At 42.3% G+C, this 72089-nt stretch overlaps 1 protein-coding gene and 1 pseudogene across 1 annotated transcript; both read right to left on the bottom strand.

The window, feature by feature from the left end:
* Positions 1 to 2693: 2693 nt before the first annotated feature.
* On the bottom strand, positions 2694 to 56374 carry LOC135232802 (patr class I histocompatibility antigen, B-2 alpha chain-like; annotated as a pseudogene).
* LOC100669527 (ribonuclease P protein subunit p21-like) lies at positions 31521 to 33532 on the bottom strand. Its single transcript, XM_003422193.4, has 5 exons — positions 33457 to 33532; positions 33282 to 33382; positions 33109 to 33191; positions 32175 to 32300; positions 31521 to 32057 (listed from the first exon to the last, which is right to left on the bottom strand). Exons 1-5 carry the CDS (start codon positions 33511 to 33513, stop codon positions 31933 to 31935), a joined length of 492 nt encoding a protein of 163 aa, XP_003422241.2. The 5' UTR covers positions 33514 to 33532; the 3' UTR covers positions 31521 to 31932.
* Positions 56375 to 72089: the final 15715 nt, after the last annotated feature.

Here is a 72089-nt window from a genome sequence, read left to right on the forward strand (position 1 = left end):
TGTTAATTCTTCTTCGGTCTTCCTTACTCACTGTCCAGATTTCGAATGCGTATGAGGCAATTAAAAATACCATGGCTTTGGTCAGGCACACCTTAGTCATCAAAGTGATACATTTGCTTGTTAATTATGGATCCAAGTAAAATGAAATCCTTAACAACTTCAATCCTTTCTCCATTTATCACGATGTTGCTTATTGGTCCAGTTGTGAGGATTTTTGTTTTCTTTATGTTGAGGTGTAATCCATACTGAAGACTTTAGTTTTTGATCTTTGTCAGTAAGCATTTAAAGTCCTCTTAGCCTTCAGCAAGCAAGGTTATGTCATCTGCATATTGCAGGTTATTAATGAGTCTTCCATCAATCTTGATGTCAAATTCTTCTTCATATAGTCCAGCTTCTCAATTACTCATACAGACTAAGTATGGTGAAAGGATACAGGCCTGACGCACACCTGTTCTAATTTTAAACTAAGTTTTGCTAAGCTTAAATAGTTGCAAAAAGATAAGCATTGACATCTTAATATCAAAGTGTAGGTTTTAAATTTTCTGCAATGAATTATTTTTTAATAATTATTCCAGTCACAGTTACAAAATAAAAATTTTAAAGATACTTCAAATAGCATCACAATATAAACTACCTTGGAATTCATTTAATAAATGATATATAAGACCTCTATAAGGATTCTACTGGAAACCTTGGTGGCACAGTGGTTAAGTGCTATGGCTGCTAGCCAGAGGGTTGGCAGTTCAAATCTGCCAGGCGCTCCTTGGAAACTCTATGGGGCAGTTCTGCTCTGTCCTGTAGGGTTGCTTTGAGTCGGAATCGACTTGACAGCACTAGGTTTAGTTTTTGGTTCTTTGTAAGGATTCAACAAAATATTATGGATAATAAATAAAGGCTGAAATAAATGGAGTGATATGCCATTTTCATGGACTTGAAGGCTTGATAGATTCTTTCAAAAAAATCCTAATCAAAATCCCATTGGATAATTTCTTCTGTTGAAGTTGAAAAACTGATTCTGAAATTTACATTAAAATGTTAAGGACCTAGAACAAAAAACACTCTTAAAGAAGAACAAGGGGAAATGCTCTACCAGATACCAATGCCTAACCTAGAGCCACAGTAATTAAGAGGGTGAAGTATTAGCAAAAGGACAGAAAATATATGTAATAGAATATAAAGTACAGAAAGTCACATGTATGCATGACATATGGAAAAGATGGCACTTCAAAGCTGTGAGAAATATGAGAAAATATATGACTTGACACCTAATTTGCAAATACACAAAGTAAAATCAATTGCAGATATAATTATGAGAGTTAAAATCAAGCTTCTAGAAGTAACATGGGACAATGTCTTCACAATAAGGATGCTTTCTTAATATAAAAACATACTAACCATAAAAAATATGGATAAAGTTAGACTACATTAACATGAATAGATTCTTTTTATGAAACCACAGAGTGGGAAAAGGTATTTACTACACTTATGATAAAAAGGGGTTTATGTGGAGAATATATAAAGAATTCTTACAAATGAATATAAGAAAAGCCACTCAGTTGAAAAATGGGTAATGGACTCAAACAGGCTCTTTACCAAAAGGGGTATCTAAAAGAACAATAAACCAGAAAAAAAATGTTCAACCTCATTAGCTATTAGAGAAATAAACTTTAAAATCATTATGAGATCCATTACACAGCCACCAGAGTATCTAAAAAAAAAAAAAGCCTAATAATAGGAAATGTTATCAAGTATACAAGACAATGCTTGTGGAACAATGGGTACTCTCCTACACTGGAGGTGTGAAAATAAATTGATACAAGCATTTGAATAATCAAATTCATTACCAGATTCTCATTTTCAACAGAGAAGTGAGAAATTGCAGCTCAGAGCAACAGGAAGTTACATCAGAGAGTCCAGTCTCACTACTGCTGGAACGGGGAGGGACACAGGTCAGTGTGGGGAGGGGTGTCCTAGTGGGCAGGGGTAGATGTCTTAGTTATCTATGCTGCTATAACAGAAATACCACAGGTGGATGGTTTTAACAAAGAGAAATTTATTCTCTCACAGTTTAGGAGGCTACAAGCCCAAATTCAGGGTGCCAGCTCTAGTGGAAGACTTTCTCTCTCTCTTGGTTTTTGGGGAAGGCCTAGGAGCTTCTCAGGGCAAGGAAGCACACTCTTGGCTCTTCTTGCTTGGTGGTAATGAGCCCCCCGCTCAGTCTCTCTGCTCACTTCTCTCTTTTATATCTCAAAAGAGATTGACTCAAGATCAAGCTAATCTTGTAGATTGAGTCTTGCCTCATTAACATAACTGCCTCTAATCCTGCCTCATTAACATTAACATCATAGAGGTAGAATTTACAACACATAGGAAAATCACATCAGATGACAAAATGGTGGATAATCACACAATACTGGGAATCATGGCCTAGCTAAATTGACACAAATCTGGGGCAGATACAATTTAGTCCATAACAGGTGGATTAGTTCCACCACATCCTCACATTATGCTGATAGGAATGCAGACACATCAGACATCAGTTGCAGAAAGAGACGTTAGGGGTTCTTGAATCACAAAGTAGGTTGTGAACAAATCTCGTACCATAGCAGTCTCAGGCTACAGAAGAAAAGAATCATGAACAAGTTAAAGTCAGTCACTATAAGTGTTGACACTCTGAACAGCCCACCACAATTTCAAAATGCCCAAATCCAAAGAGTCCCCATAACCCAGTCTTGTCCCCTCTGCTCCAACCCCTCCAGAGTCTCACCTTTAGAAGCCCTGAGAGACACATTGGAGAGCTTGGCACTGTCCATGCCTGGAGAAGAACAAAAACAACACCTTGTCAGAACCCAGGGAAGATAAGACTAGGAGAATGGGAATTATAGGGTGAGGGGGCTCCCACATAGCCTCCCATCTACACTATCCCAAGAGTCTCAGGATCAGCCTCTCTTCCTTCATACTTACTTGCAGCTTGAGTGTAGCTCCCTCCTTTCCCACCTGTGGGAACAAAGCACTCTGCAAGAGATTGGGGAGTAGACAGGACCATGAGGTCCTAGAAGAGCTCTCTAGTCCTGAATCCCAGAGAAGGTTCCAGAACTGTGACTGGACTAACAACACTCCTGGAAATCTGTCCTCAGCAGAACCTTCCTCTGTGACCTTTGATTATTGTGAATAAAGTCTCCGTCATCAAAGCCTTAAGGCAGAAGATCTGCCATTCATTTCCACATGTGCTTTACAAAAGAGTAATTGTTAGCATACAGGGCCCCAGACTGGGTTAGCACCTGTGTGGATGGTGCCACCCAAAATGAGGTGGCAAATCTACCTGGGACTTGAAACCACCCAGTGGGACAAGAAAACTCACACAACTACCCCTATCCTTCCTGATCTCTTCTTTCTCCAGACCACAGCTCCAGTCACCGCAGCTCTGATGACCACAACTCCAAGGAGAACCAGGCCAGCAATGATTCCCATGATGGAGGTGATGGACTTGGAACAGTTCTGGAAAGAGAAGGGAGGTGAGGAGCTCTGAATCCTTGGAGGTTTCCAGAAGGCCTCCTGCCCTTCTTGCCCCATCTCAAGGTGAGGGGCTGATACACGTGTATCTCTGTTCATCTCCAGAGGGCACCACCATGATTGCCCACTTCTGGAAGGTTCTGTCCCCTGCAGGACTGGTCTCCACAAACTCTGTGTCCTGGTCCTGTTTCACTGCCAGGTCAGGGTGACCTCTACCAGGTAGAAGCCCAGAGCCTACCACCTCACTGTGACCTTATGGTCAGAGAGGTGGTGGTTGGTCACGTGTATCTTTGGAGACACTGAGGGGAAAGTTCAGAAAATTCAAGAACTCTGCATTACCTCCCATGGGTCATATCTTAGTTGTCTAGTGCTGCTATAACAGAGAAAACACAAGTAGATGGCTTTAACAAATGGAAATTAATTTATTTTCTCACAGTTTAGGAGGCCAGAAGTCTGAATTCAGACCGTTGGATCTAGGGGAAGGCGTTCTTTCTCTGTCAGTTCCAGGGGAATGTCCTTGTCTCTTCAGTTTGTTTCCTGGTTCCTTGGAGATCTCTATATGGCTTGGCATCAATCTTCCCCCATCTCTACTGTTCTACTTGCTTGTTTAATCTCTTTATATCTTAAAAGAAATAAAGTCAAGATACATCTTACATTAATTCTGCCTCATTAACATAACAAAGACAACAATTAACATAACAAAGAGGTTAGAATTTTGGGGGGACATAATTCAATTCATAACATTTAGCCACCCAAAATTCAAGCCCTTGTCACATGCAAAACACACTCACCTATCACATCATCCCCAAAATCTTAAATCAACTCCAGGCTCAAAATCTCAAATATAGGTGAGACTTAAGGCGTATTCTATCCTAGGGCATAATTCCTCTTCATCTGTGAACCTGTGAAATCTAGAATACAAGTCATCTGCTTCTATAGTACAATGAAAGAAGAGGCACAAGGTAGACACTTCCATTACAAATGGGAGGAACTGGAGGGAATGAAGGGATAACAGGTACAAGCAAATCCAAAACCCAGCAGAAAAAATTACATTAGATCTCAACGCTTGAAAAAAATCACCTCTTCTGTAAGACCATCTGGGCAATAGCCCTGCTGTCCAGACTCTGGGTGTTGGCCATACCCTCTGAATTCCGGGTGGACATTCCTTGGCCCTATGCTTGTGTCCCATCTTCCAGGCCCACTGGGAAGGCAACTGTGCTCCCTCAGCTTTATGTGGCCTCATTCTCCTCATCCATCTGCATGCCAACCCCACCCCTCAACTCCAGCAGACCCCTTTTTCTGCCCGTTGGGCATGGAAGCCCCACACCCTCAGCTTGGGCAATGGCCCATCCACCTGGCACATCTTAATGACAGCCCCACACTCTGGAAGCAAGTTGGTGAAGATCCAACTCTTTGAAACCCAGGAGGGTGTGGTCCCACACTTTGTGATCCAGGAGACGATTGCCCCACTCTTTGAAACTGAGAAGACACTGCTTCCTGTGTTCCTTCCAATAGTTCTGCTGATCTGCAAGCTGCTCCAGGGATGGTAATTTTCTTTTCTTGGAGAACAACAGATGTAGCTCCTTTGGTCTGTTTCCTACCTGTAGAATTCCAAGAAGCACACAGCGTTCTTTCCTTTCATTCTTTCTCTGACCCCTTAAGTCTAAGTTGATGGGTTCTCTGCTGTTGTAGTTCATTAGATCCTTCAGTCACAGGCATAATCTGCTATCTTTTTCCATAGAGATTACAGCCTTGGAAACCCTATGGAGGAGCTCTACCCTGTCCTATAGGGTCACTGTGAGTTGGAATCAGCACACAAGAACAACAACAGTAAACAATGAACACTGAGCTAACCAAAAGTATAACATAGCTATGTTGGGAGGACGGGGGTATGTGAAGGAGAGATAATCCATTATAGATGATACATAAAACTGGAAAACAACGAATGAGCAGTATAAATACGTTATGTAGAGGCATAGAAATAACACCAAAGAGAATCAACTGAAAGAATTTAAAGCGGTTCCTTCTGGGGCCCTGATGGCACAGCAGTTAAGAACTCAGGCTGTTAACCAAAAGGTCACCAACTCGAGTCCACCAGCCCTTCCTTGGAAACCCTATGGAGTAGTTCTACTCTGTCCTATAGGGTTGTTATGAATCAGAATCAACTCAATAGAAACAGATTTGGTTTTGGTTATTTTCTGGAGTTCAGGAAATGGGGTACATGGAAGATTGAGGATGGCTTCTTCAAAATAAGGCTCATAAAGTTTTTGAACTTTTAAACTGTGGGCCTATATTCATTTGATAAAAATAAAAGCTCAACATTTTTAGAATATCATGGGTGAACGAATAGACTCAGAATTGTTCTATAAGGAGTGCCACGGAAATGAGGCAGTAACTGGAGTGAGACATGGATCAGGTGATGAGGTTTTATAGGATTTTACTTTGACAAAATTTTACATTTTGTCTGTTTAAATGGGAGATTTTACAACATGTGTGCATGCAAGAATGAATGAGCCAGTAGAGTGGGAAACTGATGATGAAGAGGAAGGATATGAGCCCAGCACAGGAACACAGGTCTGTGTGACTCCAAGAATCAGGCCATTTAATGCCGGAGTGTTTTGTCTTTAGAAGGAAAGGGAACAGTCAATGTACATCCACCATATTTGAAAACCTGCACTAGGTTCTTCACACTCATGATCTCATATCACCATTACACAGCCCAGCCCAAATCCACAGTGGATGGACAGACATACAACATTAGTGCCTTCCCATTTTGAAGCATGCAGGTGACATAAATGTGGGCTGCAAATCTTTGCAAGAGTCAGTTTTCATCAGGTTCATTCATACCCAGAGAATGTATGTTGGGGCAGGAATAGCTTAAAGTAGGGAAGATCTCCGATTAGATTTCCCATTTAGAGCCGGGGACTCTTGCCGGTCAGGAATGCACTCACATTCCAGAGGATGGTTTAGACATCCCTGTGCTGTTCCCTGCCTTTACTATCAGGAGTGCTTGATGTACCTACCATGGGCACCAAGGACAGAGGTCTCCCCGCCTTTTTCCTCATCTACTCCTAAACCCAAATTTTCATCCCATCTGCTTGGATCTTCATGTTCCTTAGAGTCATTCCCTTCAGGACAAAGTATCCTCTCAGGGTCTGATATGGATCATTAGTCACAGAACAACACTGATTGATTTTGTACAGAAAACCCCATCACCACTGGGTGAGAGGAGCAATAGGAGTTAAAGGGGTAACGAACACCATCTTGTTACAACCTAACAACCTTGTAAATTGGAGGATTATTACCCTCAGTTTATAGATCAAAAAACCAAGTCTTGTTGTTAGGTGCCAGCAAGTTGACTCCAACTCAGAGCGACCTTACATACAACAGAACAAAATGTTGCCCGGTCCTGAGCCATTCTCATGTTCCTTGCTATGTTTGAGCCCATTGTTGCAGACCCCATGTCAATTCATCTCATCGAGAGTCTCCCTCTTTTTCACTGACCCTCTACTTTACCAAGCATTTACCAAGTCTTTGGTCAACGATTGGTTCCTCCTGACAATGTGTCCAAAGTAAGTGAAATGAAGTTTCACCACCCTCACTTCTAAGGAGCATTCTGGCTATACTTCCCCCAAGACTGATTTGTTTGTTCTGGAAGCTCACGGTATATTCAATATTTTTTGCCAATGTCACAATTCAAATGTGTCAGTTCTTTGGTCTTCCTTTTTCATTGTCCAGCTTTGCTACGCATAGGAGGCGATTCAAAATACCATGGCATGAGTCAGGTGCACCTTACACATTGAAGTGGCATCTTTGCTTTTTAAGATATTAAAACATAATTTATTTTCTTTTTGTTGTTGAGAATTTTAAAGAGGTTTTTTTGCCACAAATTTTCTCAGTGCAATATGGTGTTTGATTTCTTGACTGCTGCTTCCACGGGCATTGATTGTTGATTCAAATAGAATGAACTCCTTGATAAATTCAATTTCTTCACTGTTTATCATGACATTGTTTATGGGCCCAGTCATGAATATTTTCATTTCCTTCACATTCAGTTATAATCCATGTTGAAGGCTGTAGTCTTTTGCCTTCATCAGTAAGTGATTCGAATTGTCTTAATTTTCAGCCAGCAAAATTGTTGCATCTGCATATCACAGGTGGTTAATGAGTCTTCCTCCAATTCTGGTGCTGCTTTCTTCTACGTATAGTCTAGCTTCTCAGATTATTTGTTGTGGATACAGATTGAATAAGGTGAAAGGATACAACTCTGCTGTACAACTTCTCCAATTTTAAACCACGTGGTATCCCTTGTTCTGTTTGAACACTGCCTCTTGATCCATGTACACCTTTAAAAAAAAATTTGGTTGCAATATACACGATCATACATCCATTCACAATTTCTCCATGTACAGTTCAATGACATTGGTTAAATACTGCACAATTTGTCACCATTCTTACTATCTCTGCCTATACTGTTACATCACCATTAATTTAGACTCTCTGTGTGCCTTAAAGTTCTCATCTGCACTTTAGATTAACTGTTGTCAGTTTTAATTCATATAGATAATTCTTTATAAGATCATAATGCTCAAAACAAACATTCTTTATTAATTGAGCTAAATGTTGCCCAATGTTAGTTAAACTGTCATGGCTAAGGGGCACCTAAGAGGACATAACAGAGACTAAATGAAATATAATATCCTGGGTGGGCACAGAGAAAGTTGGAACAGAGAAAGAACATTAGGGAAAAACTAATAAAATCCAAATAAGGTATGGAGTTCAGTTAATAATAAGGTATCAATATTGCTTCATTAGCTGGGGTAAGTGTGCTGTGCAATGCTGACAGCAGGGAATACTGAGTTTTGGGTTATATGGGAATTGACCTGAACAGGGGACAGCTTTAAATTAAGCACAGATAAGTGGAATCATTTCCAGCTGATCCAGGTGGTAGTCAAGCATATCAGTCATTTGGCCCTAAGACTTACTGAGATATTTGTGTGTGTGTGTGTGTGAAACAGTTATAGGAGACTTACTCCCCTGTCTCCAGGGTTTTGGAAAAAAGTTATACTCCATAGTCATCCTGTCAGAAATATCTCCCGGCTTTGTAGTGGGTCCTAGTAGATTTTGGAAGTCAAGGTCATGGTACAGCAATGACCAAGTAAGTGATTTGAGATGCCCATCATGATCAGGATTTTATAGGATCCACATTGCTCCCTGGTATTCAATCCTCAAGGGGAAGTAGCATATGTAGCATCAGACTTGAGCAGGTACTGAAAGCACAGGTAAGTTGCATAGACAACACTCCTAGTGTTCTTATTGTTGCTGCAGAGTCCACTCTTCCTTGTCTCATTCTTGTGGTCTATGAGTTCTCCATGGTCAGTCAACTGTAGAGGAAGAAATCTGATCCTAGGTTACATATGGTTTTGAACTTACTTTTAATAGTTGGAAGTGGACTGCTGCAACGTTACAGTTTCATCCGAGGACATTCATAAGGAACAGGGAAAGAATTCTTTGTAGTAAGCAGATTTCAAACAGACCATCTAGAAAAGTCTACTTTTCCAAAAGGAGAAGTATCTTGTGGTTAGATCTTCATCAATGCATAAACCAACCAACCAAACAAAACCAACCCATTGCTGTTGAGTCAATTCCAACTCATGGCAACCCTACAGGACAGAGTAAAACTGGCCCATAGGGTTTTCAAGGAGCAGCTAATGGATCAGAACTGCTGACCTTTTGGTTAGCTGCCAAACTCTTAACCACTCATCAGTGCATAGGCAGTCGCTAACAGTTTGCTCAGATATTCAATGGCTTAGAGGGAATGAGATGGCAAGATTTGTTATAAGAAAATTTGGGGAAGAAATGTGAATCACTAATATGGCACAGTAGGTATTCACACCAACCCTCATATTAACAAAAATAGATTAATAAAATAATTTAAAAACATTGAAGAGCTTGTACTTTAATGGTAATTGACTAGCCAAAATTCAGGAAGCTCTGAATTTACTTTCATCCTGATGTTATTTACTGAGTGTAGAAAACTAAAGCTTTCATTTTCATAGCCTTGTGGATATTTGGAAGAAAACGCAACTCCCAGGGAACACTGAGAGTGGGAAACCTAACAGGATGATCTCTTCCATTAAACTTCAAACCCAAATGGCCAGGTTTTCAGTGTTAGGGAATGTCCACTTCTCAAGGGACTACAGGGATAGTCACCTTGGTGCTGGTAGCATGGGAGAAAAAAAAAATTCTTCCTGAGTTTTCATTACATGTGACCTCTCGGATGAATCTGCAACCCATGTTCACACTAAATGTATGGTCTGAAAATCCTCAGGCCATGAATTTTATTTAAAATTGACCAGACTGTAAGACACCTGGCAAAAGCAAACAGAAATCCTCTCTGGAGGAATGTATTAGCATCTAGGCTTTGAAAATTCCAACAAATCGTTTTAGAAGTAATATGAGCACCTGATAGTAAAAACAAAATGAAAACATTCATTCACAAGAAAACAATACACCATGAAAGAATAAGCAGAAGTAACAGACAGTAGCATCATATAACTCAGATATTAGAATAATAATAAAAGGCTATAATGTAGCTAGCTATGTTTACTATTGTAAAAATGGTGTGGGGGCGGTCTGACCTCTTCTAACTTCACAAGGGGGTGGGAGAATCAAGGCTGATTCCTATGAGGTGAAAGTCATGCCTTCTCTCTTCTCCATCTTTACCAATTCTGATATCAACCATCACCCCCACAGCATTCTCTACTTCTCTGCTGGGTTCAGTAATTGATTACAATGACCACACAGAACTCACAATTCTCATATTTATGGGGTTTATTAGGGAAATAACAGGTTACAACCCAGCTCAGGAATGCTCAGCATACAGTTCTTCCTTCAGGACAGCCTCTTCCCCACCATGCTAGCGGCACACCTCTCTCTGGTCCCTCAGCCTCTGCCCTGCTCAGGAAAGTGTCACAAAGCTCTCTTAGCTCCTGCCAACAAGTTATAAGAGGCACCCGACTTTGCCAGTAAGCCTAGACCCAAAGGCACTCGGCTTTGTCACTCCATGGGCCAGGAAGCCCACTTTGTGGTCTCCTGCCCTTCTCTTCTGCTGGTCTCTCCTGCTGCCGTTTCTCTGCCACCATTTCTCACCATCTTCAGTGCCACAGCTCTCTCTCTTGGTCTTCTGGCTCTAGGAGCTTCTCAGTGCAGGGATCCTGGGTCCAAAGGACACACTCAGCTCATGGGTGTTCTTTACTGATGGCTGGGGGACCCTCCCTTTCCCACCTCTGGGGTGGCTCATCAAGCCCAGCGGGATGGCAAAACTGATCAATTCCCTTGGTGGGCTACAATTACCTTACTTGCACAGTCTCACCCAATCGCTTGGGTGAGAGCCACAAGACCATGGCAAGAAAGGCCACACGAAAGCGATACATTGCACAACAGGCCACCCCTTGGCTTTTCTTGCCATGGTTTTTTCATACCTGGAGGATAATTTCCCCTTCCCAATCATTTTACTAATCCAAAACACTCATTAACAATTCATCCTACATTAGGGCAAAGAGTCCTAAGGATGAGATTACTCAGGTACTAGCCACTCAGGTCTGTTCCAGGAGTCCATCTGATCTGGTCAGGTTCTCCAAAAGTCATCTCAGCTTCACCTTTCCTGGTATCTGATAAAATTTAAGTTGAGAGAAGACTATTCCTTTGCTCTGAGCCTCACGAGGTATCAGCATAGCAAATTTTTAAGGGATTTTAGGTTTGGACACTGTAATCCAGTCCAGCAATGCCTCCCCCTTAGTCCACACTTACACACATAGCTTCTACAATTATAGTTTTTACAATCACATTTAACGCTGTTAACAGTCAATACTCATGAATGAATCATATAATCCTATCTTCCCTCACCCTCTCTTCCCCAGACCCAACAGGAAAAGAGGAATCTATTCAGTGGGGATCCTCACTTGCCCCCCTCACTTTGAGTGAAAGTGCACCCACAAAAGTATGTAAGCCAGGAACTTCATGCCTTTATCTTCCTCCATTTTAGATAGCCAATTTCTAAAATGCCCATCCCTATCAAACCAGCACTCTGAGGAGACAAGCACATTCCTTGGTCTTTAAGAATCTTCTGTTCAGTTTGGAACTTTGAGCGTCTGCATCCATAAGCAAAGCCAGTCCAGAGCAAGCCATCAAATTGCAGCAATCTACACCAACTGACGGTATCAAACATCTTTCCCTTCATTCATTTGGGTTCTGGTCAGCTCATTCCTAGCCATCTAAACTAGGTCACAATGGGTAGCAGCCTTAGGTTCAAGAGTTCACACACACCTCCCAGCACTTCACACTCTCTCATCCCTAGTACTCTTGTGCTAGGTCAAGTTCTAATGGAACATGTCCAAATTCAGCCTGTCTCTTCATTGCTGCATTTCCCCACTTCCACTCATGAGTGGAACCAGACGGTCTTCACAAGCTAGCATACCAAGGTGTGTACTCGCCAGCTCCCTTTAACTTCTAGTCCTGGAACCAAAAAACCAAACCCACTGTCTTTGAGTCGATTCCGACTTATAGCAACCCTATCGGACAGAACAGAACTGCACCATAGAGTTTCCAAGAAGTGCCTGGTGGATTCAAACTGTTGACCTCTTGGTTAGTAGCTGTAGCACTTAACCACTGCGCCACCAGGGTTTGGGGGTTCCTATTGATGGGAACCTGATTTTTCCTGCCTGGATGCATCAAAAAGCAAAATGATCATTATTTTTTTCTTCAGCTCCTGCCTCCAAATGCAAGTCTCCTATTCTCTCAGCAGTTTTAGGTGGCTCTGCTCGTCTTTGCAAATGCAAATTCTGGGTGGGGCTCAGGTTTTTGACCTAAGCCCCCACTCTAAACACAGGGCTACTGCATTCAAACAGCCTGTGTTTCCCTGGAACAAATCTTAGTTCCCCTTTTAGCATAACCAATATAGTATTGGCTGAAGGTAGAGTTACACGCTCCCTATAATCTCTAATACCCAATGTTCATTTCTATCATACATATAAGTCTGTTTTACAATGCTAGGTAGTAAGAAACATTCAATATCCATAGTACATTCAATTAAATACATAATCCTTAACATATAATTCTTTTTTAAAACATTCTAGTTTCATCTTCTTTTCTCGATATCCTAACCATCTTCCGATTCATATGCGTATAGCCCCGGGCCTCTGGTGAGTGGAACCAGTAGACCCTGGCCTTCCATCCATCCTCCTGCTTATCTGGCCGTCCCAGGCCACTCCAGACGCAGCATAACATTTCTTCCAGCCATTACAAGTAACAACAACCAAAGTAACCATTTAAGAATCAATGAGTGATGGAAAACTGGACTATTAAGGGGATACTTGTGTGGGGCATGGACCTATGGAAAGCACTCTGGGAATTTAGAGGGCACACGGGAGTAGGACACGTTGTTAGCCATCAGAAAAACCCCCTTCCTGGATCGGAAGGTGATTGGAATCAGCAAGTGGACCTGTTGGTACTATTGTAGAGAAAAACTTGAATGCTGTTTTAAGCTAAAACGGAGAGGCTTATTAAGGGTTTAAAACAACTGCAATTGGGGAACTATGTAGCCCACTGAAAATGGAGCCAGGTAGTCCAGGAGCAGTGTCATTATACAAGTATTTTTATGGTTTAAAAGATGAACTGAATCACAGGGAGGACAATTACAAGAAAATCAATGAATATTGTAATAATCACACTCTGGTTACTAATTATTAATAGTATAGTTAGTGATTACAGATAGTTCCACAGGATGATAGATCTTGGTCACAAGATTCTTACTTTTTTTTTTGTCTATCTTGCAAAAATACCCTGTTGGCAACAGCACCTAGATAGCACTCTTCCTGAGTACATGTATTTTGAGGGGTGCACATGGTCACTTGGTCATATGGTTTCACATCCTGGTTTTGACCACCTAGGAAAAATAGTTTTCTCAAAAAACATAGCCGTTAGTCCAGAAATCAGATTAAATTTAGATAACATGGTCAGCATATCATGCCTTTGTCTCACTGACTGCACTGAAATTTGTCTTTTCTTGAGAGAGTACAATCACTTGAGGTGGCCAATTGGGTCCATGAAATGAGCAGGCATGGGGGTACTGTACCAATGCAGAGATGGACTGAATCTAGGCACAGCCCCCTTGCACTCTCTGAGCTCTGAGGCACAAAATGCCAATAAGGATTGCTCTATCCACCAGCAAGAAAGACAGAGGTTGCAGATAGCTATGGAGCAGATCCCCAGTGGGCAGGGGGCAGGAGGAAGGCCATACACATAACTGGCAAGTTGATTATATTGAACCAATGATAGCAGTGGCACCAGGTGGCTATAAATGGGTCCTTGCAGAAATACTTACTTTGGACTGGGCTTTGCATACCCTGTGACATATGCAAATGCCAAAAACACCATTAAGGGATTGGGACAAAAGATACTGTACCAGTTTGGGCCAGTGAGTTATATTTCATCAGACAAAGGAACATACTTTACAGCTTACAGGGTGCAGCAATGGGCCAAGAAACATCATGTTAAATGGACGTCCATGTTGCACACTACCCTCTGAGTAATGGCTTGATAGAGAGTTGGAATGGGCAATTGAAATATTTGTTATCTAAAATGAGAGAAGATAAAGGCATGAAGGGCTGACTCACATGCCTTCACAAATGTGACTCAGAGCCAGGGAATAATCTTCTCTCAGTTAAATTTTATCAGAGGACAGAAAGGGTGAAGATGAGATGAACTATTGGAGAACAAGGCTGTCTTAGTCATCTAGTGCTGCTATAACAGAAATACCACAAGCGGATGGCTTCAACAAAGAGAAATTTATTCCCTCACAGTCTAGTAGGTTACAAGTCCAAATTCAGGGCGTCATCTCCAAGGGAAGGCTTTCTCTGTCGGCTCTGGAGGAAGGTCTGTGTCATCAATCTCCCCTTGGCCTAGGAGCTTCTTGGGCATAGGGACCCTGGGTCCAAAGGAAGCGCTCTGCTTCTGGTGCTTCTTTCTTGGTGGTATGAAGTCCCCCTATCTCTCTGATTGCTTCTCTCCTTTATATCTCAGAAAAGATTGGCTTAAGACACTAATCTCATAGATCTCATTAACATAATTGCCACTAATCCATCCCATTACATCATAGTGATAGGGTTTACAACACATAGGGAAATCACATCAGATGATAGAATGGTAGACATATAATACTGGGAATCAATCCATGACACTGACCAAAACAGACAGATACCTGCAGCAGACCTGAATGGCTGGTACTTGAGTAACCTCACCCTTAGGACTCTTTTACCCTATGGAAGGACTTATTGTTAATGACTGTTTTGGACTGGCAAAATGGTTAGAATGGGGAAGTTAATTCTTCAAGTATGAAAGGGTCAATGTCTAGAAGAGCCAAGAGGTGTCCGGTGGTGCAATGAATTACTTAATATGGCCCTTCTAGCCATTGTCCTTGTGACTCACACACAATGATTGAGTGGGACTATGCAAATAAGATACATGGAACCTGTAATGATTGGGATTATGTGTAAACTTGGCTAGGTCATGATTCTCAGTATTGTATGGTTGTCTTCCATTTTATGTTTTAGAAATCCTAACCTCTACATGTTAATGAGGCAGGGTTGGTGTGGGGTGTCCTGAGTCACAGGCTTGCAGGAAGGTGAATCAAGACCCACCCTTACTCAAGTTACCCCTTTCCCTGGGGTGTTGCCTGCATCCCAGGTATATATGTGGATCCCTAGTAGGGCTTTCTCTCTGTCTCTCCATCTGGATCCTGCGTCTGATTTGTGATTGTCTAACCTCTGGTTCTTGGGACTTGAGCCAGAGGCCAGCTGTCTTACCTGCCGATTCTGGGATTCACAGGCCTCCTCAGCCAGGTGGGCTGGCGGCCTATCACCTGACCTGATTCACCAGCTTCTGCAGCCTTGGGAGCCAGCAGCCTGTAGTCTGACCTGCTGATTTGGGTTCACCACCCCCGCAGCCACAAGGGTCGGGAGAAGCCTACACCTGACTCACAGATTTGGGACTTGCTAGCCTCCACAACCGTATGAGCCATTTCCTTGATATAGTTCGTGAGTTCTGTGAGATGTTGCAGTGAATTACAGAACCCAAAAATGGGAGGGAGAGTACTGAGGAGAGGGGGCGTAGTTGATGTTAGAGATGATAGAGTGGTAAAGCAGTTTGGAAAGGCTGGACATTTGGGACATCATTAACCTCTGCCTCATAGGAACCAGCTGTGTCCTGATTCTTATAAAAGAAATTATTCATTTAACTATCATTAAAAACAAGGTTTAAAATGTGTTCAGGTAATAATAAAACTGTAAAGAATGTCCAAGAAAATATGAAAGTAACAAGATACAACTTTTATAAATGAAAATAAAATGAATAAAATTAAAATCTCAATGGATTTTTCCAGAAAAAAAAGACAATTTGATACGAATAGGCCATTACTAATGCAAGTTCTAAATAATGTACTTTAGGTGAAGGAAAGACGCCAGAATGTATGAGATGAAAGAAAGAATAAATTTTAAAAGTGCAGATATATGGGAAAATTTAAATGAATACTGTTCTGGAAAAATAAAGACGTCTGGTGAGGTAAAAAAGATAATATATAGTTTGGGAGGGGCAAAACAGAGTTAACCGAAATCTAAACTCTCCCTTTTCCCCACCATAATGCTAAAGATACAGATTTCTTTACATTCTGATAAAAATTTTCCAAAATAAACTTCTCACTCAGTATGTGGTCTTTTCTTGTTATTACTGTTCTGTACATTTTAGTGTAGGGCATATAAAGGGGTCACTTTGAGAGTCTTTCTGTATGTTACCTTTCAAAATAATTGCTTAACTGCTCAGTAATTCAGATCCTCAAATCTCAAATTTAACCGTAGAGTTTTCATTACTGGGCAGTTTTCTGCAATAAGAAGGTCATTCATAGAGTAGGTGGAACCTGACGTTTTTTGTCTTTCAGAACCATGGAGAAATCCAAGTAACATGGATATTAGGGATTGAATCTCAGATGAATTCAATGGGATCCCAGGGAGGAAAGTTTTAGATAATCCCAAATGGACATGGAATTATGATTTTAAACATAGTCATTTATCACAATCTCAAGCACTGCACAGCTGCTGCGTGATCTCAGGCAAGTTTTTAGCCTCTCTTAACCTAATTTTCCTTGCCCAAGTTATTACATTTTCTAGACTTCATTTGTTCATTGTAAATAATAATATTGGCCTTCTTATATGACTGTGGTAAATACTGAACAAAATAACCCATGTAGGTACTTAACCCCATGCCTGAAATGTAGCAAGTGCCTTTTAAATGCAGGCATTATTACTATGGTTGTTGTCCTTGTTACTTTCCATATAATAACAAGGAATTTTCATTTACACAGGTTTCCACACAGAATCTCTAAAAACCTGATGGATCAGCACTTATTTTCTAAGATTTGTTGACAATATGAAAATACTCTAGTCACAGTCCAGAAGAAATTTTATAGAATTTCCCGGTATCTTATTCACAGGTTTCCTTTGATTCCAGAATGTTATTGCCTTGGTCTGAGACAATTCTCTTGAATTCTGGGACACTTTTGCCTGGTGTCTTGGAAAAAGAATGATTTCAATACAAACTTTATCTGGTTGAGGTTGAGATTTCAGCAAACTCAGGCCTGAGAAGCAAGGGTAAAGCGGACACTTCAGCAGCAGGAAGAGACTACAACAAGTGCAAGGCAGTTAAAGAAACCTTTGCTTTTGGCTAATGGGTATAGCCAAAACTAAATACAAACTAAAGTTTTTATTAGTCAAACGCCTTATGTAGAACACAATTCCCAAAGTATTTCTCTAAAATTCCCAGCAAGACTAGACCACGGGCCACCATGATCCTCCCAGTCTGCAGGAATAACCCTGTGAGCAGAGAAGAAACCAACCAGCTCATGAAAAGTTTCACCTGGAAGTTTTACAAAATCAACTATAATGTTGGGAAAAGGATTGGACATAGCTTAATTGCGTACAGGTCCCTGGGAATGTTATATCCATGCACTATGTTTTAAAGAGATGTGGTAAGCACAAGTTTGATTTGCTAAATTCTTTTGCAGAGTAGTTTATAATTGGTAGTCTGAAATTACTTGTAAGGAAGACTAGTTATAAAGTCATTCCTAGATGGCTAGGCCAAAATTTAGCATTTGAAAGAAATGCTGGCTAACTTTTCGCACCTGCCGGAAAATCTGGGTGGCTACACCTGGGTAGGCTCAATTTTACAGCTGGAGGGACTCTTCGAACTCATCATAGTCAAATATTTTAATTTTTAGATGAAATGAGGGGGCAAGTAACTCAAGCATACAGCACTAGTATTTTGCAGTGTACAACCCTACCCTTTTTTAGCCTCAAATTATTTCTATTTATAGAAATAATAACTCCACTGTTGTTATTGTTGTTACTTGCCATTGAGTTGGTTCCAACTCATAGCTACCCTATTGTCTTAGTTATCTAGCGCTGTTCTAACAGAAATACCACAAGCGGATGGGTATAACAGAGATGTATCCTCTCACAGTCTAGTAGGCTAGAAGTCCAAATTCAGGGTATCAGCTCCAGGAGAAGGCTTTCTCTGTTGGCTCTGGAGAAAGGAAGGCCCTTGTCATCAATATTCCCCTGGACTAGGAGTTTCTCCTTAAAGGAATCCCAGGTCCAAAGGACATGCGCTGCTCCCAGCGCTGTTTTTTTGGTAGTATAAGTTCCCCCTGTCTCTGTCTCTCTGCTTGCTTCTCTCTTTTATATTTCAAAAGAATTGGCTCAAGACACAATCCGATCATGTAGATTGAGTCCTGGCTCTTTAACATAACTGCCACCTATCCCTCCTCATGAACATCATAGAGGCAGGATTTACAACACATAGGAAAATCACATCAGATGACAAAATGGTGGACAATCACACAATACTGGGAATCATGGCCTAGCCAAATTGATACACATATTTTTTGGGGACACAATTCAATCCAGGACACCTATGTACAACAGAACGATACACTGACAGGTCCTGCGCCATCCTCACAATCGTTGTTATTCCTGAGCCCGTTGTGGCAGCTACTGTGTCAATCCACCTCGTTGAAAGTCTTCATCTTTCTCATTGACCCTCTACTTTACCAAGCATGGTGTCCTTCTCCAGGATTGGTCCCTCCTGATAACATGTCCAAATAGGTGAGACTAAGTCTTTGCTTCAAAGTCTTTGCTTTGAAGTCTTTGCTCTGGCTGTACTTCTTCCAAGACAAATTTGTTCATTCTTCTGGCAGTCCACAGTATATTCAATATTCTTTGCCAATACCATAATTCAAAGGCATCAATTCTTCTTCAGTCTTTCTTATTCATTGTCCAGCTTTCACATGCATAGGAGGTGACTGAAAACACCCTGGCTTGGGTCAGTCACATCTCAGTCATTAAAGTGGTATCTTTGGTTTTTAACACTTTAAAGAGATCTTTTACAGCAGATTTGCCCAATGCAATGGGTCGTTTAATTTTTTTGACTGCTGCTTCCATGGGCTTGCTTGAGGATCCAAATAAAATGAAAACCTCGACAACTTCAATATTTTCTCCATTTATCATGATGTTGCTTATTGGTCCAGTTTACATTCTGTCACATAGGGTTGCTATGAGTTGAAATTGACTCAATGGCACACAACAACAACAAATTTGATATAAAAGAAGCCCAGGTGGCACAACAGTTAAGTGCTTGGCTGTTTGCCTAAACATCCACAGTTCAAACCCACCCTGCAGTTTGAACCCACCTGTCAGCTAGAACCCTCTCAGTTACTGCATGGGAGAAAGACCTGGTGATCTGTTTCTGTAAATATTACAGCATAGAAAACCCTATGGGACAATTCTACTCTGTCACATGGGGCCGCTATGAGTTGGAATCAGCTCACTGGCACCTAACAACAACAAATATTCGATATACGTAATTTCCATGATGGTTTCACATACATTAACTCATTTGACCTTACCACAACCCTGTAAGGCTGTCAGAAAAGAATTTATTATCTTCCTTTTTTCAATAAAAAATCAAGGCCCAAAAATGTTAAATAAATTTCCCAAGGTTAGAGTTGTGAGCTCCTGAAATAAAGATCCTCTGATCTTCCAAGAGCCCTTTTTCCCTCCAGGTAAAAAATATGGAAAAAAATCAGATTGACTGTATCTTCAGATCTTAGAAATTAACTGACTGCACTGCAAGAAAGACTGGGACAGTGTTGTAGATTACCTTTATGTCAGAATTTAAAAACTTTATTTTATCACGTATACCCCAAACTGGGTCTGGGTACCCCAAGCTAGACTTTTTTTTTAAATTTAGATAAGGACATGGAAGGCAGTGCTTTAAGAGATAAAATGCATGGCACCTAATGTAGTTGCTCCAATTAGTAGGCTGTCAACAAGTGTCAAACAAATGTATATATAAAGGTCAAAGTTTGAAAGAGATGGAAGGAAGTGGAAAGGAGGAGAATAAATACTCAAGCTTCTTTATCACTTGGAGGAAGTGATAAAAGGTCTGTAATGGGTGGGAGGACCAGTGGGGTTGGGAATTTAGAGAAAGGGATGGGAAGCTGACAAAATGTGGAGTCTGGCTTGTCATAGTAGGAGAGGGAGAGGAGAAAGATAACTCAAAGGTTAACCAACCGAGGACAAGAAGGAATGAGGGAACCAGAAATTAGCAATACTTCAGTGGTATGGTGGACAGTAAACCCAGATCCATTGACTAGGTGCTTCATGTTCCTCTATGAGTTTTGAAAAGATCTCAGTTCTCTACTTTCAGAGATTTGATTGATTATGTCTGGGAGGGACCCAGTATTTATACAAGACTCTTCATGGGATTTGTCATGAATCTGGACTCTAGAGGCTGGAGTGCAATATCATTCAGGTCAAAGTAGGCACTTGAAGAAGGAGGATTGTACTGTTTAGAATGGCATAGAGAGTTTGAGGAGAATGAAGATGGAGGAAAGGCCATTATGTTTGAAACCAGAGGTCACCACTGACTACTCAGAATTGATAAGAGGGTCAGAATGAGCACAGATGCAGAAACAGTGAGAATTATGGTATGAGCAGAGGATGGTGAGGAGACAAGCCTGGACTGGCCTGGCAGAAGCACTATGTATATGAAACATTTGTTGTTGTTGTACGATGTGAGGAGCCCAGGTTGAAAGGCTTGGAATTTACCCTACCTGAGCAGCAGCATTTAAGACTTTGACTAGGGCTGAGACATGAAGAAAGCTCTGATGGTGTGCACAGTGGCTGGAAAAACTAACGACAAGCATGTTTCAACTGAACCTGCCTAAGCTAGAGATTTGTGTGTGGTGCACAAAGAAGTCCCTTACTTATCCTCTCCAGGTAACATAGCTAGCTAGTGGTAGAACGAGGACTATAAGACAAGAACACTTCTTGGGCTGAAGTATGGGGTGATTTCAGGGATAGAGAAGCTTAGAGGCAGAAAAACTCAGAGATAAGGAAAATATTAAGTGTGGCTGGACCTGTAGAATCTGAGTTCCAAGTGTAGCTAAGACTTTAAAAATCATTCACAGCAGCAATGGGATTGTCAGTTTAGCTAATCAGTAAGATCATCAGTTCAACTAGCAAGGTCTACTGCCATGTGGAAATGGAAGTCTCTGGGAAGTTCGCATAAGGATACATGTGTAAAGATATGCAATGGGTGTTAACTGTAGAGGAAAATAATGGAAATAACTTAAATATTTATTACTAGGGGAGTAGTTGCAATTGTACTATAAAGCAATATTAAAAATTTTTCTATGAAACTGGCAGGATATATATGATTTTTTAATAAATAAAACATAGCAAATAGCAGGGCACAATGAATAGAATAGTCTCATTAAAAAAAAGCTACGATGAGACGAAAACACCCAATATAAGCATTTATGATTGCCTGAGAATGGAGAAAGGAAATACCAAGAACAGGTTAATAATATTGATCACCTCAATAATGTGGTATGTATTTAGATATAGAAGAGTGTGATAGTTAAGGCTGTGTGTCAACTTGGCTGGGCCATGATTCTCAGTGGTTTGGTAGTTATGATGTAGTTTGGCAGTCCTGTGATGTGATCACTTCCATGATGAGATTTGATACAATGTGACCACCTCCATGATGGGATCTGCTGTGAGTAGCCAATCAGCTGAAAGGGAGTTTTCTTAGGCCTGTGGCTTGCATCAAATATAAGTGAATATTCAGCAAGGCTTGTGGGCTTTTGCTTGCTCTGAATCCTGCAGCTGGCTCTTATTTATCTGACCTCTGGTTCTTGGAACTTGAACTAGCAGTTTACCTGCTGTCTTGCCTGCTGTTCTTGGGATCGGTCCATCTTCACAGTTTGTCAGTGAGAGCCCTGCTCTCTAACCTACAGATCTTGAATTCACCAGCCCCCGTGGCTATGTGAATCAGGAGAAGCCTCTATCCTGACTCATGGACTTGGAACATTTCAGCCTCTACAACCATGCAAGCCATGTCCTTGATATAAATCTATATATATTTACATGCTTTACTGGTTTTGCTTCTCTAGAGAACCCAGCCTAAGAGTGGTTCTAGAGAAACAAAATTGTAAGGATGAGTTTTCTAAATTGGTTCTCAAGCCTAGTTAGTCTTAAAGATGTTGATGATCCTGCCTCTTGTAGTAAAGTGGGCATTGCTAATCCATGCCATGAAGTAACAATACAAATATGCAAAATAACACTGAGTCAGCTATTGCTAAAAGATGAGAATCTGGGTGGCTGCATGTGTAATACTTTTCTACAATTTTGTCGGAATTAGAAGTATAAGGAAGCTGGTTGTTGGTCCTACTTTCACTAGACAAACTGATGAAAGAAAGAGATGAGCTCGGGGCTTCAGAGTCAAAGCTCAAGTGCCACACAGACGACCTCAAAGTTTCCACTTGTGCCTTGGGAAAAAACCTTGTTTCTTGTACAGAGCTGATATTGCTGAAAATGAAACCCAGAGTCTTATTGTAAGAGTGGCTGAATTACAATGCCAACTCAATTGGAAAACTCAAGAGGTGTCTGAAGTTAAAGTGAGGGCACTGATTGGGAAGAAATGGAATGCCAAAACTTGGGGTGGGGACATATAGGCAGATAATCAGGAAGCTAGAGACACTAAGACCCTAAATTTCATTGAATCACTCCTGCAAACAGAACCAGCCCTCTCATTTCCATCTGAAGAGATTATGCCATGTTAGTCTGCTAAACCACCCTCCCAGTAAAATCATTAGGCCCTCCACTCCCATCTAATGAGCTTAACCTAGCTGCACATTAAGTACCTTTGTCTGAGTCATTGCCTAGGACATTGCCTGAGGCAGATGCTTTACAAGGTAATGCTGAATGGTCTCAAAACATTACTCCAGTCCCAATTTTGTCTTCTAGAAAGACCTATACCTATACTTAAATCCCAGCAAGCCCCAAAAGGTGAAGTACAAATTATGACCCAGGAGGAGGTATGCTACACTCCAAAAGAACAGCTTGACTTTTCTAATATGTACAGAAACCTGGGGACTATGTATGGGAATGACTATTAAGGGTGTGGGATAACGGTGCAAAGAAGATAAAGATGAATCAGTCTGAGTTTATTGACATGGGTTCGCTAAGTGCAGATTCTTTATTCAAGGTTTCAGCTCTAGAAGTTAGGAAAGGATCTCATAGTTTACCTGGCTAGGTTGCCGAGGCATGGATTATGCAATGGCCTATGCTAAATCAAGCTGAAGTACTAGACCTGCCTTGGTATGCTGTAAAAGAAGTTAGGCAAGGGCTTAGGGAAATTGGCATGCTAGAGTGGATTTATCAGGTTAGGCCTACAGTCCCACACATGGAGTGCTCAGAGGATAAACATTTTACCGTAACTGTGAAGAACAAATTTGTGAAGGGAGCCCCAGAATCTTGAAGACTGCTGTGATTGCTACTTTATGTAAGCCAGATTTGACAGTGGGAACTGCCCTAACTGAATTAAGACTCCTAACTACAATGGGACTAATAGGACCCCCTAGTAAAGAGGCCAAGAGGCTGCACTCAATTGAAAAAGCCAAGGTAGGTGTGGTTAGCATAATGGACAGAATTAAAGCAGTAATCAGATTCGTCAGACTCATATAAACTTATGGCATTGGCTATTTAGTCATGGTGTCCCTAGGAGCAAAATAGATAGGAAATCTACTAAATATTTACTTGATCTGTACAAGTGGTTAAATTCTAGGTCAACTGAATAGGAGTCTTACTCAAATTGCCAGAACAGAAAGTCACAGTCCCAGACTTGAACGAGTTTAAAGACCCAAAACCCCCTGAATGAAGGGGAGGCCATGCCCTCTTGAGGAAGAAGCCCACTACACTGCCAAAAATTTATACTGTTAATCTTTCTCACAGCCTTCCCCAAACGGATCTATGGCCTTTTATAAGAGTGACTATTCACTGGGGAAAAGGAAATAATCAGATTTTTCAGGGATTACTGGATACTGGGCCTGACCTGACACTAATTCTGGGAGACCCAAAATGTCACTGGGCCCACCAGTCAGACTGGGGGGATATGGAGGTCAGGTTATTAATGGAGTCTTAGTTCATGTCAGTCTTGCAGAAGGTCCAGTGTACCCCCGAACTCATCCTGTAGTGATTTCTCCAGTTCAGGAACGCATAATTGGAATAGATATACTCAGCAACTGGCAGAACCCCCACATTGGATCCCTGAAAAATGTAGAAAGGGCTATTATGGTATGAAAAGCCAATTGGAAGCCATTAGAATTGCCCCTAATTAGGAAAATAGTAAACCAAAAGCACTACCACATTCCTGGAGGAATTGCAGAGATTACTGCTGCCATCTATGACTTGAAAGATGCAGGGGTGATGATTCCCACCACATCCCCATTCAACTTGTCTATTAGTCTGTGCAAAATACAGATGGATCTTGGAGAATCACAGTAGATTCTCTAAAACTTAACCAGGTGGTGACTCCAATTGCAGCTGCTGTTCCAGGTGTAGTTTCATTGATTTAGCAAATTAATACATCTCCCGGTATCTGGTATATAGCTATCAATCTGGCTAATGTCTTTTTCTCCACACCTGTTTCAAAGGACCATCAGAAGCAGTTTGCCTTCAGCTGGCAAGGCCAGCAATGCACCTTCAGTTGCTTACCTCAGAGCTACGTCAACTCTCCAGCCTGATGTTATAACTTAGTCCACGACGACCTTGATCGCCTTTCTCTGCCACAAGATGTCACCCTGGTCCATTATATTGATAACGTTATACTGATTGGACCTAGTAAAGAAGCAGTGGCAATGACTCTGGATTTATTGGTAACATATTTAGATGATTGGACTTATTGGTAAAATATTTCATCTCAGTGAAATTTCTACAGATCCAGTGGTGTGTGGCATGTTGAGCTATTCCTTCTAAAGTGAAGGATAAATTATTGCATCTGGCTCCTCCCACAACTAAAAAGGAGCGCAACACCTAGTGGGCCTCTTTGGATTTTAAGGGAACATATTCCTTTTTGTGTGTGCTACTCCAGCCTATTTATCAAGTGACTTGAAAAGCTGCAAGCTTTGAGTGAGTCCCAGAATAAGAGAAAGCTCTGCAACAGGTTCAGGGTGCCATGCAAGCCACTCTGTCACCTGGGTCATATGATCTTGCTGATCCAATGGTGCTTGAAGTGTCAGTGGCAGATACAGATGCTGTTTGGAGTCTTTGGCAGGCCCTTATTCATGAATCACAACAGAGACCCTGAGGATTTTAGAGCAAAGCCCTACCATCCTCTGCAGATAACTACTCTCCTTTTGAGAAACAGCTTTTGGCTTGTTACTGGGCCTTAGGAGTGACTGAATGCTTAACTGTGGGCCACTAAGTCACCAAGTGGCCTGAGCTGCCCATCATGAACTGGGTGTTGTCAGAAACAGAGTCATAAAGTTGGACATGCACAGCAGCACTCCATCATTAAATGGAGATCAGGCCCTAGCAGGATCTGAAGGCACAAGTATGTTGCATGAGGAAGCGGCCTAAATGCCCATAGTCTCCACTTCTGTCACATTATCTTCCATCTCCCAGTCTGCACCTATGGCCCCATGGGGAGTTCCTTATGATCAGTCGACTAAGAGGAAACTTATGCCTGTTTTACAGATGGTTCTGAGCGATATGCAGGCACTACTCAAAAGTATACAATAGCAACTCTACAGCCCCTTTCTGGGGCCTCCCTGAAGGACAGTCGTGAAGGGAAATCCTTCCAATGGGCAGAACATCAAGCAATGCACCTGGCTTCTCACTTTGTTGGAAGAAGAAATGGCCGGATGTGCAACCGTATACTGATTCATGGACTGTGCCCAATGGTTTGGCTGGATCGTTAGGGACTTGGAAGAAACATGATTGGAAAATAGGAAACAAGGACGTATGTGGAGGAGGTATGTGGATAAGCCTCTCTGAATGAGCCAAAGAAATGAAGCTATTTGTGTTTCATGTGAATACTCACCAAAGGGTGACCTCAGCAGAAGATGATTTCAACAACCAAGTGGACAGGATGACGCATTATGTGGAAACCATGCATCCTCTTACCCAGCTATTCCCATCTTTGCTCAATGGGCTTATGAACAAAGTGGCCATGGTGGCAGGGATTGAGGTTATGCATGGCCTTGGCAACATGGAATTCCACTCACCAAGATCAACTTGGCTACAGACTCTGCTGAGTGCCCAATCCGCCAGCAGCAGAGACTAACATTGAGTCCCTGATATGGCACCATCCCTCAAGTTGATCAGCCAGCAGCCCAGCGGCAAGTTGATTACATTGGACCACTTCCATCATTGAAACAGCAGCATTTTGTTCTTACTGGAATAGACACTTACTCTGGACACAGACTTGCCTTCCATGCATGCAATTCTTCTGCCAAAACTACTGCCCGTTGACTTAGAGAATGCCTTATCCACTGTCATGGTATCCCACACGGCACTGCCTTGAATCAAGGGGGAGGGGTCACTTCACAGCAAATGAAGTGGGACAATGGGCCCATGCTCATGGAATTCAGTGGTCTTACCACGTTCTGCATCATCCTGAAGCACCTGGCTTGATAGAACAATGGAAGAGCCTTCTAAAGACACAATTATGGCACCAGCTAGGTGACAATGCCTTGCAGGGCTGAAGCAATGTTCTCCAGGAGGCTGTATATACTCTAAACCAGCATGCACTATATGGTGCTCTTTCCTGCATAGACAGGATCCATGGGTCCAGGAATCAAGGTACGGAAATAGGAGTGGCAGCATTCACTACTACCTCTAGTGACCCACTTGCAAGATTTTTGCTTCCTGTCCCTGCGACCTTATGCTCTGCAGGTCTAGAGGTCTTAGTTCCAAATGGAGGAATGTTCCCACCTGGTGACGCATCACTAATTCCACTGAACTAGAAGGTGAGAATGCCACTTGGCCATTTTGGGCTCCTTGTGCTTCTGGATCAACAGGCAAAGCAAGGAGTTACTATACTGGCTGGTGTGATTGATACTGATTACTAAGAGGAAGTCAGATTGATATTGCATAATGGAGGTAATGAGGGGTATGTCTGGAATGCAGGAGATCTCTTAGGGTGTCTCTTAGTATTACCATGTCATGTGACTAAAGTCAATGGAAAACTACAGCAACCCAATTCCAACATGACTACTGTGATGGTTAAGATTGTGTGTCAACTTTGCTGGGTTATGAGTCTCAGGGTTTTGGCAGTTGTATAATGTGATACTTCTCTGTCGAAATTTGATGTGATCACCTGATGACGTGATCTGCTGTGGTACCATCGGTGGCGGGGCCTGTGGCAGCTCACCAGTCCCATCAGTCTTTATCGCTCTGCCCTCTGCCCTCCACCGCCTAGTTTCTTTCTACTTGCCTTGCCAGGGTTTTTGCTTGTTCTAGATTCTGCAGCTGGCTCCTGTTCATCTGACCTCTGGTTCTTGGGACATGAGGTAGCAGTTTGATTGCCCATCTTGAGATTAGTCAATCTTCACAGCCTGCTACAGCCCTGAACTTTGGCCTGCCGATCTTGGATTCACCACCCCCTGCAGCTACGTCAATCAGCAGAAGTCTGTAACAGCTCTGCTTTCTGGCCTGCTGATCTTGGGTTTGCCAGCCCCTGTGGCTATGTGAAACAGGAGAATCCTTTTTCTTGCCCGGTGGACTTGGGACATTACGGCCTCTAAAAACCACGTGTCAACTTGGCTGGGCCGTGATTCTCAGTGTTTTGGTAGTCATATGTTGTGATCACTTTCCTGTTGAGATTTGATATGTGATCACCCCCAGATGGGATCTGCTGTGAGTAGCCAGTCAGTTGAAAGGGAGTTTCCTTGGGCTTGCGGTCTGCATCCGAATATAAGACATTCTGGCAAGGCTCAGGGGCTTTTGCTCATTCTGGGATCTGCATCTGGCTCCTGTTCATCTGACCTCTGGTTCTTCGGACTTGACCTAGCTGCAGTCTTGCCTGCTGAGCTTGGGATCTGTCAATCTTCACACCCTGTAAGCAAGAGCCCTGGTCTCTGCCCTGCCAATCTTGGGTTCCCAGGCTCCTGTGGCTACAGCTATCCTGATCCACGGACTTAGGACATTTCAGCCTCTACAACCATGTGAGTCATCTCCTTGATATTAATCTCTCTCTACATATATTTATACACTTCACTGGTTTTGCTTCTCTAGAGGGTCTCACATTCTTTTGAGCCAATGTGAACTCAGAAAGAATATTCCTTAGAGAAAGCTTGGGTTCAAGTTCTGGCTTTGCAGTAAACTTGGGTATATCATATAACCTCTGAGTCTTTATATTTATAATGACAGGATACATGCTAAGAACCTTATGCCATTATCATTACAGAGAAAAAATTCTTAGAGCCTTAGAAAATTTTGGAATTCTAAATAATTTCACAGTATAATTTCTGCAGAAGACCTTGGATGGTGCAAATGGTTAACACACTCAACTGCTAAACAAAAGGTTGGAGGTTCGGTTTCACCCAGAGGTGCCTCAGAAAACACTACGGGCCACAGTTCTACTCTGACTCATGTGGGGTTGCCATGAGTCAGAATCAATTTAACAGCCACTAGTATATAATTTCTGCAAGCCCTGGGGTTGAATGCATTGAACTGAAAACCCAGCTTCCACCCCCAATCTCCACATCAGACTGGAGATTCACTGGATTCTCTTAATACTCTGGTCAAATAGGAAGTCATAAAATATTCTTTCTGTTCAAAATACACCCTCAAGGAGCCCTGGTGGTTCAGTGGTTAAAGTGAGTGATTGCTAACCAAAAGGTTGGCGTTTCAAAACCACCAGTGGCTCTGCAGGAGAAATATGATGCAGTCAGCTTCCTAAGAGATTTACAGCCTTGGAAATCCTCTGGGGTTGCTACGAGTCAGAATCGATTCAACAGCAGTGGGTTTAGTTGGGTATACCAAGACCCCCTAAACTTTAGTTCTGTGGAACTCTGTGTATCCTACCTTTTTCCTCAAATTTCACTGGTAGTCCATCAGGAAATCTATGCGTTATCCCTTTAAACTATATAAAAAGTCTGAAAATCTCTCCATTTTCACTGTTAACATCCTAGTCCAAGCCACTATCATCTCTCACCCAGGTGATGAGAAGAGCCTCCTAACTGGTTTCCTTTCTTCCACTATTGCTCTCCTAGTCTAGTCTTAAAAAAGTCAGAGTGATCCTTTTACATCACATCATGTCACTGCTTCCTAAAAACTTCCAATGGCCCCCCCTTGAATAAATCAAATTCCTCATGATGGTCTAAAGACCCCTGGCCTCCTATGATCTCTCTGGCCACATTTACCACTCTCCATCTTGCTCCCTCTGTGCCACTCATGCTGGCCTAGCCAGCACAGCTCCCGCTCCCAGATAATACCCTGTAGCAATGCTCTGCTACAGAGTAGGTGCTCAAAAAGTATCTCTGAATGAATTTATCAAAATATCCTAACTTTGTTAGTCTCCAGAGTGGGAAGAAACTATAGGAAAAGAACATAGTTAAACTTCCTGATTTTACAAATGCCTGTTGTAAGGACAGTAACTCAGATTCCCTTATGACCAAACTCTGTCTTTTCTAATATATTTTGCCACTTATTATTACTCTCAGTATTATTATGATCATTACTTATACTCCAGTAAAATAATCTATAATATCTAATTTCAAGGTGCCTTCTCATAAAAAAAAAAAACATTACCTCACTTGATACTTACAAACATATGTGAGGCAAAGAAAACCAGAATCATTATTTCCTTTGTTGGGAATCGAATTTTCAAATTTTATTTTGAATTTAGGACAGTCTCTCAATACAATTAATCAGTATCTCTCTCTTTCTTCCTGACAACGATATTGATTCTTACCAGTTTTGAAAAGTGCTAAACTCACCTAAGGTTTGGAGGATGATTGAGTCTTGGTTTCTGTGGAAACTGGAAGATCTTCTTTCCTTGATTCAGTTCAATGACCTAAGTTTCTTCACTCACTTTTGTTTAATTTTATTTAAAGGGTACTGAAAGGGCACTGATTTTGAATTACTAAATTACTGAGAAAATAAACTCTTACACACTAGGGTTTTTTTTTCCCCATTCTTGGATACGAGAAACCCATTTTTGCATATACTGACAACTATTACATCATAATAACTAAACATGAAAAAGGATAGTTTCAGAAGGAGAAAGAGGGCTATGATCTTTAAATTTGGATGAACCTATATTTACGGAAACATAAAAGGCATGAACAAGCCACACAGACTCACAAGTGAACCACAGTCCAGACTCTTGTTTCTTCTGCCTTCCGACGGGACCTGATTCCCATGGTATCCCATACGAAAGGAATTCCTTAATGATGGAGCTATGAAATCAAAACTCAGTTTCAGTACTGCTGTCCCACTGTGGACATGTTCAATTATGTGCAACTATAATCACACTCAAACTTGACCAAGATGCAGGTTTAGCATACAGGTGCAAAAGAACTCAATCACCAGAAATGAGTCTTAGCAGAGGAGCCAAGAAAGGTGAGTGGAGGACACAAAGGGTCCAGGATCACATGAGGTATATTTTGAGGCTACACATTTCCATTGGTTCCCATAGCTGGCCCAGGCTAAGTTGTCAAAGAGTAACTCATTTAGTTACTCGTACAGTAGTTATCTTTCACGCAAATAATTTAGTCAACTGTGAAGGATTCAGGACAAAGACAAAAATCAAGGCCAAAGACAAAAACAAGATGTGACAGGCTGTTACACTGGTGGTCCCCAGAGAACCAATGAACGTTTGTGCAGCTTAGCCATGTGGCTTGCTGTGGCCAAAGGGACATTAGCAAGCATGATGTAGAGGCTTGATAAGCATTTACACATTGGGGCTTGCTCTCTTGGAATGATTTCTGTGGAAGTCAGAGCCATGTAAGAAGTCTAACCACCCTGACAGTCTTGCTGTGAGGATGCCAAAGCTAGCTATGTGGCAAGGCCACATGGAGAAACGATGAGGTGCCAGACATGTAAGTGAGCCTTCTTGGGCATTCCAGACCAGCCAGCAGCTAAACGCAGCTGAGTGGGGGCTCAGCTGATACCACATGAGCAGAACCAACCAGCCCAGCTCTGTCAGAATTCCTAATCCACAAAATCAGAGGAAATAATGAACCGTTGTTTGAAGCAGCATTATGAAGTGATTTTTATGCAGCAACAGATCACTGCAACACAGAATTTATAAGAGAAAGGGAAGAAAGAAAATTGCATACTGGGAATAGTCAGTTATGTTTGTACATGTGTGGGGTTAACTGACTAACTGGAAGCTAGCAAAGTGGTCAGTCTGGGAATTCTGTCCTTGAGTAGGCTCTTGAGGGGTATCAAAGAAAACAATTGTGGTTGTTGAAGGATTCTTCAGATACTCTTGAGAGTTTACCCATGGTGCAGCCTTGTACAATATCTGCCAGTGTCCTTCTGTGAGCTTCTCTGACTTAGTTTACACCATTTCACCCACTAGAACCTAAAAGAAGAAAACTCAGATTGGAAAAGTGGGACTGGATGATCTGAACTGTCTCCCCTCGTACCCCCATATCTGTACCCTCACTTAAAAACAGAGCAGTGGCATCAGCAGTCTGTCCAGCCCTTCACTCGGTAAGACTATCTAAAGATGCAATCTCCTAAAAAGGCTTGAGACCTTGCAGATAGCTCTAGAAACTGAAGTCCAAACGTGGCACTGCACTGAGGAAGCACTGCACCTGGGGTCCTGGAAACGGGAGCTGCTTAGTGGGGCCCCATGGCTGACAGAGGTCGGGACATCCCCACATGGTGGGAGTACAAGGAAGGTAAGGACAAAGGAAAAGTTACACAGTGACAGAGAAATACGGACAGAAACAGAGGAAAATGAAATGAAGACCTGAAATCCCCACAGAACAGAATTAAACAAGGTGAAACTTTATTTCTTTGGCAGATAGGATGAATCCATCACTGAGGATTGGGGCCGAGGCTCTACTTTCTCCTCAGGAAGGTGGGCCGGAATGGGGTGAGCTGTGCTTGGCAGGGGCTGTGGTGGTTTGGGATCTGGGTAGACAAGCAAGCAGAATTAGAGTTGACTGTGGTACCTCTCCCACCACCCAGAGCCCACCTATGTGTCCCTACCTCCTGGGATAGCCCCCATTTTTCTCTACCACCTCTCACCTGCCTGGTTTCCCAGCTGGGCTTCAGGCCGGTCTCCCCAAAGCAGATGCCTGGGATCATTGAGGAATCGTTGGCTGCGCTGGCATGTTAGGCAGGTCTGTACTGTCCAGCGCTGTCCCTTGCGGCCTGGGGTAGATGTGGGAAAAAAGAAAAAGGGTGCCCAGATTTAGCAGGAGAAAATACTTCCTGCACCCAGTTTTGCCTCCACTGTTTTCAGTAATTCTTTTTCTATTTTCCCTCCTTTAAATGCAAATTTGATGGTGTCAGGCCCCTGCATAAACTCCGTCAATTTCTTCATACCTTTTAATATAAAGTTCAAAGTCTATGACAGGACTCTTCAAGATCTGGCCTCAGTTTCCTTCTTCAGCTTCATGTCTTGTGTCTGCCTCCCTCAAACTTCAGCCTCCTAAACTTTCATTTCCTTGCAGCACCCCAAGTTCCCTTGTTTGGAGTCCTCTCACATGCCTAGAATGTCCACCTCCCACTCCCTTTGCTTAACATGAACTTTACCACCCCTGGCATAAGTAGCTCGGCACTCCACTCCACTTCATTTTTCTACTTTATTTCAACTGTTTTCATTGGTCTGTCCCAGCACACTGCAATTTTAATGAAAATAATAAATCTAGCATAATACTTGACACATCTCAGAAAACTAATAATTACTGAATGAACGGTAATGACAATCAAGTACTCCATGACGCCAAATAACATCTATTATTACTCATCTATTATTACTTCTCCACTGCCCAGGCTGGGAATAAAAGTCAAGCCCAAAGTTTAGTTTGTCCAGGTGGGAGCAGTAACGGAATCTGGCGCTGGAGAAAGCGGGCTCCTACAAACCTCACGCCTGACACCCGACTAAAGCGAGGAAGTGGTCGCTGGACCTCCCCCTACTCCCCGCTCCGCAATCATCCCCCTCGCAAGGAACACTCACGTCTCTGGCGCTGGGTGCATGTCAGGCCCGGGATGAGGAGGGAAGAGCAGCCACGACAGAGGGTCCTCTTCACCGATGGGTCCCTGGGGGCAGAGGAGGAAGGTGGTCGGGTGCCCGCGCTCGCTCCCCAGTTTTCCCCGGTCCCGCCCGCCGCCAGCTCCGCGCCCGCTCACCGCCGCAGGACGAGCCGCTTCGCAATGGTCCTCTCCGTGTGGCAGTAAAACCTCGCTAGCGCCTGGTTCTCAGGGTTCTGCGCGAGGACGCAGTGGGCGGCCTGAGGAGCGGAACAGTCACTCCAGGCCGGCCGCACCGGGTACCCTTCCCGATGCGCCCCCGACCCGGGCTCACCTGGTACAGGAAGCTGAGCCTCTGGAAGGCCTCGCGGTCCTTCACCTGCCCCGCCATCCGCACGGCGACCGCCCCGCGCCCGTGCGCCCGCAGGCTCCGCCTCTCGGCGCGCCCCGTCCCGGGCGTCCGCGCAACGCCTCCTGGGAACTGTAGTTCCCTGGTCAGAGAGCCGTTTCCTTGCGCCCCTCTTCCGAGGCGCGTAGTCTGGCCCCACCTCGTGGTCTCTCAGATCCATTTGTTTGTAAATTCTATCCCACCTGTCCAAAGGTCCCTCTGAGTTGCTGCAGTGGTTAGAGAGGTTGGCTGGTAACAGAAAGGTCGGCAGTTGGAATCCACCAGCGGCTCCTTGAAAATCCGATGGGGCAGTTCTGCACTGTCCTATAGGGTCGCTATGAGTCGGAATGGACTTGTTGGGCAAAGGGTTTTTTTTTCTGATAAAGAGCATTCTAAAATTCAAGGCATTTGGCTTGGCTGAGGATTTCTGGCTAAACATAGTCCCAACTCCATTTTGTCAGTTTGACTATTTCATAGAAGTTACTTCTTTCCTGTTCTCAGAAAGTTTGTTAACTAGTTCAAGCGTTGTCAAGTAGGTCAGTGTTGTAATAAAGATCTTATGGCTCGCACAGATGTTCCAGGAAATATGTGTCTTTTGTGGTTAATACGACTGTCAGAAGATGTGCCTCAACTCCCTTCAAAGATGTTTTTTCCGACTTCCTTACAACGCATTATACTTTTCCGTAACCTTGTTTTAACTAACCCATATGTCAACCGGTCAGAAATGTTTAAGCTAGCTCCTCAAGTTTATGTTTTTTTGCCTTTTTAAACCCCTGTGATTGAATAGTTTGGGGGCACACTCGGGAAATTGCTTTCACTTTGTGTTTTCCCACAGTTTCAACTGTGTTTGAATTTTTAATAAATATCTTTACTTTTACTTTAGCAGAGTCAGAGAGTTTCTCTCTACAATACTTCCAAAGTCTTCCTCAAATCCCAAACCGGTTACAGCAAGTAGAGACTAGAAAGGCTGGTAAAGCAGAAGATCTTAAACTTCTAAACATTTACAGGACAGAAGACTTGTCTCTCCATGCAGGTAGGCTTGGGAGATGGTTATGCCAATTAAAACCAGCTAGACCCACAGTCCTGAAGCCAAAGGCAGGTGCCTGAAGATCTACAGACAGAAGAACAGTGACTATACATCAGAAGAACAGTGACTATACATTCAAAAAGCCGCTTGTGCCAGTGGGAGTCAAAGTGGGAAGGACCATGAGAGTGATGGAGAGAAGAGAGCTCCTGGCCCAGGAAAGCACAGGTTAGTCCCACTCCTGTCTGCTTATCAAAGAAACATACTTCCTGTTAGACAGTTCTGAACACATAGCAGGGGATCCTCACTTGGTGAGTCAATGGTCCCTAATCCTAGTCTTAGACACTGGGTCACAGAGACCTATCGATAGCATTCCCTACCTGTGAAATGACACCCCACTCCCCACACAGACATACACTTTACACCCCTACTTCTGACTTCTGTTTCCCATTAGTTCTGCTTGGCATCCCGTTTACCTCCTCTTCATAGTTACTGCCTGCAAGCTCTTGAGGTCAGAAGCAGAAGGATGGAAGGGGCAGAATGGAAATGAACCCTGAGACAGGGAGAGGGCAACGTAGGTCAGGAGAGGTTGCAACCTCTCTTCCTTAAGATTCTGCCATGCAGGTGAAGGGAACTGGTTTTCCAGCTCAGACAGAGAAGGGAAATGTTTGAAACCTCCTCCAGGACGAGTTTCACAAGGATCCCCAGACTCAGCCAGAAGGATTGTGTTTAAAATGCAGATGCCCAGCCCCCACGCCCCAAACCTTGATCATTCACTGAGGGTGTGACCCAGAAACATGGATTTTTAATACCCCAGTGGTTCTTAAAACAGACATCAACAACATGCCATTGCCAAATTACCACACAACACAGATCAGTTCAGTAGGTCCTTCGCTCCGTATTATTTCAAGCAAACTGAAGCATCTTGCCACAAATAACCACAGTCAAGGCACAAAGGTAAGAGAAGAAGAGTCTGGACAAAGTCCTTTTGAGGTAGAAGGAGGAGTTGAAATGCCCTCAATAAATTGCAGTCTTTTTTCCCAATCTTCTGTCAACTCCTGATTACCCAAGCAGAGATAATCCAAGTTGTTTTAGTTTGGTTTGGCATGCATCATGTTACCTTTATTTGACAACCTATGTACCCTGCAGTGGTTTATTTTGGCCTAATGGTAAAATAATTTGCATTCTCCGAAAAGGAGAATGGCAAAGGATGAAGGAATGCAACAAACAAGCAAAAGGCTGGCTCTTCTGAACATGAGTTCCAGGCCAGGTGCACATACATGACAGGAAGTTGCCTATCTGGCCTCCCCTACAGATACCATCTTTTCTACCCATTCTCAGGATGAGAAAGACTCCATTACCTTTCTTCCTTTCTGGCTTGGATACCTCAACTACGTAACAAGGCTGACACCTTGAGGGCAACTACTTAATAGCCTTCTTTAAGCCAGGGCTTTGGACAGAGACACTTTCTCTTTCCTCTGATACCTGACCCTCTCTCTTACCAGTTCTTTCGGGAAAGCAGTGAAAGTGTACATGTGTCTGCAGGGCTTCTTCCGTCTTGTCTTTGGAGAGGAGCAAGGTGATCAGCTTTCTTGGAGACAACCAACTATATGGAGGCAGGCAATAAGTCAGCTCTGCAGGGAAGTAGGTTCTTCTGTTCTTTCCTTCCACCCTGATTCCATGAGCACGTGCCTACTTCTGGCCAATCCTACTCATAATGGTAAGCTTAGCCTGGGAATGGAAGACCAAAGAAACTCGCTCTCTAATCTTCTTCTGACCTTCTTAATGCCCAATCTCTGCCCCAGAAATACTCCCCCACTTCCAGAATAATGAGAGCAACTGTCATTCATATTTATTAACCCTAGAGGTACACAGACCTCTGCCATCTTCCTCAAGAAACAAGACTATTCTGGACCAAAGAAGCCCCTGAAAGATGTATTGGGGTTTCTGTTTCCTCCTCCAGCTTGAGGAAGACAGATTCCCTCCTATGGACTTTTTGTTTCTGGAGAAGCCTCTCCTTCCTTCCCAAATCATCCTTGTGCAATAGAAAACTTGATGGACTTCAGAGGAGGCAATTCCCTGGGAACCGGCAACTCACCGCTACAGTTAAGAGAGGGATGCAGTTGTGCTCTCATCCCAGCTCAGTCCCATGCCTCCAAGCAAACCAGCCTAGAAACCAAGGTGTTTCTCGTAGGCAAATCAGGACTGGAACCAGGCAGACAGGAGGACGTTCCTGAAGGGTATAGGAAGGAAGGCCCACAGCTCTTGACTCTTTCTTACCCCAATTATTTCCACATCCCTATCTATCTGTTGGAAACCCTGGTGGCATAGTGGTTAAAAGCTATGGCGACTAACCAAAAGGTTGGTAGTTCAAATCCACCAGGTGCTCCTTGGAAATCCTGTGGGGCAGTTTTACTCTGTCCTATAGGATCACCATGAGTCACGATTGACTCGATGGCAATTTTTTTTTTTTAATCTACCTGTAACATCCAATCTGTAGGGGGCCTAATGGTAAGTGGCCCAGCATTCTTCTGACCAGCCCAGATGCCTGGGTAGAACAGGGACCAAAGTTTCTCAGTGAAAGTACTAGTGAAGGTGTAGATATGGGAGCAGTCAGTAACATTGTAAAAAGGCTGTGCCAGCTTCATAGTGTAGGAATATGCCCACCCTCTTGGGTTTCACCTTGATGTGCAAAGGGGTAAAAGGCATGGTGGTGTCTGCATATTTGCCCCCATTCCACATTCACACCCACCAGTAGCCAGTATCGGGGAGTGGAGTCAGCTTATCCTTTCTTTTCACAGAGTCTTAGCACACACTCACTGCCCAGTGGGTCTTGTCGCCCACCTCCACCTCTCAGTAGTGTTTACCTGAGGTGAAATCCTCAGTAGTCAGGAGGCAAAGGTAGAAGGTGAAATGACACGGTATATCAGGGAGATCCTGGAGCCCTGTCTCCATGACCTTGACACTCATACACAATTCCGACAGGACTAGGCCAAGTTGAGCAGTCTCAGGGTCATGTCCACTGGTGGAAGAAGCCAGAGTGGGGAGCTGGATGAGAATGGAAATAGCTAATCTCCCCTGCCTTGCTCTACTAGCCTGCCTTTACAGAGCCTGTTCTCTTAAAGGTCCCCTGAACAACATGGTTTGGTTAACTTTCTCAATCCAGAATGTTACCTAAGAGAAGGGAGGGGACAATGGCTTCACTTTTCACCTTGATCCTAATATAAACAGATAATGATCTCTCGACTCTGTAAGGGAAGGTGGTCTAGGTTCCAGCCTTGTCCTCTCACCGTTCCCCTCTGACATCATCTATTTCACTGTGTGGAGAAGAGCTAGGCACAGTCAAGGGCCAGAAAGAATGGAATGTGTTAAGAAGGATACAGAGCAAGGTAGCATTAAGGTCTAGGGGTACAGTGACCCTGTGTCTGCTTCCCTAGGAACAGTCTCGTTTATACCTATTTTCCCTGCATAAATATCAATAGCACTACCTTTTACCCTTAAGAGTGTTCCAGTTTAGATGCTACATTATATAGTCACTCTACCTGATAACTTGGGCAAATTATTTAACTTCTCTGGGTGCCTATTTAGAAAAATACAGACATAAGACTAGATGACATCTAAGGCTTCCTCTCCCTTGATTTCTATGACTCAACTGAGAGTGACATTGAAAGCCAAGTAAAGGGGTGGGATGAGTATGAGCATGGAAAGTGACAGAGGAGTAACCGAAGTCCAGCTGAGATATGACCTAAGGATTTTCTTTCATCTGGTGAATCCCTCTTCTAGTTTTCTTTTGGGAGAAACTCACTGATGAGCTGTTTAAGGACCTTTCTCAGGGCAAGGTACCGTCAAGGGAAATTGCTGAAGTTCTTCTCCAGCTCTATGGATACGAAACTCACCTTCATGGTCTTCACTTTCTCACATCTAGGAGTGGTAGGGAGATAAGAGAAGAGAGGGCAGGGTCGGGGGAAGCTCTAGCCAAGTATTCAGATGCTGTTTTCTTTCAATAGAAACTAAAATTTTCCATCTTTCCACTTTCTCCCCTGTGATTGTTAAGGTTGTGTGTCAACTTGGCTGGGCCATGATTCTCAGTAGTTTGGCAGTTATGATGTAGTTTGCCGGTTGTATAATAATGTAATTGGCTCTGTGATCCCATGAGGGGATCTGCTGTAAGTATCCTATCAGCTGAAAGGGAGCTTCCTTGGGGTTGTGGCCTGCATCCAATACAGGTAGACTTTCTGGCAAAGCTTAAGGGCTTTTCCTCACTCTGACTCCTGTAGCTAGCTCCTGCTCATCTGACCTCTGATTCTTGGAACTTGAGCTAGCAGCTTACCTGCCATCTTACCTGCCAATATTGGGATTAATCAGCCTCTACAGCCCATAAGCGAGAGGCCTGCTGTCTGATCATCCACTCTTGGATTCACCAGCTCCTATGGCTACGTCCGTCAGGAGAAGCTTCCGGCCTGACCCATGAACTTGAGACTTTCCAGCATCTACAACTGTGTGAGCCATTTCCTTGATATAAATCTGTCTCTATATTATATATATATCTATATGCTGCACTGGTTTTGCTTCTCAAGACAACTCAACCTAAGACATCCCCCTTCCCTGAAGACAAGTACTTATCTACTGCTTTCTTTACCAATCTATGGAGAGCCATGTGGTCCCCTGGATAGAGCCTTACCTTAAGAATGAGTCTCAGAACATTCTAGGAGTGTGTAATAGATTGAATTCTGTCCCCTCAAAATATGTGCCATGATTCCCAGTGTTGTGTGATTGTCCACCATTTTGTCATCTGATGTGATTTTCCTATGTGCTGTAAATCTTACCTCTATGATGTTAATGAGGTAAGATTATAGGCAGTTATGTTAATGAAGCAGGACTCAATCTACAACATTAAGTTAGGTCTTAAGTTAATCTCTTTTGAGATATAAAAGATAAATGAGCAGAGAGACAAGGGGGACCTCATACAACCATGATAGTAGTGCCAGGAGCAGAGCCAGTCCTTTGGACTCAGGGTCCCATGCAGAGAAGCTCCTAGACCAGGGGAAGACTGATGATAAGGATCTTCCCCCCAAAGCCAACGGAGAGAGAAAAGCTTCCCCTGGAACTGGCTGAATTTGGACTTCTTGCAGACTAGACTGTGAGAGAATAAACTTCTGTTTATTAAAGCCATCCACTTGTGGTATTTCTGTTATAGCAACACTAGATAATGAAGACAGAATTTGGTACTGGGAGCAGGGTGCTGCTCTAACAGATACCTAAAATGTGCAAGCAGTTTTGAAAATGTACATTTGTAGGGGGTGAGTTTTAAAGTGCCTAATAGTAAAAGACTAGAATGCCTTGAAGAGACTTGGTGGAATCATAAACATCAAAGACAATTCTGGTGAGGACTCAGAAGGAAGTGAGAAAGACATTAGAGACAGCATAGATGGCAAGAAACAGAAATGGCAGGAGCAGAACCCAGAGACAAGTACAAGATGACTCTGGAGCTGACCCATGGAGTGAGAGAGCTGAGTGACTTTGAACAGGAGGCTTCCTGGTGGAGTGGGGTACCTTCAGGCAATTATTGATAGAACTAAAGAGCTTTGGAACACTTGCCCCAGCAGGGCAGATGTGGCCAGAGAGCCCCAAGGGGCTGAGAAGCCAAGGAACCAGGAAGCAGAAACTGAAGAGACAAGCAACACAGGAAGCAGAGCTGCCTCAGTCTCAAAGGGTAGGGCCACTGCCTCTGAGGTCTCAAACATTGGAGCCATGGACTCTGGGGCCACCCAAGTTCGAGGGAGCAGAGTTGCCATTCCAGTGAGCCTGAAAGGTGGAGCTGAAGTCCAGGGCCAAGGAGACTCCACTCAGAATCCGGGGAGTATGGCCAACACCCAGTGTCTGGAGATAGGGCCGTTGCCTAAATTGTCTCAGAGAACTGAGGGTTATTTTCAAGCCTTGAGAGCTAAAGTAATGTGTTCTGCTGATTTGATTTGTGCCTGTTAACCTTTCTTTCCCTCCAATTTCTCCAAATTTGTAATGAAAATGTCTAGCTTGTGTCTGTTTCATCATTGTACTTCAGGAGCAGATAACTTGTATTCTAAGGTTTCATAGATGAAGAGGAATTTTTGGATTTTGGAGTTGGAGTTTATTTAAGACTTTTGCTATGATATGATGGGGTATGTTTTACATGTGGCAAGGACATGAATTTTGGGAGACCAAAGGGTAGAGAATACCATGGATTGAATTATGTCCCCCCAAAAAATATATGTCAACAGTATTGTGTGATTGTCCACCATTTTGTCATCCGATGTGATTTTCCTGTGTTGTAAATCCTACCTCTATGATGTTAATGAGGCAGGATTTGAGGCAGTTATATGAATGAGGCGGGGCTCAATCTACAACATTAGGTTAGGCCTTAAGTCAATCTCTTTTGAGATATAAAAAAGAAATGAGACAAGGGGGACCTTATACCACCAATAAAGTAGTGCCAGGAGCAGAGCGTGTCCTTTGGACACGGGGTTCCTGTGCAGAGAAGCTCCTAGACCAGGGAAAGATTGATGACAAGGGCCTTCCCCCAGAGCCGACGGGGAGAGAAAGCCTTCCCTGGGAGCTGGTACCCTGAATTTGGACTTCTAGCAGACTAGACTGCATGAGAATAAACTTCTGTTTGGTATTTGTTATAGCAGTGCTCGATAACTAAGACAGATATTTTTATATTTCAAGCATAATGATAAACATCCTTTCCAGTCCCCCAACCCCTTCCTCCTTACATCCTGTTTGGACAAAATTATACCCTACAGGACAGAATGGAATCTAGTTCTATATTATCATTCTCTTTACCAAGGAAGTTCCAATGATTTACCCTCTAATTGCCATCATGGGTCAAGGAAACTACTGCCATATCCTACCCAAATACTGCATGAATTTTCCACCCTTACTCCCTTGATTCTACTGTACCCTTACTCTTTAAAAAAAAAAAAACAAACGAAACCCAGTGCTATCGAGTCGATTCTGACTCATAGCCACCCTGTGGGACAGAGCAGAGCTGCCTCATAGAGTTTCCAAGGGGCATCTGGTGGATTCAAACTGCTGACCCTTTGGTTAGCAGCCATAGCACTTAACCGCTATGCCACCAGGGTTTCCCCTTAGTCTCTAAGCCAAGACCAACTCACTCAAAGAAATGCAGGAAATCACCTACTTTTCCAGGGTACTTTTGACATCCTAGAGGGAAGGAGAAGAGAAAGCAATGTAGCTCCTGGTATTCAAGGGTCCTGAAGGCAAAAGGTTCAGCCCCCCCCCCCATAAAGTTCTATATCTATAAAATAGGCATGGGGAAAACTAAGGGTCAGGATCCAAGGGGAAGAGCACCAGAGGGACCCGAGTGCATCTTTCCCAACTGAATCCCCACTTTCAACTCTGGTCATCATGGAGCTTGGTAATTTATATCACTTCCAAGTGGTTTCTTCTGTGTTCCTCAATGACAATGGGCGCTCACTGCAAGAGACAGGGATTGTGTGCCTGATCTTTACTGTGTCCCTGAGGTACCAATCACATGTAGTTTGGTCCTCTTGAGGATCAGTAGACAATTCCAAATAGTTGGCACAGGAATGAGTCACAGCTTCCTGTTGTGGTTTGGTATCCCTCCTCTGGTATTGGTAAATAAGCATTTACAACTGTGTGTCAGCCCGAGTTGAGAATACTTGGGGTCAAGAACACAAAGAATTCACCATAGGACCTGTAAAACTATGTTCACAGTAGCTTCATTAGCAAAAGGCTGATGTCTTAATTACTTTAGTGATGCTGCAACAAACGCTACCACAAATGGGTGGCCTTAAAGAACATAAACTTATTTTCTCACAATTCAGGAGGCTAGAAATCTGAATTCAGGGCATGGCTCTAGGGTGGAAGCCCATCTTTCTCTATAACAGCTGCCAGCAATCCTTGGAATTCCTGGGCTTGTAGATGCATCTTCCGTGTGCATTTGTCTTTACATGGCATCTTCACCGTGTGTGATGTTTAAATTGTGTCAAATTGGCTGGTCAGTGATTCTCAGTGTTTTGGCAGTTATGTAATATTGTAATTTGGCAGTTCTGTAAGGATGTGTTTTGGCAGTTATGTAATAATGTATTCATATTCCATAATGTGATCCGATGTGATCAGCCAATCAGTTGTAAAGGGAGTTTCCTTGGGGGTGTGGCCTGCATCCAACATATATATGGATGTTCTGGCAAAACTCACTTACTACCTTTGGATCCTGTGTTTGGCTCGTCATCACCTGCCCTCCAGTTCTTAGAACTTGAGCCTGTTGTTTGCTGTATTGCCTGCCAATCTTGGATTCCTCAGCATCCACAACCAGTGAGCCAACAGCCTGCCATCTGACTGCTGATCTTGGGTTCCTCAGCTCTTGTAGCTATGTGAGTCAGAAGTCTCCAGCCTGACACCTGACCCATGGACTTGGGCCTTGCCAGCCTCTACAACTATGTAAGCCATTTATTTAGATAAACCTCTCTCTCTCTATTTCCCTTCCTCACTCTCTCCATATATATGTATATATAATATATATATATATATATATACATACATACCATTACTTTTGCTTCTCTAGAGAAACAAGCCTTAGACATTTGATAACAAGAGTAGTTCTACAGAAACAAAATCATAAGGATGAGTTTTCTAATTGATTCTCAATTCTGACTGGTCTTAAAGGATTTTTTTCTTACCTTATTGCTAGGACTTCCAGCACAATGTTAAACAGGAATGGTGATAAAGGGCATCCTTATCTTTTTCCTGTTTTTAAGGCGAATGCTTTCAGTCTCTCTCCATTGAGAATGATGCTGGCTGTTGGTTTTGTATAGGTGACCTTATCATGTTGAGGAATTTCCCTTCTATTCCTTTTTTATTGAAAGTATTTATCAGGAATGGGTGTTGGGCTTTATCAAATGCCTTTCTTCATTGATTGAGATTTTTTAAATTTTGTTTTATTTATGTGGTGGATTACATTGATTTTGTGATACTGAACCATCCTTACACACCTTACACACCTGGTATGACTCTCACTTGGTCGTGGTGTATTATCATTTTTTTTTTAATTTGATGCTAAATTCTATTGGCTAGAATTTTGTTCAGGATTTCTGTGTCTATATTTCTGAGAGATATTTGTCCATAATTTTCTTTTTTTGTGATGTCTTTGCCTGCCTTTGATATCAGGGTGATGCTGGCTTCATAAATGAATTTGAGAGTATTCCTTCCTTTTCTATGCTCTGAAATAGTTTGAATAGTACTGGTGTGAGCTCTTCCATGAATGATACAATTTTCCAGTGAAGCCATCTGTGTCAGTGCTTTTTTTTGTTGGGAGTTCTTTTTGTTACTTCTTCAATCTCTTCTCCTGTCATGGATCTGTTGAGATTTTCTGTCTCAGTTTGTGTTAGTTTAGGTAGGTAGTGTGTTTCTAGAAATTTGTCTATTTCCTCTAGGTTCTCTAATTTGTAGGAGTATAATTTTTCATAGTATTCTGTCATGATCCTTTTTATTTCAGTTGGGTCTGTTGTAATGTCCTCTGTCTCATTTCTTATTTGGGTTATTTGCTTCCTCTCCTCTTTTTCTTTTGTCAGATTGGCCAATGGTTTGTTGATTTTGTTGACCTTTTCAAAGAACCAACTTTTGGCCTTGCTGGTTCTTTCTTTTGCTTTTCTGTTCTCTATTCCATTTATTTCTGTCCCAATCTTTATTAGTTCCTTTCTTCTGGTGCCTAAGGGTTTCTTTTGCTGTTCTCTATTTGTTCAAGTTGTAGGGCTAGTGTTTTGATTTTGGCCCATTCTTCTTTTTTGATGTGTGTGTTTACTGCTACAAAATTGACCTCCGAGCACTGCCTTTGCTGTGTCCCAAAGGTTTTGGTATGATGTGTTTTCATTCTCATTTGATTCTAGGAATATTTTTATTCCCTCTTTGATCTCTTCTATTAAAAATAAAAAATAAAAAAAAAATTTTTTATTTTTTATTACCTATTTGGAAACCCTGGTGGTGTAGTGGTTAAGTGCTACAGCTGCTAACCAAAGGATCGGCAGTTTGAATCTTCCAGGTGCTCCTTGGAAACTCTATGGGGGCAGTTCTACTCTGTCCTATAGGGTTGCTATGAGTTGGAATCAACTCGACGGCACTGGGTTTCGTTTTTTTGGTTTATTACCTATTTGTTTTTAAGCAAGGTGTTATTTATATCCATGTATTTGATCTTTTTTCCCTTGATGTTCCAGTTTTGATTTCTACTTTTATGGCATTGTGATCAGAGAAAATGTTTTGTATTATCTCAATGTTTTGGATTTTATTGAGGGTTGCTTTGTAGCCTAAAATGTGATCTATTCTGTAGAATGTTCCCTGTGCTTTGGAAAAGAATGTATTCTGTGATGCTGTCGGGTTGAATGTTCTGTATATGTCTATGAAGTCAAGTTGATTGATCTGGCTTTTAGGTCTTCCATGTCTTTGTTGATTTTCTTTCTAGATGTCCTGTCCTTTACCAACAGTGGTGTGTTTTAATCTCCTACTATTATTGTGGAACCGTCTATTTCTTTTTTCAGTGCTGTTAGAGTTTGTTTTATGTATTTTGGAGCCCTGTGGATGGATGCGTAGGTATTTATTAAGGTTATGTCTTCTTGGTGGATTGTCTTTATAATGATTATATAAATTTCCTTGTCTTTTATGATGGATTTTGCCTTAAAATCTATATTATCTGAGATTAGTATCACCAGTGTGGCTGGTGAGGTATGTGGGCAGCAGAATGCTGACAGAGAAAAGGGAGTTTGGACTTGCATTGTGGAGATGGTCAGGCTTAGTAAGGAGTTTGGGTTTTGTTCTAAGTGTGATGAGAAACATATGAAGCCATTGACAGGCTTTAAGTAGCAGGATGATAGAATCTGATCTGTGTTTTTCAAAACCACACTGGCTGATGGTTGGAAAGTAGGCAGGCAAGAATTGAAACTAGAGTTCTAGTTAGGAGATCATCATAGTAGTCCCTAAGACAGGAGGTTGTGGTGTGAACCAGGGAGCACGCAGTAAAGATGTAAAGAAGTGGAAAAATTCAGGCAATATTTATAAGATAGTTTGTCAGTTTACTAAATATAGATTAGTAAATGTATTTTATCCGAGATAAATAAAATCTATTTTATCTGCCCTTTTTTGGTTACTGTTTCCTTGATAAATTTTTTTCTATTCTTTGATTTTTAATGTATTTATGTCTTTGTATCTAAAGTATGTTTCTTGTGGACAACATATTGACGGGTAGTGTTTTCTTTATCCATTCCATCACTTTCTGTCTCTTTAGGGGGTGTCATGGATTGAACTGTGTCCCCCCAAAATATGTGTCAACTTAGGTAGGCCATGATTCCCAGTATTGTGCGATTATACACCATTTTGTCATCTCATGTGATTTTCCTATGTGTTGTAAATCCTACCTTTATGATGTTAAGGAAGCAAGATTAGAGGCAGTTATGTTAACGGCGCAGGACTTAATCTGCAAGATTAGGTTTTGTCTTAAGTCAATTTCTTTTGAGATATAAAAGAGAAGTGAGTAGAAAGACAGGGGGTCCTCATACCACCAAGAAAGCAGTGCCAGGAGTACAGCTCGTCCTACTTCTTCGATACACATGGCATTCCCATGAGTCAGAATTAACTCAACTGCAACTGGTACTGATACACTTTTTGCTACAGTGACTTAGTGAAAACACTAATTTGCATATAGCATACTCAGTAATGAAGCCAAGACTCTAACCTAGGATTAAAGACTACTCTTTTATACTGCACTTCCCCCTAAATATACAGATTACACATCAAGATCAACTACATACAATACGACAGTGGCTATAAAGTAAAATGGGAACAACACCCAAAAATCAAATAGTCAACTTGATTTTCTTCAGTCTGTGAAAGCTATCAGTTATTTACTTATATGACTTAAGTACACCTAAATTTCTTCAGTCCACTTTGAATGTTTACATGCAGTATCATTGAGATGACTTACACCATTTGAATTTGGGAGAATTTAAAAGGTTAAAAGCAGCGTTGTTAGACTTAAAAAGACAAAATAAGGATTAGCACAACTTACCCCAGAGTGAGATAATTTTTCCAGAGTGAGAAACAGATATATGAAATATAATCTAACAATGGCATGTCTACATGAGAATGAATAGAGATGGCTCTTAAGGTTTTTGACTTCTTTAATTACATGTGGTTTTAATTTTGGCTTTTTAGCTACCCACCCAATGCCTACAGACGTACATTATTTCATGGCAAATAACAGTGATATACTTTCAGTTGAAAAATGTAAGAGGATGTGAGATTTGACTTTTTTGAATGACTGTTATGTGCCCAGAACATAAAGGAACAGGTGAAAATTGAGGACAGAGGCCTCACATTCCTCCAGAATTGGGGGTAGGAAGCCCTCTCATGCTGAGACTGTGATTAAGTCACACAGAGAAGACAGAGGGCTGAACCCTGAGCCATGCAGGTGAGGGAGTGCTGAAATTGCACAGGGGACCTACTCAGGACAGAAGCCTGGGCCCTATGTAAGTGGGAGAAAACCAAATAATGACACTGACACTGAACTAGAAGGTTTTATTTACTTCTTTACATTTAATTTAGATGTTTACTATATTGTTACATATTTGTAGAAGAGACTTTATTTCTCCTCAAACCATCTGTAGAAAAATATTCTTTGTTTATTTTCTTAGTTATCCAGTGCTGCTATAACGGAAATATCCTAAGTGCGTGGCTTTAACAAACAGAAATTTATTTTTTCACAGTCTAGGAGGCTAGAAGTCTGAATTCAGAGTGCTGGCTCTAGGAGAAAGCTTTCTCTCTGTGTCAGCTTTGGAGGAAGGTCCTTGTCTCTTCAGCTTCTGCTCCCTGGTTCCTTGGAGATCTCCACGTGCCTTGGCACCTATCTTACCCCATCTCTGCTCGCTTTTTTATATTTCAAAAGAGACTTAGTCAAGGTACACCTTACACTAATCTTCATTAATATAACGTAGACAACCTATCTCCAAATGGGACTACAACCACATGCACAGAGACTAGGATTTACAACACATATTTTTTGGGGACATAATTCAGTCTACTACAAAGACATTCCAGAGCCACCTCTGCTGCAATGGAGACTGTCAAGCAGGGAAGGGACAGAGGTCAGTGCAGGGTGGGAGTCCTGGTGGGCAGGGGTGGGTTGGTCGCCACATGCTCACTTTATGCTGATAGGAATGCAGACACATTCAGACAGCCATTGTAGAAAGAGAAGTCAGGGGTTCTTCAATCACAAAGTGGGGTGTAAACAAATCGTGTAGTGAGGGCAAGGAGCACCCAGGAGTAATCTCTAAATTGTGCCCCCCATCATTCAAGTACTCAGGGGCAATCTCTAAGTTGTAACCCCCTGTCCTCCGTCCACCCCCATGTCAAGATGAATAGGAGAAGTCAAGCATGCCGGCAGCCCGCAGGCGATTTCCCACTGTGCTTGCTTCTTGGGCAGCAGGCAGGCTGACAGATGGGTTCTGGGGATTCCCAAGTTGGGGTGGGTAGCAGCATGGCAGGAGTGGTGCCACCAGGCCCGTCAATCATCCCAGCAGACACTGAGAACTGTGGCAGCAGACAGCAGTGCAGAAACATGGCTTAAGCTGGCACAGGGTTTCTGGAGCAGCTCAAGTCCTGCATAGTTCGGTCTTGGATGAATCTTTGGACCATGTGGTGTCACCCCCTCTGACGTGTCACCTGGTGCAGTCCACACCCCTGCATTTCCCTACCAACACTCTTGAACTTGCGCCCAGGGGGCAAATGCCCTCCTTTACCCCCACCTCACTATGCTTCGGCTCAGGCCCACTCAAGGCAGTGCTCTCATGGTACAGAAGAAAAGAATCATAAACAAATTAAGGTTGGTCATGTAAGTATTGACACTCTGAATAGCCTGCTGCAATCTCAAAATGCCCAAATCCAAAGAATCCCCATAACCCAGTTGTGTTCCCTCTGCCCTAACACGTCTCCATGTCAGGCTCCCCAGCGTCTCACCTTTATACATCAGAGCCCTGTACACTGTCACCATCTGGAGAACAAAAACAGGCTCTGGTCAGAACCCACAGGAGATGAGACTAGGAGAACAGGAATTACGGGGTGAGGTGGCATCCCCATGGGCTCCCATCTGTACTATTCCAAGGGTCTCAGGATTAGCCTCCCTTCCTTCATACTTAACTTGAAGCTTGAGTGTAGCTCCCTTCTCTTTCACCTGCAGGAAGAAAGAATTCTGTGAGAGATTGCATTGGGGAGGAGGCAGGCCTATGAGGTCCTAGAAGAGCCCACTAGTCCTAGGCCCCAGGCAAGTTTCCAGAACTGTCATTGCAGTACCAGGGCAGGACAAGGAAACACAATGTGCAGTGTCTATACCAACCACACTCCTGGAAATCTGTCCTCAGGAGGAACCTTCCCCAGTGACCTGCCACTACTGGGAATCAGGTCTCCACTGCGAGAACCATTAAGGTGAAAGATTTGCCCTTCATTCTCACATGTGCTTTACAAAAGAGTAATTGTTAGCACACAGGGCCGCAGACTGGGTTAGCTTGTTTTTGGATGGTGCCGCCCGTAATGAGGTAGGACACAGAAAATCTCCTACCTGGGACTTGAAACTCCCCAGTGGAATGAGAAAACTCAGACCCTACCCCCATCTCTACCTGAGCTCTTCTTCCTGTAGATCACAGCTCTAGCCACAACTCCAACATAGCTCCAAGGAGAACCAGGACAGCAACAATTCCCAGAACAAGGACAGCAACAATTTCCATGTTGGGGGTGATGGGCCGGGAAGACAGTTCTGGAACGAGAAAGGAGATGAGGAGCCCTGACTCTTTAAGGGTCTTCAGAAGGGCTCCTGCTGCTCCAAGGAAGAGGCTCCACCCTCATTTCCCTCTATCTTAGTTATCTAGTGCTCCTATAACAGAAATAACACAAGTGGACGGCTTTAACAAATAGAAATTTATTTTCGCACAGTTTAGGAGGCTAGAAGTCTGAATTTAGAGCGCCGGGTCTAGGGGAAGAAGTTCTGTCAGTGCTGGAGGAAGGTCCTTGTCTCTTCAGCTTCTCTTCCTGGTTCCTCGGAGATCTCCATGTGTCTTGGCACCTCTCTTACCCCATCTCTGCTTACTCACTTATTTAAATCTCTTTTATATCTCAAAAGAGATTGACTCAAGACACGTGTTACACTAATCCTGCCCCCCTAACATAACAAAGACAACCCATTCCCAAATGGGATTGTAAACATAGGCATAGAGGTTAAGATTATCAAGACATATTTTTGGGGACATGATTCAATCCATAACATCCTCCCTACTCCATCTCAGGGTGATAGGCTCAGGCAGCCCATCATGCTGCACATGGCACAAGTATCTCTGCTCCTCTCCAGAGGGCACCACCACGGCCACCCACTTCTGGAAGGTCCCGTCCCCTGCAGGACTAGTTTCCAGGTCTCTGTATCCTAAGTCTGGTCCTCACCGTCCCTTTGTCAGGTCAGGGTGATTTCGGCTGGGTAGAAGCCCAGGGCCCAGCACCTCAGTGTGACCTCACGGTCAGAGATGTGGTGATCAGTCACATGTGTCTTTGGAGGCACTGAAGGGTCAGAAAATTCAGGAACTCTGCATTACCTCTCATGGGCTACCTGAGCAGTGCTCATGTGATCATACTGAGAATGGACAGGGCAACTGGGCTGAGGGAGGGGGTGGGAAATTCAGACTTCGGCCTGGACCAGCGATCTGGGATAATCTATTTCTTGGAGAGTTCTAGAATCAGGGTGAGGCAGCCCAAAGTAGGAGGTTCCAGGTGTCTGAGGGGGAGAGCAGGGATTTCTAGTTCTGACTTGGGTGCAGGCTGAGAAAGTCAGAAAAGCTGGAATCAGACCTTCAGACTCATTGGGTGTGGGGCAGAGAACAAATGTTGAGGGAGAAAAGTTTCTGGTGGCTCCCATAGTCGATTTCAGGATCGAAAAGAACTGCTGATTAGTCAGGAATCATCTCCCCTACTACCTGCCTCCAGAGAAAGTGGATGCCTTAACTGTCTCTGACAGAAAAGAGGCCTCCTCTAGGCAAGTCATTCTATGTTACAAAAAAACAGTATGTGGAAATTCCACACCTATGGGAGGGGGTATTGTGGCGTCTACCTCATCCTCCTCCCCTCCTTTTGAGACATAGCAAGGGTGACACAAGCCCAGCTCAAAGGGAGTAGGGGAGGCGTCCTGTGGCTCCTAGTACCTGCGCACTGCAGTCTCTTTCCCTTTCTCCAGGTACCTACGGAGCCACTCCAGGCACTCTCCCTTAAAGTGGACCCTCAAGTGCTGTTGCTCTTTGGACTCCTCTCACTTGCGATGGGTGATCCGAGCGGCCATGTCCGCTGCTGTCCAGGAGCCCATGTCCTCATTCAGGGCGATGTAATCGGCACCCTCGTAGGCCAGTTGATAGAATCCACGGAGGAGGCGACCATCCGACCCCAATTCACAGCCATACATTCTCTGTGTGAGACCCTGGCCCCGCCCCACAGTCAACCACACCCCGAGGTCAGCCCCGCCCCCGAGGTCAGCCCCGCGCCAAAGGTCAGCCATGCCCTCACAATGGGCGGTGATGCATCAGAGTCAATTTGGTTCTGAACTGTAAAGGAAATCAGAACAGAGCCTGTCTACCTTTCTTGGTCCAAGGGCCTAGCGGGTCACAGGGACTCAGGGTGAGGCTCAGACCAGAGACTCGGGGCGACCCCTGGTCGTCCGTGGGGGCGAAGGGACTCGTGACCTACGACCCTGGCCCGGCACCACTCACCAGACTCCTTAAGGTTGTAGTAGCCGCGCAGGTTCCGCTGACCCACACCAAAGGATTGCGCAGAAACCTTGCAGACCCGCGCGTTAAGGTCCCAATACTCCGGCCCCTCCTGCTCCATCCACGGCGCCCGTGGCTCCTCCCTCGGATTCGCGGCGTCGCCGTCGAACCCCACGAACTGCGTGTCGTCCACGTAGCCGACGGAGATGTACCGGGGCTCCTCGTGGTTGGGCCGGGACACGGCTGTGTCGAAATACCTCAGGGAGTGGGAGCCTGGGGGCAGGGGGGGCGGTGCTGAGACCACCGACCACCACCTCCCCGCGCGGCGCCCGGGTCCGGGTCGATCGGGGCGGGGAGGTGCGAGGGGCTCCTGGGCAAAAAAGGGGCTGCAGGAGCAGGGCCCGTACGTAGGGGCGTGAGAGGAAGGGGTAGGGGCGAGGGGAGGGCAGTCAGGACGGGGATGGAGCAGGAGAACGCGGCTTCTCCAAGGTTCCTGCGTCCCCGCTGGGCGGTCCCTTCGCTGCTCCCTCCGCAGAGCTCGTTTCACTCTCGACCTCGCACTCACCCCATCCCCGCCCCGGGTCTGGGCCAGGGTCCCTGAGAGCAGCAGGAGGAGGGTCAGGGGTGCCATGACCTGACTACTGGGGTCTAGGGAGAATCTGCGTCCTGGCCAGACGGAGCGGACCCCCGATTATGGGAAAACGCGGTGACTGGCTTCTCCAGAAATCGGAGACCCAATTGGAGTGAGGACTGGGGCCGCTTCGTGTGTGTCCAGGGCTGAAGGAACTGACACAGGTTTTGAGAGGGAAAAGTAAAACTGGGAGACTGAGAAACCACAATGCTAGGCCTCTCCACCCCTAACGCCGCCATCCGGGCCTCAGAGGCAAGTCCAGGTGCTGGGACTGCCCTGACCCCGCTCCTCCTGTTCTGAGCCTTTGCTACACTGTGTCCTTGAGTCCTGGGCCGGGGCCGCTTAAGTCAGAGGTCCTTTTTAGTGTCAGGATCTCTATGTTATTGTTGCGTGCTCTGGCGTGGATTCATAGAGGCCCTACATGACAATAGAACTGCCCCATAGGGTCTCCTAGGCTGTAATCTTTGTAGGAGCAGATCCCCAGGCCTTCTCTCTTGTGGAGCAGCAGGTGGGTTCCAACCACTGACCTTTGGGTTAGCAGCCAGGAGCTCAACCATTGTGCCACTAGGGCTCCTTAGAATTTCTATTTGCTCTTTTTTTTTTTTTTTCTTACAAATTAGTGAAGAACCCAAAGTGGTTTTGTTTATGTGTGTTATATCTGTCGATATTAACCATATGAGAAATTAAAACAGAGTTAAAAATATTAAATTACTTTAGAATGACAATAACGCATTAAACATTAAGGGACATAATATATTTTCATGAAAAATATTTTCCAAAATAAAACAACGTAATGAGAAGAGTGGGTCATTTTACATTTTTGCATGGCTGTTTTTAATGTGTCAATAGAAGGCTTCTGGTTTTTCATATCTGCTCCAATCTGTTGGAATCCCTGATGGCTTAGTGGTTAAGTGCTAAGGCTGCTAACCAAAAGATTGGCAGTTCAAATGCACCAAGTGCTCCTTGGAAACTCTATGGGGCGGTTCCACTCTGTCCTATAGGATCGCTATGAGTCAGAATCAACTGGACAGCAATGGGTTTGGTTTTGGTCAGTCTATTGCTTTGTTGAGGTATATACAGAAAAATCCAGCGTCGCACAAATATGAAGTTGGAAAAGGGAGGAGCGTTATTAATACCTTTCCAAGTAATTGTGACTGTTCATCTTTGATACTTCACTAAAGCTATGGAAGTGGTAGTTTCTTAAAGGTTAGCTACAATTGGAAAACCTACTATTGAATATTTCATATTCTGTTCATTAAAACCCATAGGTCCATTTTACACATTGAATGAGTCTTGTACTAAGGCAAGAGTTTTTTAAAGGCATGGATTAGTTCACTGAGTATGCATGTCTTCTCATATTGACACATTTCATTACAAAATATCAAAAGGCCACATTTTCTTAGTATTATCACTCATCCCAGCTGAGAAGTTTGTAAATTTTGGAAAGCTGTCAAATTTGTGGTGGATACAAGTTTTCAAATATTCTAATCTCTTGAGAGATTACATTTTACCATTACCAACAATACTGTCAGTTGGTTTCCCTTAAATGACAAGCTTACCAATTGTTCATTTTTGAGAAAGTGTCAAATATCCAAAATAGTTTCTGCCATTCCTTCTTTCAAATAAAAATGATATTCCATTAAAAAAAGGCAAGTTCAGCGCACACAAATTATTTTCCTTGAGACAAACATCATACTTTGGAATGTAGGAGAAGTGCTTTATATACAAATGTCTTAGGCTGGGCTCTCTAGGGAAGCAAAACCAGTGAAGCATTTCTCTCTCTTTCACGAGAGATTTATATCAAGGAAATGGCTCACATGGTTGTAGAAGCTGCAAAATTCCAAGTCTGTGGGTCAGACTGGAGGCCTCTCTGGATAAACAAAACTGCAGGGACCGGTGAACCCAAGATCCAGACCATGGGGACTGACAAATCCCAAGATTGGCAGGCAAGCTGCTAGCTCAAGTCCCCAGAATCAGAGGCCAGACAAACAGAAGCCAGCTGCAAGATCCAGAGTGAGCAAAAGCCTGAGAGCCTTGCCAGAAATTCCACCTTCATTGGATGCAGGTCACACACCCAAGGATATTTCCATTCTACTGATAGCCTACTCACAGCATTTCCCATCATAAAGCTAATCGCATTATATCAGATCTCATCATGGGGGTGATCACATCATTATATGACTGCCAAACTACATCGTAACTGCCAAACCACCGAGAATCATGACCCAGCCTAGTTGACACACAACCTTAGTGATCATATTCCATCCTTTGTCAACTTGGCACCTGTATACATCTTAACCCATAAGTAATCTCTGAATAAAGATAATTATAAAGTCACACTAGCCCCTAACATGATACAACTAACGTGTACAACCAGAATTGCACTAGCCCAGTTTCCGTCTTATATTTTACAAGAAAACAAAAATGCTTGATGCACACATATAAGGTGGAATACCGGTAACAATTACAGTCCTTGTTTCAGCAACTGGTCACATGGTCATAACTGGTATCTTGAACTACCTTCTTCTACCACTCACTCCGTATTCCCTTTGCCCTCAGCAAGCACCTTAGCTGGTTGTGGTTCTTTGCTTGGTTGTGGTTCTTAGCATTCCTGAAGGGTCTGGGCAATTAGTAGTCATGTTGGAACTGGGTTGCTGTAGTCTTCTATTGTCTTTTATCACAGGGCATGGTAGTACTAAGAGACGCCCTAAAGGATCTCTTGCATTCCAGAAATACTCTTCTTTGCCTCTATTATGTAATATCAATCTGATTTCATCTTGGTAATCAGGATCAATCACACCAGCCAGTAGGGTAACTCCCTTTTTTGCCTTTTGATCCAGAGACTTATGGGGCCCAAAGTGGCCAGGTGGCATTCTTAACTTCCAGTTCCATGGAATCAGTGATGTGTCTCCAGGTGAGAACATTCCTTCCTTTGGAACTAAGACCTCTAGACTTGCAGAGCATAGGGCTGACGGAACAGGAAGCAAAAATTTTGCAAATGGGTCAGTAGGGGTAATAGTGAGTGGTGCCACTTCCATTCCCACCCCTTGATTCCTGCACCCATGAATTCTGGCTATGGGAGAAACAACAGCATATATTGGACACTTGTTTAGAGGATATATAGCCTCCTGGAGAAGATTGCCCAAACAGTGCAAGGTACTGCCTCCTAGCTGGTGCTGTAATTATGTCTTTAAAAGGCCATTCCATTGTTCTATCAAGCCAGCTGTTTCAGGACGAGAGGAAATATGGTAAGACCAGTGAATTCCATGAGTGTAGGCTCATTGCTGCACTTCATTTGCTGTGAAGAGAGCCCCTTTATCTGGGAGGAGGCTATGTGTGATACCATGATGGTGGATAAAGCATTCTGTAAGTCCACAGATGGTAGTTTTGGTAGAAACATTGCTTACAGGAAAGGCAAATCCATATCCAGGCAAGTGTCTATTACAGTAAGAACAAAATGCTGCCCTTTTCATAATGGAAGCAGTCCAAAGTGATCAACCTGCCACCAGGTTGCTGGCTGATCACCTCAAGGAATAATGCCATATCAGGGACTCAGTGTTGGTCTCTGCTGCTGGCAGATAGGGCACTCAGCAGTGGCTGTAGTCGACTCAGCCTTGGTACATGGAAGTTCATGTTGCTGATCCCATGAGTAACCTGTATCCCTGCCACCATGGCCACTTTGTTCATGAGCCCATTGGACAATGACAGGAGTAGTTGGGGAAAGATGATGATTGGTTTCCATAGAACACATCATCCTATCCACTTGAATGCTAAAATCTTCCTCTGCTGAGGTCACCCTTTGGTGAGCATTCACATGAGACACAAATATCTTCACTTCTTTGGCCCATTTGGAGAGGTCTATCCACGTATCTCTTCCCCATACATTCTTGTCTCCAATTTTCCAATTCTGTTCTTTTGAAGTCCCTGGCCATCCAGCCAAATGATTGGTCACAGCCCATGAATCAATATACAACCACATACCTGGCCATTTCTCCTTCCAAGCAAAGTGAACAACTAGGTGTACTGCTTGAAATTCTGCCCATTGGGAAGATTTCCCTTCACCACTGTCCTTCAGGGAGGTCCCAGAAAGGGCCTGTAGTGCTGCCACTGTCCACTTCCAAGTGGTGCCTGCATATCGCTTAAAACCATCTGAAAACCAGCCAACTGATCATAAGTAACTCCCCATGAGGCCATAGGTGTAGACTGGAAGATGGAAGGTAAAGTGACAGGGGTGGAGACCATGGACATCTGAACCAGATTCTCATGCAACTTACGTGTGCTTTCAGGTCCTGTTAAGACCTGATCTCGTATACACCACTTCCATTTAATGATGGAGTGCTGCTCCGCACGTCCAACTTCATGGCTCTGTGGGTCAGACACCAAATTCATGACGGGCAGCTCAGGGTGCATGGTGACTTGATGGCTCGTGGTTAAGTGTTCAGTCTCTACTAAGGCCCAGTAATAAGTCAAAAGCTGTTTCTCAAAGGAGAGTAGTTATCAGCGGAGGATGGCAGGGCATTGCTCCAAAACCCTCAGGTTCTGCACTGTGATTCACTAATAAGGGCTTCCAAAGACTCCAAACAGCATCTCTATCGCCACTGACACTTCAAGCACCATTGGATCAGTCAGATCACGTGGCCAAAGTGGCAGAGTCACTGAAATGGTAGCCTGAACCTGTTCCAGAGCCTTCTCTTGTTCTGCCCCACTCAAAACTAGCAGTTTTTCAAGTCACTTGATAAATAGGCTGAAGTAGCACACACAAATGACGCATATGTTGCCTCCAAAATCCAGAGGCCCACTATGTGTTGCACATCCTTTTTAATTGTGGGAGGGGCCAGAGGCAATAACTTCTCCTTCACTTTTTAAGGACTATCTTGACATGGCCCACGCCACTGGACCCCTAGAAATTTTACTAGGAAACTCCATTGGCATTAAGCAGATTCCAACTCATAGCGACTCTGTAGGGCAGAGTAGAACTGCCCCATAGGGTTTCAGGGAGTGCCTGGTGTATTCAAACTGCCAATCTTTTTGTTAGCAGCTGTGGCTCTTAACCACTACACCGCCAGAGTTTCCACCAAGGTGGAAGTCACCTGAATTTTTGTGGGATTAATTTTCTACCCTCTAGTGTGCAAATGTTCTTCCAATAAGTCCACAGTCATTGACATTTCTTCCTTATGTGGCCCAGTCAGCATAATGTCATCAATGTAATGGATCAGTGTGACATCTTGTGGAGGGGAAAGGTGATCAAGGTCCCTGCAGGCTAAATTATGACACAGGTCTGGAGAGTTGGTACATCTTTGAGGTAGGGCACAGAATATGTATTGCTGTCGTTGCCAGCTGGAGGCAAACTGCTTCTTGTTTGAAACAGGTATGGAGAAAAAGTCATTAGTGAGATCAATACCTGCATACCAGGTTCCAGGAGGTGTATTAATTTTCTCAATGAAACTATATCTGAAACAGCAGCCACACTTGTAGTCACCACCTGGTTAAGTTTTCAATAATCCATTGTCATTCTTCAAGATCCATTTGTTTTTTGCACAGGCTAAATAGGCAAATTGAATGGGGATCTGGTAGGAATCACCACTCTTGCATTCTTCAAATCCTTGATGGTGGCAGTAATCTCTCCAATACCTCCAGAAATGTGGTATTGCTTTGGATTTACTATTTTCCTAAGTAGGGGTAGTTCTAAGGTTTTCACTTGGCTTTTCCTACCATAATAGCCCATACTCCACTTGTCAGGGACCCAATATGGGTGTTCTGCCAGTTACTAAGTATATCTATTCAATTATGCATTTTGGAACTGAGGAAATCACTACAGGATGGGTTTAGGGACCCACTAGGCCTACTGTGAGATGGACATGAGCTAAGACTCTATCAATAATCTAACCTCCATATGCCCCCATTCTGACTGGTGGGCAACAGTGACTTTTTGGGTCCCTTGAATTTAGTGTCATTTCAGAGCCAGTATCCAGTAATCTCCAAAAAGTCTGATTATTTCTTTTTCCCCAGTGAACTGTCACTCTTGTAAAACCCCGTAGATCCCTTTAGGGAAGACTGGGAGAAAGATTAACAGTATAAATTTTTGGTAGTGTAGTGGGGTTGTTCCTCAAGGGATGCGGCCTCCCCTTCATTTAAGGGGTTGTGAGTCTTTAATCTCACTCAAGTCTGGGAATTGATTGAGGGGCCATGACTCTCTATTTAAGTGCTATGAGTTAGACTGCTGGTCACTTGACCTAGAAATCTTCACTTGTACAGATCAAGTAAATATTTAGTAGATTTCCTATGTATTTCCCTCCTAGGGACACCATGACTAAGTAGCTAACACCATAAGCCTGTATGAGTCAGATTATTCTGATTAGTGCTTAGACTCCACTGTCTATTATGTTAACCACGCTCACCTTGTCTTTGTCCACTGAGTTCCGCCACTTGGTCCCAAACACCATGGGGTCTAATCAGCCCCATTGTAGTTAGGTGTCTTCATTCAGTTAGGGTGGTTCCCACTCTCATATCTGATTTACATAAAATAGTCATCACAGCAGTCTTTAAGGATACTGGGGCTCCCTTCACAAATTCGTTCCTCACCATTGCTGTAAAACATGTGTCCATTGAGCTGTCCATGTATGGATCTGTGAGTCTAATCTGGTAAATCCACTCTAACATGCCAATTTCCATAAGCATTTGGATACCTTCTTCTATAGTATATGAAGGCAGGTCTAGTACTTCAGCTTGATTTAGTGTAGACCACTGTGTAATCCATGCTTCAGTTACCCAACCAAATCAATTATTAGATTCTTTCCAAACTCTCAAGCTGCAACATTGAATGTGGGCCTATATCAATAAACTCAGACTAATCCATCTTTATCTTCATTGCACCATTGTCCCACACCCTAAATAACCATTTCCACACATATTCCCCAAGTTTCTGCTTGTATGTATTAGAAAAGACAAGCTGTTCTTTTGGAGTGTAGTGTACCTCCTCCTGCGTCTTCAATTCTGTGTCCTCCTTTGAACTTCACCTTTGGGAGCTCGCTGGGACTTAAGTCTAGTTATAGGCCTAGACTACCATGGGTCTGTCAGTTTGTTGTACTGTGGTGGCTTGTGTGTTGCTGTGATACTGGATGCATTGCCACTGGTATTTCAAACATCAGCAGAGTCACCACTGATGGAAAGGATTCAGTGGTGCTTCCAGACTAAGACAGACTAGAAAAAAAGGACTTGGTAGCCTACTTCTGAAAAAAACGGGTAGAGAAAAACCTTAGGAATAAAAAAAAAAAAATTTACAAAGGAAAATTGTTTGATATAGTTCTGAAAGATGAGCCCTTCGGGTTGGAAGACACTTGAAATATAACTGGAGAAGAATTGCCTCCTCAAAGTAGAATCAATCTTAATGACATTGATGGAGTCAAGCTTCCAGGGCTTTTGTTTGCTGATGTGGCATGAATCGAAATGAAAAGAAACAGCTGCAAACATCCATTAATAATTGGAACATAGAATGTATGAAGTATGAATCTAGGAAAATTGGAAGCCATCAAAAATGAAATGGAACACATAAAGATCAGTATTCTAGGCATTAGTGAGCTGAAATGGATTGGTACTGGCCATTTTGAACCAGATAATCATATTGTCTGCTATATTGGGAGTGACAAAATGAACAGGGGTGACATTATGTTCATCCTCAAAAACAACATTTCAAAATCTATCCTGAAGTACAATGCTGTCAGTGATAGGATAATATGCATATTCCTACAAGGAAGCCCAGTTAATATGACTAATATTGAAATTTATGTACCAACCACTAATGTGAAAGATGAAGAAACTGAAGGTTTTTACCATCTTCTGGTGTCTGAAATTGATTAAACATGCAATCAAGATGCATTGATAATTATTGGTGATTGGAATGTGAACGCTGGAAATAAAGAAGTATTGGTAGCTGGAAAATATAGCGTTGGTGGTAGAAACGACGTCGGAGATCACATAACGGAATTTTGAAAGATCAACGACTTCTTCATGGCAAATACCTTTTTTCAACAACATTTTGTGGGTACTGTACACGTGGACCTCACCAAATGGAAAACACAAGAATCAAATTGACTATGTCTGTGGAAAGAATGTATGGAAAAGCTTAATATCATCAGTCAGAACAGGGCCAGGGATCGACTGTGGAACAGACAATCTATTGATCATACACAAGTTCAAGCTGAAGAAAATTAGAACAAGTCTACAAGAGCCAAAATATGCCCTTGAGTATATCCCACCTGAATTTAGAGACCATCTCAAATTCACTGAACACTAATGGCTGAAGACCAGATGAGTTGTGGGAAGACATCGAGGACATCATACACGAAGAAAGCAAAAAGTCATTAAAAAGACAGGAAAGAAAGAAAAGGCAAAAATGGATGTCAGAAGAGACTGAAATTTGCTCTTGAACATAGAGTAGCTAAAATGAATGGAAGGAATGATGAAGTGAAATTGCTGAAACAGAAGATTTCAAAGGGCAGCTCTAGAAGACAAAGTATTGAAATGTGCAAAGACCTGGAGTTAGAAAACCAAAAGTCTAGAACACACTTGGCCTTTCTCAAGCTGAAAGAATTGAAGAAAAATTTCAAGCTTCAATTTGCAATTTTGAAGGATTTTATGGGCAAAATATTGAATGATGCAGGATGCATCAAAAGAAGATGGACAGAACACAGAGTCACTGTACAGAAAAGAATTGGCCAATGTTCAACTATTTCAGGAAGTAACATATGATCAAGAACCAAGAGTATTGAAGGAAGATGTCCAAGCTGCACTGAAGGCATTGGCAAAAAACAAGGCTCCAGGAACTGATGAAATACCAATTGATATGTTTCAACAAATGGATGCAGCACTGGAAGTGCTCACTTGTCTATGCCAGGAAATTTGGAAGATAGCTACCTGGCCAATCAGCTAGAAAAGATCTGTATTTGTACACATCCCAAAGAAAGGTGATCCAACAGAATGCAGAAATTATCAAACAATATCATTAAGATTATTCAAAAGCAGTTGCAGCAATACATCAGAACAACTCAAGCCGGATTCAGAAGATGACATGGAACAAGGAATATCATTGCTGATGTCAGATGGATCTTGGTTGAAAGCATAGAATACCAGGAAGATGTTTATCTGTGTTTTATTGACTATGCAAATACATTCTACGGTGCGGATCATAACAAATTATGGATAACGTTGTGAAGAATGGGAACTCCAGAACACTTAATTATGCTCATTCAGAACCTGTACATAGACCAAGAACATAGACCTGAAGGACGAGCAAATCTGTATTGGAAGAAGTACAAATGGAACGCTCATTAGAAAAGAGGATGGCGAGACTTCATGTCGTGTTCTTTGGACATGTTATCAGGAAGGACCTATACCTGGAGGACATCATGCTTGGTAAAGTAGAGGGTAAGCAAGAGAGGAAGACCCTCACCTAGATGGATTGATACAGTAGCTGCAACAATGGGCTCAAACACAACAGGCAGTATTTTGTTATGTTGTACATAGGATCGGTGTCTTAGTCATCTAGTGCCACTATAACAGAAATACCACAAGTGGATGGCTTCAACAAAGAGAAGTTTTTTCCCTGACAGTCCAGTTGGCTAGAAGCCTGAATTCAGCATGCCAGGTCCAGGGGAAAGCTTTATTTCTCTGTAGGCTCTGAAGGAAGGTCCTTGTGATTCATCAGTCTTCCCTTAGTCTGGGAGTATCTCAGCACAGGAACCTCAGGTCCAAAGAACACTCTCTGCTCCCAGTGCTGCTTTCTTGGTGGTATGAGGTCCCCATGTCTCTCAGCTCTCTTCTCTCTTTTATATCTCAAAAGAGATTGGCTTAAGACACTCTCTAATCTTGTAGAGCTCATCAGTATAACTGCCACTAATCCACTTTATTACAGCATAGTGATAGGATTTACAACACGTAGGGAAATCACATCAGAAGATAAAATGGTAGACAATCATACAAGGGAATCATGACCTAGGCAAATTGACAAATATTTTGGAGGGACACAGTTCAATCCATAACAGTTGCTATGAGTCAGAACTGACTCAGCTGCACCTAGCAAAAACTGCAAGGCTTCTGACTTGAGGTTCATAAACCAGCAAGAGCAGTGCTGTCTACAGAACTTTCTGTGATGAAGGAAATATGTATCTGTGCTGTCCAACACAGTAGCCACTAGCCATGTGTGGCTATCGGGCACTTGAAATGTGGCTAGTGCAACTGAGCAGTTGAATTTTAATTTTACTTTATTAATTTAAATAGGTACACCTAGCTTGTAGCTACCATATTTGACAGTACTTATTGAGAGTGTTCTGAATTTTCAGTTTCTCCCTCAAATATTCTGTGCGATGTATAGATTGAAATATATTAAAATTCATGTTTAAAGCCATGGATTTGTCTATGTGGGTTTAAAATAGACATATTCTTAGAATAAAGAGGGCCCAGAAGAGTTTTCTTTTTTTTTTTTTAATTTTTAATGTGCTTTAAATGAAAGTTTACAAATCAAGTAAGTCTCTCACACAAAAACTTATATACACCTTGCTATACTCCCAATTGGTCTTCCCCTAATGACACAGCCTGCATCCTCCCTCCACTCTCTTTTTTCGTGTCCATTTCTCCAGCTTCTAATCCCTCTGCCCTCTCATCTCCCCTCCAGGCAGAAGATGCCAACACAGCCTCAAGTGTCCACCTGATCCAAGAAGCTCACTCCTCACCAGCATCCCTCTCCATCCCATAGTCCAGACCAATCTCTGTCTGAATAGTTGGCTTTGGGAATGGTTCCTCTCCTGGGCCAACAGAAGGTCTGGGGGCCATGTCCACAGGGATCCTTCTAGTCTCAGTCAGACCATTAAATCTGGTCTTTTTACAAGGATTTGGGGTCTGCATCCCACTGCTATCATGTTCCCTTGGGGGTTCTCTGTTGTGTTCCCTGTCAGGGCAGTCATCCATTGTAGTCTGACACCATCTAGTTCTTCTGGTCTCAGGTTGATGTAGTCTCTGGTTTATGTGGCCCTTTCCGTCTCTTGGGCTCCTAATTACCTTTCGTCCTTGGTGGTCTTCATTCTCCTTTGGTCCATGTTGATCGAGACCAATTGATGCATCTTAGATGGCCGCTTGCTAGCATTTAACACCCCAGACACCACTCTCCAAAGTGGGATGCAGAATGTTCTCTTCATAGATTTTATTATGCCGATTGACTTAGATGTCCCCTGAAACCATGGTCCCCAGACCCCTGCCCCTGCTACACTGGCCTTCGAAGCATTCAGTTTATTCAGGAAACTTCTTTGCTTTTAGTTTAGTCCCGTTGTGCTGACATCTCCTGTATTGTGTGCTATCTTTCCCATCACCTAAGTTAGTTCTTATCTACTGTCTAATAAGTGAATACCCCCTCCTACCCTGCCTCCCTCTCCCCCCTCGTAACCATCAAAGAATATTTTCTTTTCTGTTTAAACTATTTCTCGAGTTCTTATAGTAGTGGTCTTCTACAATATTTGTGTTTTGGTAACTGACTAATTTCACTCAACATAATGCCTTCCAGATTCCTCCATGTTATGAAATGTTTCACATATTCATCACTGTTCTTTATCGATGCATAGTATTCCATTGTGAGAATATACCACAATTTATTTAACCATTCATCCGTTGATGGACACCTTGGTTGCTTCCAGCTTTTTGCTATTGTAAACAGTGCTGCAATAAACATGGGTATGCATATATCTGTTCATGTAAAGTCTCTTATTTCTCTAGGATATATTCCAAGGAGTGGGATTGCTAGATCGTATGGTAGTTCTATTTCTAGCTTTTTAAGGAAGTGCCAGATCGATTTCCAAAGTGGTTGTACCATTTTACTTTCCCACCAGCAGTGTATAAGTGTTCCAATCTCTCCACAACCTTCCCAACAATTTTTTTTCTTTTTCTGGATTAATGCCAGCCTTGTTGGAGTGAGACGGAATCTCATTGTAGTTTTGATTTGCGTTTCTCTAATGGCTAATAATTGTGAGCATTTCCTCTTGTGTCTGTTACAGCTACCTGAATGTCTTCTTTAGTGATGAGTCTGTTTGGATCTTTTACCCATTTCTTAATTGGATTGTCTTTTTGCAGTATCACGTAGATTTTAGAGATCAGGTGCTGATCAGAAATGTCATAGCTAAAAACTTTTTCCCAGTCTGTAGGTAATCTTTTTAATCTTTTGGTGAAGTCTTTGGATGAGCATAGGAGTTTGATTTTTAGGAGCCCCCAGTTGCCTAGTTTGTCTTCTGCATTGTTAGTAATGTTTTGTATACTGTTTATGCCATGTATTAGGGCTCCTAAAGTTGTCCCTAGTTTTTCTTCCAAGATCTTTATCATTTTAGATTTTATATTTAGGTCTTTGATGCATTTTGAACTTGTTTTTGTGCATGGTGTAAGGTATGGGTCTTGTTTCATTTTTTTGCAGATGGATATCCAGTTATGTCAGCACCATTTGTAAAAAACACTGCCTTTTCCGCATTTAACTGTTTTGGGGCATTATGTCAAATATCAGCTGCTTGTATGTGGATGGATTTATGTCTGGATTCTCAATTCTGTTCCATTAGTCTATGTACCTATTGTTGTACCAGTACCAGGCTGTTTTGACTACTGTGGAGGTATAACAGGTTCTAAAATCAGGTAGAATGAGGCCTCCCACTTTGTTCTTCTTTTTCAGTGATAATTTACTTATCCAGGGCCTCTTTCCCTTCCATGTGAAGTTGGTGATATGTTTCTCCATCTCATTTAAAAATGCTGTTGGCTGCAAGATACATAAAACAAACTTTAACAGAACTGAAAAGTGAGATAGACACCTCCACAATTATAGTAGGAGACTTCTACACACCACTTTCAGAGAAGGACAGGACATCCAGTAAGAAGCTCAATAGAGACACGGAAGACCTAATTGCTACTATCAACCAACTTGACCTCATTGGCTTATACAGAACACTCCACCCAACTGCTTCAAAGTATACTTTTTTTTCTAGTGCATATGGAACATTCTCTAGAATAGATCACATATTAGGTCATAAAACAAACGTTTGCAGAATCCAAAACATCGAAATAGTACGAAGTATCTTCTCAGACCATAAGGCCATAAAAGTGGAAATGAATAACAGAAAAACTAGGGAAAAGAAATCAAATACTTGGAAAATGAACAATACCCTCCTGAAAAAAGACTGGGTTATAGAAGACATCAAGGAGGGAATAAGGAAATTCATAGAAAGCAAAGAGAATGAAAATACTTCCTATCAAAACCTCTGGGACACAGCAAAAGCAGTGCTCAGAGGCCAATTTATATCGATAAATGCACACATACAAAAAGAAGGACGAGCCAAAAGCAGAGAACTGTCCCTACAACTTGAACAAAAAGAAAGTGAGCAACAAAAGAATCCATCAGGCACCAGAAGAAAACAAATAATAAAAATTAGAGCTGAACTAAATGAATTAGAACAGAAAAACAACTGAAAGAATTAACAAAGCCAAAAGCTGGTTCTTTGAAAAAATTAACAAAATTGATAAACCATTGGCCAGACTGACAAGAAATACAGGAAAGGAAACAAATAACCCAAATAAGAAACGAGATGGGCCACATCACAACAGACCCAAATGAAATTAAAAGAATCATATCAGATTATTACAAAAAATTATACTCTAACAAATTTGCAAACCTAGAAGAAATGAAGGAATTCCTAGAAAAACCCTACCTACCAAAACTAACACAATCAGAAGTAGAACAACTAAATAGACCCAGAACAAAAAAAGAGATTGAAAGGGTAATCAAAAAACTCCCAACAAAAAAAAAGCCCTGGCCTGGACAGCTTTACTGCAGAGTTCTACCAAACTTTCAGAGAAGAGTTAACACTACTACTACTAAAGGTATTTCAAAGCATAGAAAATGACGGAATACTACCTAACTCATTCTGTGAAGCCACCATCTCCCTGATACCAAAACCAGGTAAAGACATCACAAAAAAAGAAAATTACACACCTATATCCCTCATGAACATAGATGCTAAAATCCTCAACAAAATTCTAGGCAAGAGAATTCAACAACATATCAAAAAAATAATCCACCATGACCAAGTGGGATTTATACCAGGTATGCAAGGCTGGTTTAATATTAGAAAAACGATTAATGTAATCCACCATATAAGTAAAACAAAAGACAAAAACCACATGATCTTATCAATTGATCCAGAAAAGGCATTTGACAAAGTCCAACACCCATTTATGATAAAAACTCTCACCAAAATAGGAATTGAAGGAAAATTCCTCAATATAATAAAGGGCACCAATACAAAGCCAACAGCCAACATCACGCTAAATGGAAAGAGCCTGAAAGCATTTCCCTTGAGAACGGGAACCAGACAAGGATGCCCTTTATCACCGCTCTTATCCAACATTGTGCGAGAGGTCCTAGCCAGAGCAATTAGGCTAGACAAAGAAATAAAGGGCATCCGGATTGGCAAGGAGGAAGTAAAATTATCTCTATTTGCAGATGACATGATCTTATACACAGAAAACCCTAAGGAATCCTCAAGAAAACTACTGAAACTAACAGAAGAGTTTGGCAGAGTCTCAGGTTATAAGATAAACATACAAAAATCACTTGGATTCCTCTACATCAACAAAAAGAACATCGAAGAGGAAATCACCAGATCAATACCATTCACGGTAGCCCCCAAGAAGATAAAATACTTAGGAATAAATTTTACCAAAGATGTAAAAGACCTATATAAAGAAAACTACAAAGTACTACTGCAAGAAACTAAAAAGGACATACTTAAGTGGAAAAACATACCTTGCTCATGGATAGGAAGACTTAACATAGTAAAAATGTCTATTCTACCAAAAGCCATCTATACATACAATGCACTTCCGATCCAAATTCCAATGACATTTTTTAATGTGATGGAGAAACAAATCACCAACTTCATATGGAAAGGAAAGAAACCTCGGATAAGTAAAGCATTACTGAAAAAGAAGAAGATAGTGGGAGACCTCACTCTACCTGATTTTAGAACATATTATACAGCCACAGTAGTCAAAACAGCCTGGTACTGGTACAACAACAGGCACATAGACCAATGGAACAGTATTGAGAACCCAGATATAAATCCATCCACATATGAGCAGCTGATATTTGACAAAGGACCAGTGTCAGTTAATTGGGGAAAAGATAGTCTTTTTAACAAATGGTGCTGGCATAACTGGATATCCCTTTGCAAAAACATGAAACAGGACCCATACCTCACACCATGCACAAAAACTAACTCCAAGAGGATCAAAGACCTAATCCTAAAGACTAAAACGATAAAGATCATGGAAGAAAAAATAGGGACAACGTTAGGAGCCCTAAAACAAGGCATAAACAGAATACAAAATATTACCAAAAATGACGAAGAGAAACCAGATAACTGGGAGCTCCTAAAAATGAAACACCTATGCTCATCTAAAAAAAAAAAGACTTCACCAAAAGAGTAAAAAGACCACCTACAGATTGGGAAAGAATTTTCAGCTATGACATCTCTGACTAGCGCCTGATCTCTAAAATCTATATGATTCTGTCAAAACTCAACCACAAAAAGACAAACAACCCAATGAAGAAGTGGGCAAAGGATATGAACACGCACTTCACTAAAGAAGCTATTCTGGCAGCTAACAGATACATGAGAAAATGCTCTCGATCATTAACCATTAGAGAAATGCAAATTAAAATTACGATGAGATTCTATCTCACTCCAACAAGGCTGGCATTAATCCAAAAAACACAAAAGAATAAATGTTGGAGAGGCTGCGGAGAGATTGGAAGTCTTATACACTGCTGGTGGGAATGTAAAATGGTACAACCACTTTGGAAATCTATCTGGCGTTTTCTTAAAAAGTTAGAAATTGAACTACCATACAACCCAGAAATCCCACTCCTCAGAATGTACCCTAGAGAAATAAGAGCCTTTACATGAACAGATATATGCATAACCATGTTTATTGCAGCTCTGTTTACAATAGCAAAAAGGTGGAAGCAAGCAAGGTGTCCATCAACGGATGAATGGGTAAATAAATTGTGGTATATTCACACAATGGAATACTACGCTTTGATAAAGAACAGTGACGAATCTGTGAAACATTTCATAACATGGAGGAACCTGGAAGACATTATGCTGAGTGAAATTAGTCAGAGGCAAAAGGAAAAATATCGTATAAGACCACTATTATAAGATCTTTAGATAGTATAAACTGAGAAGAACATATACTTTTGTGGTTAAGAGGCGGGGAGGGAGGGAAGGTGGGAGACGGTTATTTACTGATTAATTAGTAGATAAGAACTACATTAAGTGAAGGGAAGGACAATACTCAATACACGGAAGGTCAGCTCAACTGGACTGGACCAAAAGCACAGAAGTTTCCAGGATAAACTGAATGCTTCAAAGGTCAGCGGAGCAAGGGCGGGGGTTTGGGGACTATGGCTTAAGGGGACTTGTAAGTCAATTGGCAAAATAATACTATTATGAAAACATTCTGCATCCCACTTTGAAATATGGCATCTGGGGTCTTAAATGCTAACAAGCGGCCATCTAAGATGCATCAATTGGTCTCAACCCACCTGGATCAAAGAGAATGAAGAACACCAAGGTCACGCGATAACTATGAGCCCAAGAGACAGAAAGGGCCTCATGAACCAGAGACTTACATCTTCCTGAGACCAGAAGAACTAGATGGTGCCCGGCCCCAACCTATGACTGCCCTGAAGGGGAGCATAACAGAGAACCCCTGAGAGAGCAGGAGATCAGTGGGATGCAGACCCCCAATTCTCACAAAAAGACCAGACTTAATGGTCTGACTGAGACTAGAGGAATCCCGGCGGTCATGGTCCCCAAACCTGTTGGCCCAGGACAGGAACCATTCCCGAAGACAACTGATCAGACATGGAAGGGACTGGACAATGGGTTGGAGAGAGATGGTGATGAAGATTGAGCTAAGTGTATCAGGTGGACACGAGACTGTGTTGGCATCTCCTGTCTGGAGGGGAGATAGGAGGGTAGAGAGGGTTAGAAACTGGCAAAGTTGTCTCGAAAGGAGAGACTGGAAGGGTTGACTCATTAGGGGGAGAGTAAGTGGGAGTATGGAGTAAGGTGTATATAAGCTTATATGTGACAGAGTGAGTTGATTTGTAAACATTCACTTAAAGCTGAATAAAAATTATTTAAAAAAATGCCATTGGAATTTGGATCAGAATTGCATTAAATCTGTAGATTGCTTTTGGTAGGATAGACATTTTTGTAATGTTAATTCTTCCCATCCATGAGCAAGGAATGTTTTTCCACTTATGTAGGTCTCTTTTGGTTTCTTGCAGAAGTGTTTTGTAGTTTTCTTTGTATAAGTCTTTTACATCTCTGGTAAGATTTATTCCTAAGTATTTTATCTTCTTGGGGGTACTGTAAATGGTATTGATTTTGTGGTTTCCTCTTCAATGTTCTTTTTGTTGATGTAGAGAAATCCCATTGATTTTTGTATGTTTATCTTGCAACCTGATACTCTACTGAACTCTTCTATTAGTTTTAGTAGTTTTCTTGAGGATTCCTTAGGGTTTTCTGTGTCTAAGATCATGTCATCTGCAAATAGAGATACTTTTACTTCTTCCTTGCTAATCTGGATGCCCTTTATTTGTTTATCTAGCCTCATTGCACTGGCTAGGACCTCCAGCACAATGCTGAACAAGAGTGGTGGTAAAGGGCATCCTTGCCTGGTTCTCAATCTCAAGGGAAATGTTTTCAGGCTCTGTCCATTTAGAATGATGTTGGCTACTTGCTTTATGGTGTTGAGGAATTTTCCTTCTATTCCTATTTTGCTGAGAGCTTTTATCATGAATGGGTATTGAACTTTGTCAAATGCCTTTTCTGCAGTAATTGATAAATCATGTGATTCTTGTCTTTTGTTCTAGTTATTTGATAGATTACATTAATTGTTTTTCTAATGTCGAACCATCCCTGCATACTGGTATGAATCCCACTTGGTCATGGTGAATTATTTTGGGGATATGCTGTTGAATTGTATTGGCTAGAATTTTGTTGAGGATTTTTGCATCTAAGTTCATGAGGGATAAAAAAAGGTCTATAATTTTCTTTTTTTGTGGTGTCTTTACCTGATTTTGGTATCAGGGACATGGTGGCTTCAGGGAATGAATTTGGGAGTATTCTGCCCTTTTCTATGCTCTGAAATACCTTTAGTAGTAGTGGTGTTAACTCTTCTCTGAAAGTTTGGTAGAATTCTCCAGTAAAGCCGTGGGGGCCAGGGTTTTTTTTTTGTTGAGAGTTTTTTGATTACATTTTCAATCTCTTCTTTCGTTATGTGTCTATTTAGTTGTTCTACCTCTGTTTGTGTTAGTTTAGGTAGGTAGTGTGTTTCTAGGAATTCATCCATTTTTTCTAGGTTTTCAAATTTGTTAGAGTACGGTTTTTCATAGTAATCGGTAGGATTCTTTTAATTTCATTTGGGTCTGTTGTAATATCACCCATCTCATTTCTTATTTGGGTTATTTGCTTCGTATCCTGTTTTTCTTTTGTCAGTTTGGCCAATGGTTTATCAATTGATTTTTTTAGAGAACCAGCTTTTAGTCTTGTTAATTCTTTCAATTGTTTTTCTGTTTCATTTAGTTCTGCTCTAATATTTATTATTTGTTTTCTTCTGGTGCCTGAGGGTTTCTTTTGTTGCTCTCTTCCTATTTGTTCAAGTCGTAGGGATAATTCTTTGATTTTGGCCCTTTCTTCTTTTTGCATGTGTGGATTTATTGATGTAAATTGACCTCTGAGCACTGCTTTTGCTGTGTCCCAAAGGTTCTGATAGGAAGTGTTTTCATTCTCACCGGATTCTCTGAATTTCTTTATTCCATCCTTAATGTCTTCTATAATCCAGTCTTTTTTGAGCAGGGTCTTCTTCAGTTTCCAAGTGTTTGATTTCCTTTCCGTTTATTGATTTCCATTTTTATGGCCTTATGGTCAGAGAAGGTGCTTTGTAATATTTCAATGTTTTGGATTCTGCTAAGGCTTGCTTTATCACCTAATATGTGGTCTATTCTAGAGAATGTTCCATGTGCACTAGAAAAGAAAGTATGCTTGGCTGCTGTTGGGTGGCGTGTTCTGTATATGTCTATGAGGTTAAGTTGATTTATGGTGGCATTTAGATCTTCTGTGTCTTTACTGAGCTTCTTTGTGGATGTCCTGTCCTTCACCGAAAGTGTTGTGTTGAAGTCTCCTGCTCTTCTTGTGGAGCTGTCTATCTTGCTTTTCAATACTGTTTGAGTTTTTTTTTTAATGTATCCTGCAGCCCTGTCATTGGGTACATAAATATTTAATATGTTTATATCTTCTTGGTATATTGTCCCTTTAATCGTTATGTAGTGTTCTTTATGATGGATTTAAGTTTAAAATCTATTTTGTCAAAAATTAATATTGTCACTCCTCTTCTCTGATTGTTTTTTGCTTGATATTTTTTTTTCATGCTTTGAATTTTAGTTTGTTTTTGTCTCTAAGTCCAAGGTGTGTCTCTTGTAGGCAGCATATAGATGGATCCTATTTTTTAATCCATTCTGCCACTCTCTGTCTATTGGTGCATTTAGTCCTTTTATATTCAGTGTAATTATGGATAGGTATGAATTTAGTGCTATCATTTTGATATCTTTTTTTGTGTGTTGTTGACAGTTTCTTTTCCCACTTAATTTTTTGTGCTGAGTAGTTTATCTTTATATGTTGTCCTTTCCTCATATTCATTGTTGTTGATTTTGTTTCTGCTGAGTCTCTATTTTTTTCTTGTATTTTATTTTAATGTGTAGGATAGTTCGTCTCTTTTGTGGTTAACTTATTATTTACCCCTATTTTTCTAAATTAAAACCTAACTTTTATTTCTTTGTATTGCCTTGTCTTCCTCTCCATATGGAAGATCTATGACTACATTTCTTAGTCCCTCTTTAGTGTTTTAATATTATCTTCTTTTACATGTTAATGTCACTGTTACCCTGTTTTGAGCTTTTTTTTCAATCTTGATTTATTTTTTTGATTTCTCTGTCTGGATTGACTTCTAAGCACTCTGCCCAGTGTTCTAGTCT

This window comes from Loxodonta africana, chromosome 1 (genome assembly GCF_030014295.1).
Source record: "Loxodonta africana isolate mLoxAfr1 chromosome 1, mLoxAfr1.hap2, whole genome shotgun sequence".
Classification (NCBI taxonomy): Eukaryota; Metazoa; Chordata; class Mammalia; order Proboscidea; family Elephantidae; genus Loxodonta; species Loxodonta africana.

What these genes read in the sequence shown, in the direction of transcription:
- LOC100669527 (XM_003422193.4), bottom strand. Translation starts at nt 33,513, where the DNA reads ATGGCGGGGCAGGTGAAGGACCGCGAGGCCTTCCAGAGGCTCAGCTTC. An exon ending in ATGCACCCAGCGCCAGAGAC is followed by an intron (nt 32,301 to 33,108) that starts GTGAGTGTTCCT and finishes CATCTACCCCAG; the next exon opens with GCCGCAAGGGACAGCGCTGG. An exon ending in CCAGCTGGGAAACCAGGCAG is followed by an intron (nt 32,058 to 32,174) that starts GTGAGAGGTGGT and finishes TTGTCTACCCAG; the next exon opens with ATCCCAAACCACCACAGCCC.